Below are 72,089 nucleotides of genomic sequence, written 5' to 3'. Positions count from 1 at the left end.
ACCTGATTAAAACGCATTTCATGCCCATGGCTGATTATATCCAAATGCTAATCAATTTGATTTAAATTGTCTCTATATATTTGAATTTGTTACAGTTTTGTGTTATACTTACTGTGATGAAAACTACATTGATATTCTATTATGGGTTATTGTTTATACTTTTGGACTTACTATTTCAAGAAGTATAGTATAGGATATAGTGTATCAATTCCACTAGAAAAAACATCTGCAGAAAATGTTCTTGGCTTAAGAAATGACTTCATTTTGGAAAGTAGAGCTTTTAATAAAAGGGACTAGTTTGATTAAGAAGAGAGCTCTTCAGGGATAAATTAGGTGGCTGAATTTCTGAGGGGCTTTCTTATATATTAACTCAAGCTCTGAGTCTTCACAAATAGAACATGTCAAACTTGCCATGTGGCCTTGAGAAAGTGAGTGATTTTAAAGAAAAGACATTTGAAGTATTTTTAATAATAGAACTCAAAAGTGTGAAGAGAGATTTTTTAGAGGACAGGCACCAGCTGTTTTTCTTCTACACTGAGCACAGAACAAGAGAAAATATAATTAAACTAAGAAATGAGGTATTTTGGGTCTTAGGATTGCTTTGAAAGTATAAACTAAATCTGTTACATGTTGAAATGCATTGCTGAGGTTAGACTATGATACTCTGTTGTAGAATTTTAAAAGATACATAATTTCTCATGTGATTTAGTTATATTACATGACCTCCTGCCTGAAGTAGTCAATAGCTTTTCAAAGTTGCTTCTTTCAGCAAACAATCTTTTAATGCCATGGGACAAAATTTTCATATTTTCAGTACAAATCAGGTTTCAAAGAACATGCCATTGTTTACACTGTAAATTCAGCTGTGTTAACTATGATCTTTGACATTTACACTAAATAAATGCACACCTACTTACATACATACACACACATACATGCATCAATGAGTGTTCTTCCACTATACTTAAAAAGATGTTTTGTCCTGCAAATTTTCAAATCTGAAGATGATAGGTTTTTCAATAGTTATTAATAAATTATTGTTATTGGCTGATGGACAAAAAACATAAATATATTTTCCAGAGAAACATGCTTTAGATTTGTTGCATAATGCATGTGATGATTTTGAAAATGTATAAGCAGGTCAGGGGTTCTAGGCCTTGGCACTACTGACATTTTGGGCTGGACAATTCTCTGTTGTGAGGAGCTTTTCTGTGCATGCTATGATGTTTAGCAATATCCCTGACCTCTATCCAATTTATACCAGTAGCATCCCAACCCCCAAGTAATGACAATGAAAAATGACCCCAGACCCTGTCAAATGTTCTCTGGAGGGTAGGAAATGTGACAGTGATGGTGACAAAAGTGCCCTCAGTTGAAAACCACTGAGGTAGATAATCACTAGTCTATATCAGCCCTGGTTTTGTTAATATTTATAAACATATGATCTGCGGTTATTGTATGATAATTAGCATAAAGGAGTGAAACTAATATAGTCTCTAGCATATAAGTTCACTCAAGAAATACTTTTATAAAAGTGAACAAATGGATAAATGAAAGAACATTAAAATGAATATGTGAAATGGAAGAAAAGTAAAAATTACAATACGTACTACAATCTGAAAGATGTTTCTTAAAAGATACTGATAAGTTTTGTATGTATCACTGTCCAACTCAAAAATAGATTGTCTTATGTGCAATTTAAACATAAAATCATGTCAACATAACCAGACTAAATTTATTTTTCAAATTTTTCTAAGCTTTATAAACTTTCTAGATATTTAAAAATAGCTAAACGTAATTTGAATTTTTTTTTACCATGCTTTACATTTTCAACTATTAAACACTTTTTAATACATTTTTACAACAATAACATTGGTTTTCTTTTCCACTTTTCCTTGGTTATTCTCTGCCTGGCAGTGGCTACCAGTAACGTTAGGTACACAAATGTGACTGATAACAGGAAGGAACATGGATTAACGATCATATGTCTGCCAACTCATTTTTTTAAAACTACACTTTTTTCCTACTAGGAGTCTAGGCTTCTACATTTCTAAGACTATCTTTCCTAATACCTTAGAGAAGATTATATTAGTGATTCTTAAAATGACCAAAGCTGATATTCTCACGGGTTGAACTTCATTATGTTAATAGGATTTCTAGGGGGCTCTGGGTGGCTCAATCTATTAAGCAGCCAACCCCTGATTTCTGCTCAGGTCATGAGCTCCCAGTCCTGGGACTGAGCCCTGTGTCGGGCTCCATGGGTGTGGAGCCTGCTTGAGGATTCTCTGTCTCTCAAATAAATAAATAAATCTTTTTTTTTTTAAGAGGATTTCTTTTCCATGAAAATGTGCACTACCTAGAAAGTGGTCTAAATTTTTTAAAATGAAAGACAGTTAAAAGTCTTCAAAGTCATCTTTAAAGTCATCAATCATCTTGGCTGTCACCACCTTCACGCTCGAGACCACCATATACCAACCATCCTCAGTGGACTCTTATGCTGAGATTAGTCAAGCCATGTAAACCTTACACAATCACGAGTACAAAATCAGGAGCTGAATAAATATTGTTTTAAGATACTACATTTTGGGATGACTTATTAACACTGTGAAAGCTGGCTATATAATGTCTTAAATAGCAAAGCATGGCAAAATTAAATTATACATTATTCTTTTGATCAAGAATTATTATTATAGAGGCCACCTGGGTGACTCCGTTGGTTAAGCGTCTGACTCTTGATTTTGGCTCTGATCATGATCTCAGGGTTCTGAGATTGAGCCTTGCGTTGGACTCCATGCTGGGTGTGGAGCCTGCTTAAGATTGTCTTTCTTCCTCTCCGTCTTCTGCCTCACTTCCTTCTCTCTCACTTTCTCAAATATATTATATATGTATATAATATATTTGCATACACTATACATATATATACATGTATACACATACAATATACATGTATATATACACACCATATACACACAATATATATACTATATATACAATATATAAATACTACATATATTTAATATATTTATATATACTATATATTTATATATTTTATTATATATATTTATATATAATATATATATAAAATTTAGGCTCCACACCTAGCAAAGCCCAACATGGGGCTTGAACTCATGACCTTGAGATCAAAACCTGAGCTGAAATCAAGAGTTGGACACTTAACTGACTGAGCCACCCAGGGCACCCAAAGAATTATTATATTTTTAATCAACAGAGACTGAGAAAAATAATTGAACCTCCCAAGAATGTGTCACTTATTTATAGCTAAGCAATCTTAATAGAGTACTACACCAATTATTGCTTTCATAGAATTACAATTCTCAGAAAACCACATAATTCTATGAGACCTAAAAAATAATTGTTTATCCAAACAGAGCACATTAATTTCTATAGAATTAATAACTACAATATAAGTAGATATATATACACATTACTATGAAATATAATCAATTTTATTGAATATTAACATACTCATCGATAGCAGGGATCTGTGAATATTAAAATCTTTCATTTTTATCAGTGTTGTTTTGCAAAACCTAATAATTTTATTTTCTAGGTCGAATGACTACTGTATGTACTGTTCTGTAGCTCAAGTATTTTCATCTCCATTTAAAATAATTAAACCAGTTTTTTGTTTATTTGTTCACAAGTATTTAAAAAGCTAGAAACATTTAACCAAATAGAACAGGCTGAGGATAGTTTGGGAATTCTGTCACTACACGTAAGTGAAAGAAATATTATTCTCTATACATGAAAGTCTATTCTTGAGACTGTAGGAATATATAATCAAAACATTTTAAAAGTCAATAATATTTCCCTATAAAATTTGAAGTAGACTTATTATTAATAACTAGACATTACTAATACATTGGCAGAGTGAACATTCTTTATCACTGATTCCATTATAACGTTTTTAGTGTCAGACTTTGGTATAAGTATAACAGAAACTAACTTTGTAAGATATTTAAAATGCATGGTATAAAAAACGCAAGATTTCAATTCATTCAGCTTTAAAAAATACGTAAATTCAGGTGGTGCAAAACAATATAGTTTTAAAGTATATGCTTGCTAAATGTAATGAAGGAAAAATCTTACTAATGGTGTCCACAAGGTAGTGATAGAAAGAATAATGTCCCAAGAATTAAGTTGAAAAAAATATATCCTCTTTGGAGTAGAAGATATTCTTTTTTAAGTTAATAAACCTTATATTTTAGATCAGTTGTAGATCCACAGCAAAACTGAGCAGAAAATATAGAGTTTCCATAACCCTATGTTTTCAGTATAGACATCCCCCATCAGAGTGGTACATTTGTTACAACTGATGAACTTACTTTGACACATCATTATCCCATAAAATTCACAGTTTACATTAAGGTCATTCTTGGTGTTTTATAGGCATATCTTATTATTTTATTATGCTTAACTTTGTCACATTTCACAGACATTGTAGTTTTTACAAATGGAGGTTTGTGACAATCCTGTGTCAAATAAGCCTATCCGTACCATTTCTCCAGTTGCACTTGCTCACCTCATGTCTCTGTGTCACATTTTGGTAATTTTCACAATATTTTAAACTTTTTCACTATTATCATATTTGTTATGGTGACCTGTGATCAATGATGTTACTAGTGTTATTGTTTTGGGATGCCATGACCTGTGCCCACAAGACAACAAAGATAATCAATAAATGTTGGCTGTGTTCTGACTGCTTCACCGCTGGATGTTCCCCTGCCTTCCCCTCTCCTTGGGCCTCTCTATTCCCTGGGACACAACAAAGTTGATATCAGTCCAATTAATAACCCAACAATGGCTTCTAAGGTTCAAGTGAAAGGAAGATTCCCGTGTCTCTTATTTTAAACCAAAAGCTAGAAATGATTTAGTGAGGCAAGCATGTTGAAAGCCAAGATAGGCTGGAAGCTAGACCTCTTGCACCAAACAGTTGGTGAAGTTGTGAATGCAAAGGAAAAGTTCTTAAAGGAAATTAAAAGTGTTGCTCCAGTGAACACATGAATAAGAAAGCAAAGCAGCCTTATGGTGGTCTGGACAAAAAAATCAAACCAACCACAATATTACCTTAAACAAAAGCCTAATCCCGAGTAAGGTCCTAACTCTCTTCAATTCTGTGAAGGCTGAGAGAGGTGAGGAAAGTTGGAAGCCAGCAGAGGTTGGTTCTTGAGGTTTAAGGAAAGAAGCCATCTCCAGAACATCAAAGTACAGGTGAAGCAGCAAGTGCTGATGTAGAAACTGCAGCAAGTTACCTGGAAGATCGAGCTAGGATAGTTCATGAAAGTGGCTACACTAAACAACAGATTCCCACTGTAGATAACACAGACTCCTATTGGAAGAAGATGCCAGCTAGTACTTTCATAGCTAGAATGGAGAACTCAGTGCCTGGCTTCAAAGTTTCAAAGACCAGGTTGACTCTCTCGTGAGGGGTTAATTCTTCTGATGGATCTGGGCAAAGTGAATTGAAAAACTTCTGGAAACAATTTATTATCTTTAGATGCCATTCGTGATTCATTGGTAAGTGTCAAAATACCAACATAGAGTGTGCAAAAAGTGGATTCCAAGACTCATGGATGATTTGGAGGGTCTCAAGACCAGCAAAGGAAGTACTTCCAGATGTGGCGGGAACAACAAGAGAACTAGAATTAGAAGTGAAGCCTGAAGATGGGACTGAATTGCTGCAATCTCATCATAAAACTTGAACAGATAAGGAGTTGCTTCTTAGGAGCAAGCAAAAAGAAAGTGGTTTCTTGAGATGAAATCTACTCCTGGTAAAGATTATTGAAATGGTAACAAAAAATTTACAAGACTACATAAACATAGCTAATAAAGCAGTGGCAAGATTTTGAGAAGATTGACTCCCATTCTGAAAGTCTTACTGTGGGTAAAATGCTACGAAAGAGCATCACAGGCTACAGAGAAATTGTTCATGAAAAGACGAGTCAGTCAATGTGGCAAACTTCATTGATGTCTTAAGAAATTGCCATAGCCACCCCAACTGCCAGCAACCACCAATTTGATGGTCAGCAGCCACCAACTTTGAGACAAGATTTTGTACCAGCAGAAGATTATGACTCACTGAGAGCTCAGATGATGGTTAGCACTTTTTAGCAATAAAATATTTTTATTAAGGTATGTATATTTTTTAGTCATAATTCTATTGCACACTTAATAGACTACAGTATGGTGTAAACATAACTTTTATATCCACTGGGAAACCAAAAAAATCATTTCACTCATTTTATTGCAATATTCACTTTATTGTGATGGTCTGGAGCCAAACCTACAATATCTTTGAGGTATGCCTATAATATAGAGTTCTAAACATGGCAAATAGTCATCACAGTCCATTAAGATGAAATTACAAGAGCAATATGTGAAATGTGTATCTCAAGAACGTTAGTGAATTTATCTAAAGTTGCAGGAGTATATTTGGCATATTTTCTAAAATGTATTCAATTATATTTGTGTATGGATACAATTTAAACATTTACTTCACTCAATCTGTCTTAATCCCTAGTGAATTACAAAATAACGGGAAAATCTAAAAGATGTTTTACCTTTCTCCAAGAATTGGATTATTGAAAGATACTTCATTGAGCTGATTTGGTTATGGTACATAATGCTCTGGAATGTGTGCATATGTTTTAAATTTAGATACATGTTCAGGTGACAGACACCAATACATACAACTTTAAAAGGTATTATAAAAATAGAAATATTTAATTTACAAACTTTTGATCTAACAATCATGATATCACAGACTCAGATTTGGAAGGGACTTTGAAATCTATATCAGTACCTAAGTCATTTATTCATCGGAAAGCTCAAAACTCGGATTTTAACTCATGCTTTGACAAGTATTTGATGACAATAGTATAGTAGCTAATTCACTTGTTTTGTTTTTCAGGCTAATCATTTTTAGTTAGCTCAACTATTATACAGTATTTTATGATGAATTAGTAGTATAAATATAATTGGTATAGGATAACATATTCACAGGTTTAGGGGATTCAGATACAGATATCTTTGCAAGGGTGGGGGACACCATTTGGCCTACCACGAGTGCCTAGTATGGACCTGCAATAGTCAGGAATCTGGAGATATGGTAGTAAACACACATTTGAATATATGTTCATAGGTCTTACATTTTGGAGGATAAAAATCATCAGTCACAGCATAATGACTGAGTTTAGAACTCTGAAATATTATGTGTGGTATAAGAAGCCTTTAAGATATTCCCCAAAAGATCCCCATCTCCTAATATTCATGCTGTTTTGTAATCCCCTTTAACTGAATATGCACTAGACCCACAGACTCATTTCCTAAGAACAGGATATATCAACAGTAAGAGAACATCATTTTCTAGATTATACTGCAAAATGCCCATGGCTTCTATTTAGCTTCCCATTTTTATTCACTCACTAGCTTGTTCTAAAGGAAGCTAGCTGACATGTTGTTAGCTTCCCCACGGAGAGGACTAACTGCTCTTCCCAATGTGTATGGGTCTTATATAATTCACTAAAGGCTGGAAGAGAATAAAAAAAAGGCTGAGGTAGGGACAATTTGCTTTCTTTCTCTGCCTGCCTTTGAGCTGGGACATTGGTCTTCTTCTGCCTTCAAAGTTGGACTTAGACTGGCACTTATACCACCAGCTCTCCTGGATCCCAGGCCTTCAGACTTGGGCTGGACCTGATCTTGGGATTTCTCACTCTCCACAATCACTGGAGTCAATTCCTTATAATCTCTTTATATACATCCTATTGATTCTGTTTCTTTGGAGAACACTAACACAGTGCATGTTGTCCCATCAGTTAAAAATTATGAGGGAAGAAATGAATTCAAGAGCAGGGGGAAATGAAAAGTCCAGCTTTGGGGCACCTGGATGGCTCAGTCAGTTAAGCGAATGAGCCTTTGTCTCAGGTCATAATCCCAAGGTCCTGGGAGCCCCACGTTGGTTTCCTACTCAGTGGGGAGCCTGCTTCTCCCACAATCTCTGCCCCTCCCCCCAGCTCATGCTCTCTCTCTCTCACTCTGCTATCTCTCCCACTGTAATAAATAAATAAAATCTTTTTTTTTTTAAAAAGAAAAGTCCAGCTTTGACCATAATATATTTGATTTGGAACATCCAATTGCAGATGTCAAGAAGGAATTTTGTTAACAGAGATTGAGTTCTTTTATTCATTAATTATTTAGCACATTGTGTCTTGTGCCAAAGATGTGACAGCTCATAGAGGTCTGGGAAGTGTAGATTAAAAAGACAACAGCACACGGATAGTGTATCAGTTAGTTATGCCTTTCCTGTAAGCAACAAAATGTCTGACAAATAGTGACTTAAATAGTAGGAGTTATTTTTCTCATGTAGCAAGAACTCTGAAGGTAAAGGCTTGCTATTGTCAAGGTAAAAGTAAAAACATTGGTTTAGGAACTCAACAATGTTAGAAATCTATGTGTTTATGTGTAGGTATGTGTGCGTGTTCAATCTTCCTCTCACTATTGCAAGTTCACTGTAGCAGCTCCAAACACCATGTCATGTTCAAACATGGAAAAACGGAGCAGCATGGAGTAGAGTCCTTTTTAGCACATGCATCCCTCTTTTGAGAGTTTCAAAATCATTCCCAAAAGCCCTTCAGAAAATTTTCTCTTTCCTCCAATTGCTAAAAAAAAAAATCAAGCATAATTTCACTCTGAGAATGAGGGCTGGGTTTATTTTTCTATAGAAAAATATCTCTCGATTTGATACATGGAAAGAAAAATAAAATTCTACTTGTTAAAGAAAGAGAGAGAGAGAGAGAGAGAATGATTTTAGAGTGGGCATCTAATAGAACTCCAAATTTATATAGGAACTGATTCAAGGCCAGGTGATGAATTAGTTTGATTTTAATTAAAATATGGCAAACTTTTCCACATTACAGCAAACTTTTCCACAATGACTTTTCCTCATTGGTCTATGAGTGAGCATGTGACCCAATTCTGGCCAACTAAACATGAAAAGTATTTCTGGAAGCTTCTGTTAATGTTATCCTTCCTGTTACCTGAAGACATCAGGAAATCATTTTTTTTTCCAGACTTTCCTCTTGCTTTTGGGTCAGAATGCTATTGTATAAAAGTAGAATGATTCAAGGTGTGGCAGCCATTTTGTAACTATGAGATAAAGACCAAAAACCAATGCCACTTACAACAAACAACCAAAAGAGTAGTGTGTTCTGTGTTCCAGAAACTTGAGAGGATGCTTCATGAAAAGAAGTCATTGGGAACTATATAGAATGCTCCTGAAAGTCTGAGCATTTTGAAAATGGCAATTTAAAAATAACTTTGGCAATATGGAGGTCTTTGGAAACTTTGAAAGGACTTCTCTTTGAGTTACTGGGAGAAAGAAGCTATATTAGAACACATAAGTTCAAGGAAGTGTGACTATAATGTTTAGAAAAATATCTGTCAGTGTTTGGCCATGAAGTAAAATTGACAAAAGGCAGTAAATGAAGCATGCTTTGTTGTTGCTGTTGCTATCTAGTGGAATGTACTAAAGGAAATTTGCATGGTGATGAGGTTATAAGCAATGGAGAAAGAGATATTTATGATGCTGAAGAAAACACAAGAGTACTCTTGAGAGGAGATTATCTCTGGAGCACAAGAGAAGAGATTAGCTTCTGACTGAGGAAGGGTTGTTTTCTTTTTGTAACAAGAACATGTGATGATAAGGTAAAGACATTTCTTCCCTGGTTTGTGAGAGGCTGAGACACCTTTGCTGGCCCATTTTTCTCAGAGAAGGATCCCTTTACTCAGTCTACCAATTCAAATGTTAATCTCATTCAGAAACACCCTCACAAACATACCCAGAAATAAGGTTTAGCCAAATATCTCATTACCTCATGGCCCAGTCAAGATGACACATGAAATTAATGATCACAATCATTGTTGAAGAGGGAAGGAAGCCTGTGGAGAATGTATGAGGTAACAGACTTTGCTTTAGTTCAGCTTAAATGTCAGAATATTTTCTTGTTAATAAACTTTATGTCAGGGATCCCTAATCTTTTACTATACAATCAATGCTTTGACATTAAAGGCAACATCTTTAATATATTCTCATTAAATTATATTATCTCAATTTTACACAAGAATACCTTTCTTCAAATTATTTTAATCATGGTTTTTAATTGCTGATGCTATTTCTCCTTTCTAGCTTTTGGATCTGCAATTCTGGTAAATATGTGTTTTCTGTGGGCTTGTCATTCAAAATTAGTCAGCACTGGGCCCAGGGCAGAGGTCAGTGGCACTTTATGAAACATTAGGATCATTAGTGGTAGTAATACTGGCAGATATTCCTAAAATATTTTAAAAAATAATTCTCACTGTAGACCTCAAAATTGAATCAGATTCATAATTCCAGAAAAATCTAAATCTTAATAAATTTTTACCAAATCTGATTTTAAAGATGGAATTCCCTAAAATTTTATTTAAATATCATTCAGATGTAGAAAATATTTATAGGGAACATGAACCTGGTTTCTGTTTTGCAAATGGTTAATTTGCCTGCATTCAATGCTTTTTATTTATTTTATTCCATTTTCCTATACTATGTACATTTCACAGCAATGAATTATTCCTTAGTTTATTTTCAGGGAAAAATACACATATTTCAAAATCAATTCATATTTCCTGCTGCCTCTCTAGAGGTGTCATGGAAACCAAGAATGTGGACTCTGGAGTGAATCCACTTAGGTTATAATTCTGGCTCTGACATTTATTAACTGTGTGATCTTTAAAAAAATTACTGTGTCCTCTCTATAGGAAAGAATAATGTTTTAGTTGGTTTAGGGTACAAAGTAAAATAGATGGGGGAGTTTACAAACAACAGAATTTATTTCTCACAGTCTGGAGGCTGGAAGTCCAAGATCAGGGTACCATGTGTTTGGGTTCTGGTGAGGGTCCTCCTCCTCAAGGGTGTAGACTGTGGACCTCTTGTTGTATCCTCAGATGGTGAAAAGAGAGTAGCTCTCTGGCCCCTTCCAGTAAGGCCACTGATCTTATTTCCACGAGTTCTGATCTCATGATCTAATTGCCTCCCCAAGGCCCTACAACATATGAATTTTGAAGGAATATAAACATTCATTCCACAGCAAGCAGAGAAACATTTCTCCATATTTACATAATCTAAACACCTGCCACATAGTGTTGTTAATAATGTAAAAAATTATATAAGAATTACTCTTTGCAAAACATTATTCCAAGCACTTTAAATGCATTATTTCATGTTTTCATCATAGCAACCTATGAAATAAGTATGTTAATATTCCCATTTAATGGATGAGAAAAATCTAAGTAACTTGCACCTGGTCACACAATTTATAAGTGGTATAACTGGTATTAGACTTGAAGCAAAATTATGCATAAAATTTTAACAATTTAATTATTCTTGGAAATCTAGTAGGCAACCAATCAATTTATCTGTAATCTTTGTGAACTGAAGCAGGTTTTGAAAAGTCATTAATAAAAACAACAATCAAACCAAAAGCATGTACACTGCAAGGGTCACTGTATACTCACATCAGATTATAGTCACTATATGATTTTATAATATTAATAAACAAATATAAATATATTAAATTGCCAGCTTGTGGGATTGAAGCTCATTTTGATCCTCGTATATTTTATTAATATATAAAAAGGTTATTGAACAGTCTGAACCCAGTATATCCGTGACATAGCTCTGTGTGCCTTCAATGACCTCTTTCTAACTTTGCTTCCACATCATTCAATCACATTTTAAGCAAACCCCATAGCTTTCTGGTCATTTTTAGTTATTCACAACAATCCAATCCAGTTTAAAATAGCAGTAATCACAGATATGGTGAGCAAGCTATCCCAATGCTATAGCCTCTCTCCATACTACGATGTCTCTGTAATATGTGCTCAAATTGACCAGAAAAGAAAATCAGGGAACAAATTTCCAAACAGAGAATGAAATTCTTTCATTCATTTATTCATCCATTCAGCAAATATTGAGTAACTACCATTTGCACGTACTAGGGAATTGAGCAGTCAACAAAACCAATAGAACTCCTGCCTTAATGGACCTTACATTCTAATGCGGGGAAGAGTGTCCATTGGAGATAGGTGCTTTGAAGAGAAACTGCAGGTAGGTAAGAGGAAAGAAGTTAATGGAAAGTTATTTTTTAAAGCTTGCCAGGAAAAGTCTCCATGAATAGATGACAACTGAGTGGAAGTCAGTGTAGTTAAGTTAACTCCTACCTTCCTTCTCCTCCATGACTCACCACTGCAGATTCTAGGGCACCAAACATGCTTTTATGACTGTTTCAGGCAGAGAGATGGTGGTGGGAACGGCACTATCATAAAAGCATGTTTGGTACCCTAGAAGGTACAGTGGTGAGTAATGGAGGAGAAGGAAGGTAGGAGTTGATGTCCAAGAGATAACCAAGATCAGTTCCTACTGGACCTTTCCAGGTTATGCTGAGAGCTTTTTATTGTTGGTTTTTTTTTTCATGTTATGAGAATATATTAGAGGGTTTTAAGAAAGAAGGAATGTGATATAACATAGGTTTTAAAAAGAATTAACAGCTGAAAGGTGAATCGTCAACTAGGTTCAAGATTGAAAGAATGAGGTAAGTAAGGAAGCTAGTGCAGTCTAGGCAAAAGTCAATGGTGGCTTGGCCTTTACTCATAGTATTAAAGCTGGTGTAAAGCTGTTGGATACAAGATTTCCTGATGGATTTATATAAATGTGGGGAAAACAGGGGGGTTAAGAATTATTACAAGATCTGTTTGTTTGTTTTGGGGCTTAAGCAACAAGGTCAATGGTAGTGCTATTTTCTGAGATAAATAGAAAATAGGGAGAATACCAATAGTTTTGTTTATGGCATATGAATTTGAGATGCCTTTAGTTAACCTGGTGCAGTTATAAAGATTCCTACTGTCCCAATGAATATAAATTGCATTTTTAAAAAAAGACGCTATATTTAAAATACAGCAGGAGAGCTGTCTTACGGGTAAAACTTGTTTGATTTTTTTTTTTAACAAGCATAAAGTAATTTAGTAGAAAGGATGTTGGCAATAATTTATTAAGAGCAGATTTGCAATTATGCTAGTGTATTAAATGCAGTCACCCTTATAGTCATGTGCAATTGACCCATATAATGTGCTGCTTGCTAGGTCATTCAATTTAAGAGGGTTATAACAGCTAATCTTTTTAGCAATCAAAAGGATCCTACAACAAATAAACATTTAGGAAGGGGGTGAATTTTAACTACTGAAAGCAAGTGAGGATATTATTTTCTCAACCTGGAAACAAGTCTACCTTCTTCCTATATATATATAATATAAAATGTGCAATTTTGATTTGGGGTGTTAAAAATAACTTTCTCCCTCTTTCTTTCTCTCTCTCTCTCCTATCCATCATCTATCATCTATCATCTATCCATCATCTATCATCTATCATCTATCCATCATCTATCATCTATCTATCATCTATCTATCTATCATCTATCTATCATCTATCTATCATCTATCTATTTATCATCTGTCTGTCATCAACATCTGTCACCATCTATCTATACCTATCATCATCAATTGTCACTCCATTTCCTCCTGTTCAAAAAAGTGGTCCTTTTCTCATGTTCAAAGCAAATCCCTCAATTTGTGCTTTTGAAAAAAGCTTTCCTGCTTTGATTCCTTTACTCATAAAATAGGTCCCCATTCATCAGTCCTTATGTTCTTGTACCTTTAACTCTTCTCTCTCTGTCCATTGTCACTGCTTTTACACATGCAACAGTGTTTGTCTTTGCAAATTTAAAAATAAAACTCCTTTATCTCTGCAATACTTCTTTCATTCTTCCACTGCTAAAATTCTTGCTAAAAAGAGAATGCTCACTGCCTTTATTTCAAAATGGGAGCCCCCACATTTCAGTCACTTCTTTTCCTCCTGCTATCAAGCCTCTGCCTCTATTGTTTTGCTAAAATTCCTCTTTAAAAGGTTACTTGTAGGCCTGCTAAATTAAACAGATTATTTTTATCTTTCATATTACTTGGATTTGTTTAGCATTTAACATTTTTTTGGTCATCATTTTTGGCTTTTCTCCTTTCTTGGCTTCTGGGATCCCAATTTCTAGTTTAGAATCCTAGTTTGAGGGTGTCTGGGTGGCTCAGTTTTTAAGTGTCTGCCTTCAGCTCAGGTCATGATCCCAGGGTTCTGGGATGAGTCCTGCATCAGGCTCCCTGCTGTGCTGGGAGCCTGCTTCTTCCTCTCCCACTCCCCTTGCTTGTATTCCCTCTCTTGGTGGCTGTCTCTCTTTGTCAAATAAGTAAATAAAAACCTTAAAAAAAATCCTACTTTTTTTTAATCTAACTATTCTCGTTTATTTTTGCATTTTTCTTCTTGTAATGTCAATTAAGGTTAATATTCACCAAGATTCCATTTGCACTTTTTCTCTGTTCATCACTTCTCTTTCCCTATCTCTTTCTCTCTCTGTTCCTCTACCTTTCCTCTTTTTACTTTTCATAAAAATGATTGTCCATCCCTATTCTGCTGTTGACCACAATATCTAGTCTAATGCAATACGGCAAATGTTCCTTGAGGGAGGCTTGAATCCCCAGAACACTACTTGCTACATAATAGGTGCTCAATAAATGTTTATTAAGCCCATCTATATTTACTGGGCAAATTGTCATTTAGACTCTGGACTTGTATACGTAAGAGTTTAGGGGATATCTGTAAATAGCCTTAAAACACCGCATACACAACAAGAACAAAAAGATAACATTAAGTTTCCCTAAATATTTACCATTATACACTCAGTCATCTAAATTCTATTTAAGGGATATAATTTAAAAAGCTACCTCTCCCTTAAACCCACAGGAAACCAATGACCAAGTCCTGTAAATTATATTTCCTTAAACTCTAACTTCCCCTCTCTACATTTCATGACTTCTGCTATAGATTATACACTCATCAGGTCTCACCAGGACTATGGGTGCAACTCCTCTGCCAGCTAATAGCACCCCCTTTTCCAATTCATATTCTACATTGCAGACAAAAGCTCTATCTGAAACACAAACTTAACAATTTCTTCTCCTGAATAAAAATATTTGCTGACATTCATTGCTCAGGACAAAGTCTAGACTCTTCGCTGCTGTATACAGGACTTTCTAGGAGCTGTCGCCTGCTTAAAGCTAATTTCTTCAGATTTTACAATATTTTGCTTTCCTCCCATTCCTTTACAACCTATGCTTCAGGCAAACCAAATTCATTTACATTTCATAAATAAAAAACAGACTCTTATAAACCAAGATTTTTTTAAAAAAACTCAAGAGATACACACTCAATGTCATGTTCTTCCCCTGCTGCCAATCTTGGCAATCTAGATAACTCCTTCTTATTTTTAAGGCACAGCTCAAGTGCCCTCCTCTCTGGGAAGAATTTCTGAGGCTCTGCTCCACAAATAGAACTAGATGCTTCTTCTTTCTCTATATCAATCTTATTTTATTCTATTATTAATGCAGTTGCTCATGTCCCACTCAACAACTGTAAACTCCCTAGGAATGTTCTTACTTCGTTAGCAGCTTTCGTAGTGTCCAGCATAAAAATAGAGCCTTAATATAGATCATGAGTTATACATTTCCAAATGGAGCTTGGTTTTTAATATCCATCTTAGCTTTCTTAGTCTAGACACACAATGCACAGGGAAAAATCTCTGTAGACCACACGATACATTATAGATACAATTTTTTCTTATAAGCATAGACTCACGTTGCGGTTTATGAAGATGGTACTTTTTCTCATTTGTCTTCAATCTTTTAGGGTATTTCAGAGAGATTACTCCTGCTTTTGTCAGAATCTATGTCTCACAAATGGCTTTGTGACTTGGGATGGAAAAGAAAGGTTTATTTTGCGAAGGAGGAAGAAATTTGAATATCTTGAGAGTAAAGGTTTGTTTCACAGATAGGATAAAGGCGAGGTAGCCTGATTTTGAGAACAAATGTTACTGTAAGGACAGCATCCAGGGTGATTTCTGAAGACAGAATAAAAGTTTGCTCATGCACACACCACCACGTTCATGAGTCCTTTGAACATATGAACAAACAGAAACTAAGAATCTAGATTAAAATTATATTTCTGGAGAAACTCCAGGAAATGCTCATGAGAAAACAGGTTAATTATCCTTCTAGTGAGCCAAAGGGAAATATGATTATTTTTTAAGACTACTCTTGCAAGATAATGAAAGCTTACCAATAAATGTTATTTTAAGTTAGTTTCTGATAATTACACATCAGACGATATTAAAGAATTGTTTATTAGAACAACTTATGCATTATTATCAAAGAGTTGCCTAGAGAGTCCGAAGGCTAGAGGGTCATGGCTACTGTTGCAGATTACTTCACAACTGATAATCGGCCTGTCATAAATACGGTTGTATTTATAACTTACAAGGTCAGGAGAGGGGGCAAAAGTAGTTATTTCCTTTTTCATTCTGCAATACAGCTCAATGCCTGCAGTACAATATATTTTCAGGGTTTTTTAGATGGATAAATAATTATTATCAAAATATATTTTTGATATTTTGTATTAATATTGAAAAGCATATTCTCCTAGTTAAATAAGAGAATGTGTAAAACCATTTTGGTTACTAAAATGGAAACATTATTGAAATTACTAGAAAACATAAAATAAATATTAATTAACCATTGGTAGTTGGGAAAATACCTTATCTTGTGGAAAAATTAATTAAATTAATTTCCATTCCGAGTCAGAAAATAATGCACTTCACTTTATGTCTAATGTATGCTCTTCTATCCTTCAAAGTATATTCAGGCAATTCAAAGTCCTAGGTAATTTTTTAAAGAATCAGAATAGTATGGGCTCACTAGAGACATAAAAGTGTTTTTTTTTTTAATTTTTCAAATCAGATGATCTTTCAAATAAAAATCTTTGTTGCAGAGGGATTTTCTTATTAGCGCACTTGTGTCAGGTTTCTAACTCTTCACATTTTTGAATCATTTTGTTTTTCATTTCAGAAGGCACTACTGATATCTCAAGCCTGTTCTAGCCTCATTACAGCAAAGAAAAGAACTTGGAAGCACACATTTTCTTTGTCATACTCCGTTCAGTCCTTTCTCTCCCTTCCTCGCTCCCTCCATCTCCCCTCGCTCTCTCACTCCTTCACTCTCTCAGATCTTGTTCATTTTTCTTCCCAGAATTCAAGTGTGCATTTTCCTCACCACTGATTCAGTCTCAGGACAGCCCCAAGAGAGATGTTTCCTCAGAGCTGCGAATTTGTGAAGGCACTTCTTCGCTGTCATTTTCTGAATCTCAGTTAGAGATCGATTCTTTTTTTTCCTGTTAGTTTTACCCATATGGCCCATAGAGTCTCGTTTCTTACTAAATAAATCCGATTTAGCATCAGCGCGGTCTCACATCTAATGGAGTTGCTTCCCCGAGAAGGGTGAGCAGGCAGTGTCATCACGGAGCACAACAGCATCACGGTGCGGCGTCTACCCTGGCAACGAGGCTTCTCTCTCGGCCCTCCGTGTGACCCTTTTACACTCCTTGACAAGTTCTTGCTACTCACCTAAGTTTTTAGACTATTATCATTCCCTTCCAGACTCTTCATCTGGCCAGGCATGCAGCACCCACATTCATGATGTTATTATTTTTTATGACGTTTCTTTTAGTTTCCTGGTAGATTAAAATAATAAAACAAAAGTATTGTGAATATAGGCCTCTAAAAGCATATATTTAGGTCTCAATTATCCAAGATAATATCTTATGTAAAAAAAATATGAATAGATACAATCCACAAACAAGCCCTTGGCTCCTTGATTTAAAACTGCAATTGATTATCATTAGTAGATTTTCATTTCATCGAGAGAAGCACAACAAGAATTATCTGAATAATTAAGTTCATCTGAATAATATTTATTCGATTCTGGGCTCTGTATATGGTGTATTTCTTTATCAGTTTGCATAAGCCTCAAAACAGCATTATGTTAGTATCTATAATTTGAAATGGAAATGGTCTCATAAATACAAGCTCTGAGCCACTGATAAAGAAATGTGAAAAATATAAACTAAGGGGCAGGAGACTAATATTTGCATACTGGGGGAGGGAGGCATGTGCTGCCTGGTTGTGGCTGCAGCGTCCAGAATGGGAGAAGAGAACAATGATGATTCTACCGTACACTTTGCACGAGCATGGGAAGCAGGAGTTTCTGGACTTTACACCACAGACACCCTAGCCTTTCTTCTCTCCTTTAAGTCAAGTTGCAAAGTACATGTATTTGTTAAAGGTATTTTTCACTTTGAAATAATTTGCCTTTGCATGGAAAGGGAGAGAAATTAAGCTGAGTACTAAACAGTTGTTTGAGGTTCCATAAAACAAGATACAGCATAATGATCTCAGAGATAAAAAAAGAGGCATTTATGTGGGGAGCTCCTGAACCATTTTAACAATGGCTGTAGTGGATTATGGACTTTAAGTTTTGGTGTACGTTCAAACAATTCATGGATTCCTTTGGCTTTTTTTTTTTTTAAAGATTTTATTTATTTATTTGACAGAGATAGAGACAGCCAGCGAGAGAGGGAACACAAGCAGGGAGAGTGGGGGAAGAAGCAGGCTCATAGCAGAGGAGCCTGATGTGGGGCTCAATCCCGGGATCACGCCCTGAGCCGAAGGCAGACGAAGGCAGATGCTTAATCGCTGTGCCACCCAGGCGCCCCTCCTTTGGCTTTGATTTCCAACTCTGCAGTGTAAGTGAGTAAAGTTTGAGGCATTCTTTTTTCAACTATTTTTCTTACACTACTAGAAAAAATATATTCAAGATGCCAGAATATAGACAAAGATTTTTCTAAATATTTTGATGCCATCAGATATATCATCACCCAAGATATTCTATTGGAAACAAAATTACCTCAGTCAAATTCCTTTAATCTAGTTTTGAAAGCTGTTTTCTCCTTTTTATATTGGAAAATCAATGTTTTACTACGGAAAAATTTTAAAATATAGAGAAGGGAAAATAATAAATGATCATTACCGTTGCCCTCTGTTAAAAATGTTTTGATTGTTTCCAAATACATGTGCAAAAATATGTAACATGGAAGAAAAAAATGAAATTTTAAAAACTGGTGACAGAACTGCCCTGAGGGGGGAAAATTTTTTTTTTTTAAATAACTTGATGATGGGCTTTTGAATCATACCTTGTGAGTACAAATCCCAGGCCATTGATCTTACTGCCTTTGTACCTTTGGACACATTAACAAATATTTGGCCTCATCTGTAAAATGCACAAACGATTATTTTCTGTTCTGTAGAGCTGATTTTAAATTAAGTGAAACAGTCTCTTTTAGCCAGTACTTGGCCCATAGTAAAATTTCAATACAAATTATTTATCAGCAGCAGCAGCAGCATTCACTGAAGATCCTTTCTGTTGTGAAAGAAGTTCCCAAGTCATGAATAAGATGGGCTAGGATAAGAAAGGTTATAAGGTAAGACAGGCTTTGAGATCTGCCTCAGAGAGAGGGGATTGGCAACTAAGTGACAAGAGAATAAGGAGAAAGAGAAAAAGAGTAACAATGTGGTGGGAACTGCCTGGGCTGTGGAGAAAATATGGCAGGTTAGAGATTTCTTTTCATTGCAATGGCCAAGATATTTCATAGACAGGCATGATTTATATTAATTTCTGTGCGGTGCAACAATGTAGCTACCTTCTACTACTCCTGAAACAGGAACAAAATTTGCTACATAGATATTGAATATGTGAGAATATTTTGAGGAAGTTAAGGAAAACATTCTTTGTTTCGTGATGGCTTAAAGAAGGGAGCCGCCCTACAAGGAATTAGTGTGATGGAGAATTCAGCAGGAGTAAAAAATCACAACAAGATGTAAGCCTTTAGAGATAAACAGAAGTTTGAATGCACTAAGGCTTGCAAATCCATTATTTGTTATTTACATATATATGCAAATGCTCACAAACCAACAAGGTGAGGAAACGCACATATGTTTGTTTTGCAGGTAAAACTTAAAATTGGTATCCTAATATAAATACTATTTTGTAACCCACTTTTTAACTTCTTATGTCATACATATCCTTCGACATCCTTAAATACTTTTTACAGTATTATTTTTAAGGACCATTAAAGGATAATTTTTAAAAGGTAAAATTGAAAAATTATGACTCTTGAACAAATAGATGAAACTCAGAAGGTAAAGAAGAGCCTTTCATATTGTAGGTGAAGGCATTAACTGGTAAAGTAAGAAATTAAGAACCTAGAAATTGATCAAGCTTTGTGAAAAATTTAACACAACTCATGGCTTTCTTTAGTCTCTGGTATTATGGATGGGAACAAATCAAATTCCATGTGTAAGTTTTGTCCTTAATTATGCTTCTTTATATTCTAGAACAAATTGACACTGTGGGACAGTGTGATACTGGCTCAGTTGGTTAATAAGGTTAAAACTATTTTGATAATAATAAATGTTTTATGTTTGTATATATATGATAAATGTTACCATTATCTGATAAATCAATAAATAAATGTATTTAAGTTTTCTCAGTTTTAATTTCTAATATAATAAATATCACTGATTATAACCCTCATTTAAAAAAAAACAACTTTGGGAGATCTTTACTAAATTTAAAAAGTGTAAGGAGCTCTGAAGACCATAAAGGGTCTCCGCCTTAAGACAAAATGAACACAGTTGTGTTTCTTTGTTACTTATTGCTCCTAGAATAGTCTCAACCACTCATATCATTACAAATTCAAAATGAACTCTTCATTACCTAAAATAAATAGAATATAGAGATAATCTTTAAAAGTTTTTTCCTCATTAGAGAAGAAAAAATCTTCACAAGATGATGTAAAAAAATTATTACTTAGAAAGTGACTTGAGGGGCGCCTGGGTGGCATAGCGGTTAAGCGTCTGCCTTCGGCTCAGGGCGTGATCCTGGCGTTACAGGATCGAGCCCCACATCAGGCTCCTCCTGTGAGCCTGCTTCTTCCTCTCCCACTTCCCCTGCTTGTGTTCCCTCTCTCGCTGGCTGTCTCTTATCTCTGTCGAATGAATAAATAAAATCTTTAAAAAAAAAAAAAAAGAAAGTGACTTGAAGCATGACTGAATTAGAAATACAGTAAGTTGAGAAATAGGAAAACTTCTATTTTCATCATTAGATCACTACAGATAAATTGGCCATTAACAAATGAATTTCCATTTAAGCTAAACTTACTCCCAAATACACCAAGCCCTCTACCTTGGATTCCTATGAAGCACAGAAGATCTTGTTGAAGAGCAAAGGAAAAATACAGAAACCACTGTTCATGCAGTCACACAGTCATTACAGACCGAGAGTCTTCAGCCTGAAGACTGAAAATCTAGAATTTAAAAGGAAAATGTAATTACTCTATCTGCTAATATAACAAACAAACCACCTGTGATGTGCCAAAGGCCATACTAGTGACCGAGAATAAAGAGGTGAGTAAGACAGGCAAATTCCTTTTCCTCTGAAATTTATATACCACCAGAAAGGAGCACACAAGTAATTGTCAATGTGCTAAATGTTACAGAGAAGAAATGCACAGAGCTCCAAGAACTAGAGGCCGATATAATAAAGATGTTGGTTAGGTAAGCCAAAAACTAAAGGATAGATAAGAAAAGTTAGGCAATGGAAAGGGGGAGAAATTTCACAGAGCAAAAGCATAAAAAGGCTAGGTGTATGATTTACACCCAGTCTAGAACTCGACTTTCACTAGGATAGCAATGGCCAAATAAATAGTCACTGCCTGAGGTATATGAGTGACTGTACTGATTTTTTTTTTTTCTATCAGAATGTAAACTCCAAGAGGATACAGTGTTTGTCTGTATTGCTCAAAGCTGAATCGCCAGCTCTAGAAGAGTGTTTGGCATATGATGGGTGCTTAAGATGCATTAACTGGGTGAGTAAACCAGTGGATGGTTGTTAGGGCAAATGAATTTTTTATTTTTCTAACTCTGAATTATAAGTGAAATCATTGGTATACCAAATGAATATATCAATGGTATATCCTCGGTATACTCACCATTTGTTAGTGGCAAAAATGCTAACACATGGTAATAAAATAACAGCACACCTGATGCTGCTCCTTTTCTTAGTTCAGTTAACTTTTATAGGAAACTTTTGTTCACACCAGCCCTTTGTAGTTCTCCTTCCCCGTCTACTCATCACCTAGCTGGTCTCCTCCAGACAGCCGTAGCCCTAGGACCCCCGTGTCATCTGGTGCTTTCCGGTGTTGTAACATTTTAAGTGGGTCTCTAAATTCACTGACAGGCTTTCTGTCTTCTCCCTTAACTGGAACTATTTGAGGGTAGAAAGACAGTTATTTGTCTTAAAGCCACAGAGCTTTGAATTATGCCAGGGAAATACTGAGTGTTGAATAAATGTTTGATGAGTGAATTAGTGATCAACAACTGATTCTGAAACTTTTTGTCTTTGTCTTTGTTCAAATTGAACTAAAGGGTTATTTAAAGGTAAAAAAAAAATCCCTTTTATTTCTTATTGATTTTGAAATCTTTCTGCCATCTCAGATTCCCATCCACTCTGCCTGCTCTTGCTAACCTCTTTGATTTTTGAAAATAGATTTCTAGGGGCGCCTGGGTGGCACAGCGGTTAAGCGTCTGCCTTCAGCTCAGGGCATGATCCTAGCGTTGTGGGATCGAGCCCCACGTCAGGCTCTTCTGCTATGAGCCTGCTTCTTCCTCTCCCACTCCCCCTGCTTGTGTTCCCTCTCTCACTGGCTGTCTCTATCTCTGTCGAATAAATAAATAAAATCTTTAAAAAAATAGATTTCTATTTTGAATTTTTTTTGTTTTTGTTTTTGTCTTAAATAACCAGTTTTATCCCAACTAAATCAAAGGTAGAAAGTCCTGACCTTATGAAATATTTATACTTCTGGGTGAAGTAAGACCTTTGCAGTATCAATAACAAATACTCCAGCTGACTTAACAGGGCACTATTTCATTGCTTTTTTTATTTGCTCAATCACTCAATAATTTTCACAACGAAAGGGTTTGCTCGGCCTACATTACATCTTCTTTCTTTCTTCACTGACCTTTGCTACATCACTGTATTTCTTCTTTATAGGTTTGGGTTCTTCTTGCTTATGAAAGTTATTCTGCGTATTGAAGTGGCACAATGCTCTTTCTTTGAGTAATTCCTATCACAGCTGACAATAAAATTGAAAGAAAATTCTCCTATGCCTGTAATTGTTTTCTATTCCAGAATGAAAAGTGATTATAAAGAGGACAGTAATAAGTTATTGAAAATGCTCCTTTGTTGTTACTTGGTTCATCTCCTGGCCTTCCTTTTTTGTGTTGAAACGTTGAAATAGCTTGTGCTTTTTATCTTAATATTTTTAAAATGTATGTTATGGCTCAATGTGTCAATAGATATTCTTAGTTGAAAACTACAGAATGAGGCCCTGATTTATCAGGAAAATAGGATGGTAGTAAAGGGTATCAGGTAGATTGCAGCATCTCCGGAAGTCGCAGAGGTAGGCTCCTAAATTATGCAGCAAGAATCCCCAAATTTGAGGGTGTTCTAGCAAGAGGGCCGTGGCTGCTACTGACGCACTCGCATGGTAGCTTGCGCGGAGTGTCCGTCTTGCGCACCTGACCCTGGGGCTGCAGCTCCAGGTCAAGCCTGACACCTCATCTACATGCGTCTGTGTGAAGTTGCCACCTTCGCTAAAACAAGGATTCTTCACATCACATCACAGTTTGTGCAGGTGCAGCCAGGAAGGATGAGAAAGAAAGTTTTCTGGTTTCCACTGCAGAAAGCTGAGCACATAGCTCAAGAGATGGTCAAAAAATAGGAAGGCTGTTCATAGATGTTAGTGGTCACACGTGTCCATGGCAGCCACTCCTTACTTTCCTACCATCATCAGTATCTTCCTCTGCGCTTAGACTTCCAAATGTCAGTAAAAATTGCATCATGTTCCCACCCGGATGCCCACATGGATAGGCAGCTATCCTTTTATTCAAAATTGAACATACCTACTCTTTCCCCGAATAGCACATATCATTTCTAAAGGCCGACTGTAATCAGTTCTAGTTCTGGTTTTGCTAGTGATGACAATTCTATCTTGGTATCTATAATCTGGGGGCTATTAGCCACCATCACTAAACAACATATAAAATGGCAGAATGCACTAGGAGCCAAAAGAAAGGGAAAATTAGGTCAAATATATAAATGGCACAACCAGAAAAGGCGTTGAGAAGATACTATACCTCCTGTTTCTACTGCCTAACATGAGGCCATACAAAGATCCCATAACTTCATTAACCATGCAACGTCTCTTTCCTTCTCATCTGGTGTCTCCACTGCCATTACGCTTGACCTGAGGGAAGATGAAGTTTTCATTCTAGAGTTTTCATTCCTAAATGAAGTCACTGAAGTCATCTAGGTGCTTTACCCATTGGCTGTGGCAGTATTATCCAAGTACCTAAGAGGAGCCCCTACCTTCCTCACACGTTCTTCCCTATGCTTAGCGTGTGATATTAAAGTCCATAGTAACAAATAAGTGAAATCATGATAAAAGCTTTGCCGGTAGGTTAAGAGAAATAATAGTGAGAGGGACCACTTTCCCTTCCCTTCCTTGGATTTTAGAATAGGGAACTGAGCCTGAGACAAGTGAAGTCACTTGCTCCAAGAACATCCACCTGAGTGCATACCCTTAGCTGGAGACTAGCTGGAGACTAGAGACTTCAAAGTAGTTTATCATATAAAAGCATGGTCACTCAGCTTCAGTAGCACATTTTCAAAAGAATTTCTTATTCTCCATGGAAATTTTTATGAAATTTATTCTTTAGTTATAACAAGTTTAGAGCTCTGGAAGGCAACAGAATACCATGACTTAGCATTGAATTATATCCTGGGAGATTTACAAAGATCAGCCTTCCTGGGGCATTTGAGCTTCTTATTCTTGTCAAATCTATATTGTGCATGTCATATGTGGTTGGGTTGTAATATGGGCCTATTAAGCTATATATTTTTAAAAAAAGGAACACAGGTTAAAATACCAAAACATTTCATTAAGATCCCTTCATAGCCTCCAAGGGTCTGAGTAAAACTAATATTAAGTTCTAGAAGAGAACTTATTAAACTACGAGTTTGGAAGGAAAGATTCTGGGAGAGACTGAATTCCGATCCTGGCTTAAGTGGTGGTGAAGCTGTTTGAGTATAAGCCAACTACTTAAATTCTTGATGGCTAACTGTCCTCGCCTGTTCAATGTAGATGACAGTATTGCTCTCTCCTAAAGGGTCGTTGGAGGATTAAATTGAATTGATATATTTAAAGCATTTTCTTTTACATGCACCACATATTTTCTCTTAATATGAACACAAACATTGTAGTCATTAAGAAGATTCCAAGATTATAAGCACACTGCCAATCAAAGCCACTTAAATATTATTAAGTGGTATGAAGACAGGGCTCGGGGAAGTTTGGGAAAGGAGAACTGAACCAANGAGGGGGAGGAGGAGGAGGAGGGGGAGGGGGAGGAGAAGAACTTGGAGAAGAACGCTGTGAGATACTTAGACCTGAACCTGAGTGAAAATCCTCTTTATGACTTCATGTCATGCTGATATTCATGCTATAATCTTCAGGCACTTTGCCAGTGGGACCCAAACTCTAAATCATTCTATTACCATGGCTAGAGTCACACAGCTTCTCCTGCTGAATCTACAAGTTTATGATAGCTTACCTCTGCCCTTTACAGCACACTGCTAATGGGGTCAATTCTTCATGCCAGGCAATACTTATAGGTCCTTTTAAAAGGATGTCAATCTATCCAAGTTTTATACTCATGAAAGTCTACAAAAATTTAGAACTCTCTTTTCATTTCTCACTCTACAATTTCATAGCAACCCTACGAAGAAATTAAATGAAGGAAAGAGACAATTTGAATTATGGAAAAATAGGAGGTTAAAGTCCCATCTTTGTAAGAAACACTGCCAATATTTAGTTATATTATATTACATTCTGCTACAACAAAATGTTTAGAACACTGTTTTATCTAAGAAATAATATTAGTTTTAAAAATCTATTAACTATTGAATTTAATTCCATTGACTTAAGTGGCAAATAATATTGCTGCAATGAACATTCAGGAAAGATTAGATGACATAGCCAAGATACTCATCTTTTTTTGTCTTTTACTTTTTTAGAATTGCCCCCATTATACTTTTGTTAAATGGAGACAGAGTTAACTGAATAAACTGTCTACTATCTGCCTGTCTTTTATGGATTCTGATCTTAACATATTATTTCCCTAGGAGGTTTTCTAGGAAAAATAAGAGATTAAAAAGAGAAAAAAATAATCTGAAAAATCTTCCAGTTATAGTCTCTTGGAGGCAGGGTATAAAAATAAACAACAATACCACTAATACTACTATTATTACTATTACTAGCTAACTTCGACAGAGTACTTGCGATGTATCAATACAGTCCTAAATGCTGTACCTGTAGTAAATTCTTTGATCATCACAACAGTCTAATGGGGTTGGTATTGATTGATATTAACCCCGTTTTTCAGATAAGGGAACAGAAGCACCAAGAGGTTAAATAGCTAACCTTAGGAGATTTAGCTAATTGGGAGCAGAGTCAGAATTCGAACTCTGTCTCTTGAGCCCTAAAACCCTTGCTTGTAGCCACCACATTTTACTGCCTCCAGAAAATCTGCCTTAATCCAGTTAGCCTGTCCTGTGCACCCTGCAGACCCTTTATCATGACATTACTCAAGTGGCATTATTAAGTGGCTTCCTCGTGAGCTTATTAAGAACTGGACTCAGATCTTCCACTTTTTGCCTCCAATATTTTCCATACTATCTGGTAGAAAATAGGACATCAACTCAAGCTTATAGGATGTATACCTTGGTGTTCCTTTTGTATAAGAGAAACTTCCCTTAAATGTGTGGGGCTTATTTTATTCAGGTATCTGCTCACATGCTACTTCCGCAAAGTGGCCTTCAAAAACTCTGGATCAAACTGAAAATTAGCCCACAACGCTTTCCTCTTGTTATATTGTTACAGTTTTTTCTTCATGGCATTTTTCACTGCAATTCATTTTTACTGGTTTAATTTATTAACTATCTGCCTCATTGTCTGTATTGTAAAAGTCAGGACATACTTTGTTTTGTTCACTCCTGTGTCTCCCATGACTAGGAAAGCATTTATTATATAGTAAGTGTTCAATACATATCCATTTAATAGTTAATAAATGAATGAATGAATGCATGAATGGACAAAATGAATATCTGGAAGAATCACAGGGAACTCATAACTGGTTAATTCCAGGGAGACAGCCTGGATAGATTAAAAGTAAAGAGAAAATAAAGCTTCTTGCAAAATTTAATATTATTAGAATTTTGTAGGAGTATCTATAGATATTTTTATTTTTAAGCAGTATTAATATTTATAACTACCTTCTGTTTCAAATGAAGATTTTGTGGGGTCTATGCAAATAAAAAATATATATTTCTACAGATATGTATTAAATATGTCTGTATTAAACTAAGGTGTTTACCCACAAGCTCATTTACAAATTACGTATTTTTAAAATAGTCTCTCCTGTCATAGATTGGAGTTATAATACATAAACTTCAAGATTTTGAGATTATTAAGTACATACATGGGTATCAAACCATCAGCAATGCTGCTTCTATGTTGTCACTTTTCAAATATGCTCAGAAAATATATATTAAAAATCTGGACCAATTTTCTTTAAAAATCTTTTAACTGAAATATATTTGGCACATAATATTGTGAAAATTAAAGGTGTGAAACATGTTTATTTGTTCATTTGTAAAATACAATACAATTGCCCTTGTAGTGTTAGCACCTTTATCAAGTCACATAATTATCACTTTTGTGGTGGGAATAATTAACTTTGATTTTTCAAGATATGTTTAAAAAAATCCCTATATAAGTGTATGTCATGAAAACAATCTCCAGTTGTAAAAGAGTGGTACTTAAATATTCCTTGTACATGGTATAAATTGTGTTGACCTAATTCTAATTCGGTAATCTTAAGGAATAGTTTAAAAATGAATACAATATGTAGAAATTAACATCATCGAAGATACAAAGCTTTGTTGTATTTATATTTTAAAAGTTTTAATGATGTAGTTTATTGTATAATGTACATTAGGATAATAACTTAAAATATAATTTTATACAAAATTTTATATGCACATACGTACATAATTATGTGTAGTATAACACTGCACTTAGAACTAATGTGAGCTGCGAGCTATTATTTTAATCACAACTTGCAATTAAAGTCCCCCATACTCACTACAAAATCAAAGTTCTATTCCTATGCTTTAATTTTCTTCACTAATTGTTTTCTCACTTCAATGATAAATCTATTTTTCAGTTGCCTCGGGATGTAATATTCATTCAATTTTCCTTTCACATGAAAAAAGCAAGAATTATACTCATACACATATTTAATAATGTCAATGTATTCGTTCTAAAGAGCTTTATTTACATAAACCAACTCTCATTACCAGGCCTGAAATGCATTCATTTATTTGTTCATTCATTCACCCAATTATTCTTTTTCTTCTTCATTTACACACTCATCCATTAATCCATTCATTCAACACACACTTAATGAGCTTTTTCTGAGAAGACAACATATTAATAGAAAATAAAATTACATTTAAAAAAGGATCATAAAGATGTGTTTGAGGCAGAGTATGAAATTCAGGTTTTTAGAGTGAAGCCTGAGCCTGGGAAAATGATATGTGATGAGGACTGGCAGGAAACGGGAGCTGTATTACCAGGGATCCTGCCGGCCTTAGTGAAAGATACAAGTACAGTACTGACTTAGATGAGATACTATTAAACAATTTTTCTCAGAAGAGAATGGTCTGGCCTTCATTTTCAAAGAATAACTCTAAATATTATGTGGAGAATATACTGTAGGACGCAAAGAAACTGGTGGGGTATAGACCGGAATGTCACATCAAAAACACCTAAATTAGGAGCCCAAGGCATCACAGAAAACTGGGGAGAAGAGCAGTGGTTTTAACACACAACCAAATTCAAGTGTAATTTTCTTTTTTTTTTTTTTTTGGCCAGGAAAAATAGGACATGATTCTGAAATAAAATAATAGAAGCAACATCAAAAATAATGGTAATAGCTAATGGTTAAGCAGTACCTACTACATAGTAAGAAAATCTGTGTCATATGAACTTGCTTATCTCCACAAAGAGTTAGCCAAATTCAAGTTTATGAGCATAGCCTTCCGCACAGCCAGGTCTGCCCAAACTTCGGATATCAGCCACAAATCAAAAGGTCCCCAGAGCCACCCTCACTTCTGATCAGGTGACTACAAAGTTGGGGGATCCTATAACCACCCTCAGTTTCTATATAATTCTTTAGAACAACTCACAGAACTCAGGAAAGCACTGTCATACTACTTATCATTTCATTATTATAGCCAAAGGATACAAATCAAAATCAGACAAAGGAAGAGAGGCAGAGGGTGGCATCTGAGACTGAAAGATTCCAAGCACGAAACCTTTATGTCCTCAGGGAAGTGGTACCCTCCCGGTATTCATGTATGGTAACACACAAATGGAGTATCACCAACTTAAGAACCTCATCCCAAATGCAGTGTCCAGAGATTTTATCGAGGCTTTATTACATAAGCATGATTGATTGAATCATGGTCCATGTGCTTGAACCCCCTCCCCTCCCCAGAGGTCATGCTGGTATCATGTGCTTCAACATTTCAATGCTATAATCACATCATCGATCGCTCTGCTGGACAGCCCTCACACTGAGATTATCAAGTGTAGTTGTCCCTATCTTGAGTTATGCCAATAGCATAAATGATCAGATGTGGTTTTATGGGCCCACTATAAATAACAAAGTCCCTCCTGTAACTTGGGAAATTCCAAGGGTTACCTACTAGGAGCTGGGACAAAGGCCAGATCCCTCTTTGGGTAGGATTAATTCTTGATCATGCTGATGATACTAGTAACAACAAAAGCAATACTAATAGCAAATGATTAAAAAGCATACTTACTGCATACTAAGGAAATTTGCATGTAGTATCTTGTTAATTCTCATAATAATCCTATGAAGCTATTGCATTCACATTACAGATAAAGAAAGTGGAGGGAGGGGCAGAGGGAGAGGAACAAGCAGACTTCCTGCTGAGCAAGGAGTCCAATGTGAGGCTCCATCCCGGGACCCTGAGATCATAACCTGAGCCAAAGTCAGACACTTAACTGACTAAACCATCCAGGAGCCCTGGGAAAAAAAGAATCTTAAGCTGACTCTACGCTGAGCACAGAGCCCAAGGCAGAGCTTGATCTCACGAACCTGAGCTCATGGATTGAACCGAAACCAAGAGTTGGACCCCTTATTGACTGACCGTGCCACCCAGGGACTCCTAAATAAAAGCTTCAGTTTTGAGGGGGGAAAAAAAAGGCACAACTCCTGACACCCATCAACTGATATTTGTCCTGACCAAAAAACCTAGACCACAGTGTTCCCTACTTAACATAAACAATTTCATACAATACCAACATCAAACAAGATCACCGGGTGACTGGTGAAATGAGACAAAAATAAGAACATTTTGCAATCATGTTTGAGTGTAGACAAAAGCTAGAACACTGTGCAATCACCAAACACAGCCCTTTCTGGTCTAATGGGAGTGAATGTTCCTTCACCAGTTAGCTCTAGCCCTACTCCATTCCTCTTACCTCATAGATAAAAATTACTAGGGTACACAATCATAGAATGCCTTGCTCTCTAAAAGTGCCCATCCAACCCAGAACATATTCTTTCTGCCCTGTCCAAAATTATTCCACACCCAATCTTTTAAAATATAAAACAGAAAAAACCTTTAATGACATTAGTGTCCAACGGTAATCTGTAAATGACATTAAATCTTTAATGACATTAACATCCAACTCCTGAATCAAGGCCTTTCTAACACCCTCTCACTGACGTACCCCACATTTCCCCATGGTGCATGGTTTTCTTCACTGCAAAAGTCAATGACTCAACTATATTTGATGACAAATGTGTTTCATGTGGCCTTTGTCACATTGGCATTGAAAGTCTGCTAACTTCCCAGCATTTATCTCTAGTTTAGTATTCTTTTGTGGAATCCAGAACCATCTATCAATTGTCTACTGTTCAGTCCCAAGACTTATTTCCCAGTGAGTGGATAATTCGTGAATTCCAAACTGAAACATTACATGTCTCCCTCACTTGCATTTTTACATTTATTATTTATTTTCATTAAAGCCATTACTTTCCATCAAGCATTTTTTGACTGACTTTATTAGAGCAATTTTAGGATCACAGCAAAACTGAGGGGGAAGGTATAGTGACTTACTATATATCCTCTGCCCCTACACAGGCATAGTCTCTCCCATTATCAATGGTTCCCGACAAAGTGGTACATTTGTTATCATTTATTGAACCTACATTGACACATTAAAATCACCCGAAATTCATAGCTTACATTAGGGTTCACTCTTGGTGTTACACAGCATATGGGTTTGGACAAATGTATCTCGACATATATCTATTATGATGACCCACCAAGTTTTTTTAAAACAGAGTTATTGGAGTCATCTGTTACTTTCCATATTGGCACTGAAAGCCTTGTGTCCTGAGAAAATCCTCAGTCCCAGGAAAACCAGGACATTGGATCGCCTGATACCAATTTACACTTGACTAAATATCTCTTGACTGTAGATAGTTCTTTCATTGCAAATGTTATCACCTGAGTGCATACCTCTCATTAATATCTCCTCTGTCTCCTAGAAACTTTGTTTTTTTTCATTTCATTATTCAGACTGAACGAAGTAAAGGTGAAATCAAGTTTTATTATTTGCATTTTAGTATCCTTCATTCTCCTCATATTGCCTTTAGGATGGCATCCAAAAGCCTCTTCATTCTCTGTAACAATATCAAGGATTGGCAAACTACAGCCAAATCCAGTCAGGCTGATTTTGTAAATAAAGTTTTATTGGAATACGACCTCATCTATTAATTTAGTTATCTAAGACTATTTTCAAACTACAATGCTAGCATTAGATAATTGTAAAACACTTTATAGCACCCTAGCTTTTTATAGAAAATGTTTGCTGATCCCTGCCTCTTAAACTCATGCCAGTCTGTAAAGTCTGATAAGATAAATACAAAAATTGAGAGGAAAGATCTAGAAACTTTCATAGCAATTTGACAGAATAATTTCATGTCTGTTGAATCTATTAATTTAGAAAATAGTAATCATCTAAGCTTTTATTTTGGATGTCTTTTTTTGTATTTATTCATTGTTATTACAGTGAAAAATAATTGGTTCCTGAAAGACTGGGGCCTGTGTGTGTATGTGTGTGTATGTTTGCACGGGTGTGCAGAGGCTCCTTCATACCGGGTGCTTTGAGAAGCATTACTCTACTTGGCTTCTGTTATGTCAGCCTTATCTTGCATCATTTCTCCCTTAGCTTTCGTGTTTCAGCACTTCTAGACTTTCTTTTCTTCAATGGATCATTCTTTCCTTTACTTCAGGACTTCTATATCTCATTCGCTCTACTTGAATCTCCTCTTCCCCCTCCCACCAAACTTTTCATCTAGCCAAGTACTTCCCAATAGCAACTAAAATATACCTTCTTCATCAATGCTTTTCTTTACCTCTCCAACCAACTAATACAAATTAAGGGAAGATTTCCTTCAATTCATTAGTATTTTATACCTAGTTTTTAATGACTTATTAGTACTTTAGTAATTCATTAGTACTTTATACATACTTTTTATTCTGACCATATTTTCATTTTGCTTGTTGAATTCTTTTATCTGGAATATGGAAAAGATATAGAAAAGTTATGTTATTCAAGAAAAATAAGTGTACTACTACACTGAAGATACTCATATGATGACAACTGATTCCTTAATAGATAGTGGATTGTAAATTTGCGAGGGTGGGGCCAAAATTATCTTGTTCACCACTGTCTATCCTGAGTCTGATCTATTCAACACATACTCAATAAATATTTAATGAGTGAGTGAGGAGTTGAAAAAGTGGAAGACACTTGGTGGAGGTTCAGTGTTTGGCCAATTGGAAAAAAGGAAAGGGACATAGACTCTGAGGCTGGTAGGGAAAAAATCTTGGGCAGGGGCCATGGAGGTGGGGGTGGGGAAGGGAAATACAAAAACAAAGCCCATGAATGATTGCATGGGTTTAATGGCGTAGAATGAAGTGCAAATAGTAATGTGAGAGTAAAGAAGGGAGCAATTACAATAATTTCATAGCAGAAATAACTTTTTTGGATCTCAAAAGCACAAAAGCTAAGTCATTTTATTAATACTAACACAGTTATAAACATTTACTATGTGGTGGCCACTGTTTTAAGCACTTTTCACATATTAATTTACTTAATTATCAAACAATGTTATGACTAAATATTATTACTATCCCTGCTTTATAAATGAGGAAATGGAGGCAGACAGAGGACAAGTCAAAACAGTTACAGCCAGGCAGCTCTTTCTGCCCACATGTCCTGTCCCCATGCTTTAATAAAACCAAAAAAAAAAAAAGCAAACAATCAAACAAACAAACAAAAACAAAGACAAAAACAGTAAGAGCCATAATTGTTTGAATCAACTATCTGATCAGTTATCTAGTGGATTCAGACAATGGAAATAATCAATTGTATTTTTATCTAGTGGATTCAGACAATGGAAATAATCAATTGTATTTTTATTTATTTATTTTTTTAATTATAATAATATTTTTATTATATTATATTAGTCACCATACAGTACATCCCTAGTTTTTGATGTAAAGTTCGATGATTCATTAGTTGCATATAACACCCAGTGCACCATGCAATAAATACATGCCCTCCTTACTACCCATCACCAGTCTATCCCATTCCCCCAACCCCCTCCCCTCTGAAGCCCTCAGTTTGTTTCTCAGAGTCCATAGTCCCTCATGCTTCAATTGTATTTTTAAATCTTCCCTAAATAGACTTCTATTTGGACTTACTTTTTCTAAAAAGCATCAAACTTGTTATTTACTCTTCTTCAGTCCATTAAGTGCTTTCACTTCTTTGTTAGCCATAATGTGTACACATTTGCTCTCTGACACCTTCAACCTGTTCATCCAGCTCACAGTGGTCCGTATTACTGCTCTCTTTGAAGTCCTCTGCAAGTCATTTGTGCCTGCCCGCCAGACGTTCTGGTGGCCAAAGGAGGAGCAAGCTGTGTTTTGTATGATTCCTTCAAAGTTCACAATTCTAAATAATTTGAATGGCTTTTAGACCTGCACTTACTCCTTTTTAAAGGCTTAATTTATTCATCTAACTTTATGTGCTCACAAATTAATGACACTTCATAATCTTAACATATGCAAACTATGATATTAATGACAAAATCTTAACTAGTTTGTTGTATATGTCACACCTAAATGAGTAAATTTTTATAGCATTAAAGAGAATCATTTGATATTCTTCTGCAAATCTATTAATAGTGATTATTTTTATTAAATTAATTTAATTGCTATATTGTGCAAATATATATGTATATATTATAAACCAGTCAACAATTTTTCTGCTAATATTTCTTTGTCAAATTATTGTGATTTTACTTTCATTTTTCTTGTTGAATTATTTAATTTGGAATATGGAAAAGATATTAAAAAATTGTGTTATTCAAGAAAAAGAAGTGGGGGTGCCTGGGTGGCTCAGTCAGTTAAGTGTCTGCTTTTGGCACAGGTCATGATTCCCAGGGTCCTGGGATCAAGCCCCGCAGGGACCCTGCTTCTCCCTCTCCCTTTGCCCTTCTCCCCTGGTCATGCTCTCTCCCTCTCACTCTCTCTCTCAAATAAATAAATAAAATCTTAAAAAAAAAAGAAAGAAAAGAAGGAAAGAAAGAAAGAAGAAAAGAAAAAAACTGAAAGTGTACTCAAGCTTAGAAATTTAGATATTTAAAATACTTCCATATCTCCCAAGTGGCAAGTAATTCTGATACCTTAAAGGAAAGATCTATCTTCACCATTTTAGGAAATATCCTTGACAACAAGTTCAAATTCAAATATCATTTCCTCCAGAAATCCATCCCATGGGCCATAACCATGGGTCAGCAGTCCATCCTTTGTGCTTTGTCTTAATTTCCCTTTAAGGACATTTATCATACTCATACAAAATATTGATGAGATGTGAGTGTTGAAAGGGAATATTAAATCAATACTCCTGTGAACAGATGCATTTTGATTCAGATAACAGCTATCTCTCCTCAACAAGGCCTATGGGGAAATGGCAAACAGCAAACACAATAACGGCTTTTACTTAGCTGGCCTTGAGCCACAGTACTGATGCAGATACCATACTGAGGGGAACTGGAACCCAGGAACTAATTCAGAGGCCTGATAAGCTTCTGAATTCCCATCATCTGCTGGAAAGATGAAAGTAAAGAGAAGATTTCTGGCATGGCCCAAGTGAGCTTCAGAGGAAGAAGAATATTGAAAATAAGAGAGGAGAGGTTTCTTGAAAATGTCCTACATTGATTCATCATCTCATGTAGAGCGAACAAAATGTGTTACGAGATTTCACTTAGCTAGATTTCAAAGATTTATCAGTGGGAGGGAGACATGGTCCCTAGCTCATGGAGCTTAGTCTCCTGGTATTGCTATAGCATGTTTGTCTTTACTTAACCTCAAGTTCTTGGAGGACATAGCTCGCGTTTCTCCCGTTCATCAGGCTGCCTCAGCATATGGTGTAGTGCTTTCAACACAGCAGGACTCAGGGCACATTTGCCAATTTATTGTGCAGAACGTACTGGGTGCTAAGACCCGTGTGCTCACTGTTAATAAAATATTCATGAATATTGGGTTAGACTGAATCTAAGAAAGTCTGCTGCAGATGTAGATAGATACAGACACAAATGTCTATGTAGGAATTTGCAAATGTAGAAAGAAACTCGCTTGTCCAGTTTCTCCTCTGTAGTGCTCCCTGTTGAAAAGTCTATTCTCAAGTTTGTGAGCTATGGCTGGGTAGACAAGCCTAGAGCACACACAATACAATTTTCATGAGGGTGCTTTGTTGCAAATTCATATAACTTCAAACTATTAACAAGTAAGGTCTTTAGATTCCTGAGAAATATAAGAATTAATTAAATAATGCCAACCAAATAGGATTTGAACTCTCATAAATAGAATCTTGGTCTGCAACAACAACAAAATCTGAAAAAGTGGGGAAAAAATTAAAAAAATATCTAAGTCACTTCTGTGACTTTAAAGAGCAGATTACCACAACAAAAACAATAGTATCTGATAGGGCATTATTAAAAGAGTTGAAATATCGTAACCCAGAACATTTACTTAAAGGCATTTTGCTGAACCTTCCACAAAGGTGAAATGGAATGCCAAACGTCTATTGTAACCTTCCCAACTTTGTTTTTACTTATGTTGTAAAAATATTGTACTACTCTTGTGTAGTGAATTGAAGAAGAAGGAAAAGAAGGAGAGGAGAAGAAGGTTGAGGATAAGGAGGACAAGGACTAGGACAAGGAGGATGAGGAGAAGGAGAGGGAGAGGCAAGAAGAGGAGGAGGAGGAAGTGGTGCAGAAGAAGGAGAAGAGAAAGTGGAAGGGGAAGAAGAAGAGGGAAAAGAAAGAGAAGGAAAAGGAAAAGAAAGCATCAGGACACTAGTATGATGAACAGAAGTTGTACAAGTGTCACTTGAAAACATTAGTCTCACTTTCTTTTTTCTAAAGATCTGGTAAAACCTTTTAAATAACTGAAATAAAAGCAGGGAAAAGAGAAACTCTGGGGAAAGAAACTAATAAAGAAAATCTTTTTTCTTGATAGAACCCAAGTACCTATTATCTAGGACACATGAGTAACATGGAACTATTTCCAATCTGTTTCTTGTATAACATACAAATGCGGAAAAACTAAATGGCCCTATATCTGCTAATGTCATTTACTGAAAACTAACTGAAACCAAAGAGGTAAATATTTTAAAAGCAACTTGCTGAAATTCAATAAAAAGTAAAATATGAATGCTTGTCCAAAGGACAATAAAATTGAATTTGGATTTTAGGAAACTCTTTGACAAATATTTTACTTTTCTTATAGCAAATATTTTAAATAATAATAAGCATGATCATGCAGATATCAATCACACAAACATTAAAAATACTTAGGGGACTAAATTGACTGAGAATACTTCATTTTAAGAACCATCTATCTCTATGTTTTTAATTTGTCACTCTTGAGTATGCATGGTTTACTTTAGGAAATATTTTTAAAGGAAAAAAAGATTAACATATAATGAGTAAAATAAAATAGATTACTTTCATAGTCTTGCTACCACAAAAAGGGAATGATACTGTTTCATATTATTAGCACTGTTTACTTCGTGAAACACTTCACATTCACAGACTCACAGCAATTTTGTGCAGAAGGTCATGACAAGTAATGGCCCAATCTTGAAGATAAGGCTGTAGAGGCCGGGAAAAGACAGGGGCCTTTAAGTAGAGCACTAAGAGCCAAGAGAAAAGGGAAGTAGTTTCTCATTGTTAGCTCACTGCCTCTTCTGTGAAAGATTCCACTAACTAATTAGCAGTGCATTGAATACTCCTTAGTTCCCATAATGTAAAAATACAGCAAACTAATGAAGAAGGTCAGTGTCAGTATTCCAATCCACCATCTTCTGCTCTAAGGAAATGAATAGACTTGAAGTGTTTAACCTTTCCTCTTCTCACCAGGAACTACAAAACAAAACAAACAAACAAACAAACAAACAAACAAAAAAACCCCAAAAANACTAATGAAGAAGGTCAGTGTCAGTATTCCAATCCACCATCTTCTGCTCTAAGGAAATGAATAGACTTGAAGGTTTAACCTTTCCTCTTCTCACCAGGAACTACAAAACAAAAACAAAAACAAACAAACAAACAAACAAAAAACCTCAGANAAAAACTCAGAGACACTGAGTCCAGAGAAGATGGAACAAGTCTTACCAACCGGGTCAGTGATTCCCAAACTTTGCTGTATACAAGAGTAATATGCAGAGCTCTAAAAAGTCCCAATGCCTCGGTGGTACACTATACCAATTAAATCAGAATGTCTGGGGGTAAGAGGAATCAGTATTTTTAAAAGATCCCAATGAAGCCAAGTTGGGGAACTACTGAAATGTCTCTAGGAAATGGTTAGTCGTATGTGGACCCTGTGTCACCCTCTCTGTCCTTCAGCGTCTTTCAAGTTTTCCTGACAATAAAAGTCATCTTGGACTCTACTGAGCAACTGATCACCCCCAGCTCTTCTCTTGGAGATTCTGATTAAGAAGGTCTGGAGAGGACACCTAGCAATATGTATTTTTAACAAGTACCTCCCAGTGATTCGTAGCTTGGTGAAGTTTAGGAAACATTAAGAGGTGGTTGATAATAGAGAACTTATTGGAAAACAATGCCCCTCCTGAGCAAAAATCCCAGGTGATTTTTTAAAATTCCTTTATCAGGGAAAGGAATCTGCTGTGGAGAGAAATTCTTTAGGTATCCCTGTTTTCAAAATAGGAGTGTATTAGTTCTACAACAGTATGAAAATGAACAGTATTTAATTCCCTTACTCGTTAGCAGATAGAGATCCCCGTTCATCATGAAAGTACAGGAAAGTTCCTTAGAATTATGAAAACACAACAGAGAAGTCAAAACACCAGACTCATTATTTTGCACATTCTGTATTTCTTATGTTAAAAATAAGCAATTGTTCTTATTATATAGCAAAGATATGAAGCTCTTGGGAAGATTTGATTCTAATTTACTATGTGGTAAAATGACTGGAAAATTGAGTAACTCACAAGTTTATATAACATTCCCTCTATAAAGTCAAAACTTCCAAATCTTATGTGAAGAGTATTGTAAAAGGTAATGTTTAGCAGTTTAAAGAGAATATTAGAGAGCTGGACAGTAAATGATAAATTCAGAACAATAATTCTCAGCATCTGCTCCCATCATCATCACTTGGGAACTTATTAAAAATGCAAATTCTTGGACCTCACCCTAATTTATTGAGTCAGAAATTCTGGTGACCAGCAGTCTGTTTTAATAAGCCCCCGAAGTGATTCTCATAGAATGATAAAATCGAGAAGCAGTTATTTAGAATAATCTTTGAATCTGGCTCATAATTTATGCTAAAGTGTAATTTTTCAAGACATAAAAGCATGGGTTCCATGTACGTATAAAATGAACATGTGTCAAAGATTTTATTCAACACATCAATTCATGAAGGAAACAATAAGAAGCAAAAATTCAAATTCATCCAATAACACTTAAAAGTGATAGAATTGAGACCAAGTGTTCATCAAACAGCAAAGAGGGCTCTATACTCAGTAGTGTGCCCATAAAAGTTAACAACTCCTCAAATTTGAGGTGCCTGGCTGGCTCAGTCGGATGAACATGCGACTCAATGTCAGGGTCATGACTTTGAGCTCCAGGTTGGGTATAGAGATTACTTTAAAATAGAATCTCTAAAAAAAAAAATAAGTCTCCAGATTAAAAAATATATGTGTATATGTGTGTATAAATACACACACACGTATACACATAGTTTGCTATGAATTTTACTGTCATGAAGGATGTCTGGCACAAAATTCAAAAATAATAATATAATATATAATCATAAATATGCATTTATTTCATTGTAAATTCCAGGTAGCTAATTGTTTTCCACAAAATACTATGTCGATCTCAGCCAAATTTGTGTATCTGTAGGCAACATATGGCTGCAGTTCAACCAGGATTTGACAAAATGGAATTGCATTTCAATCCACTCTTTTCTCAGTAATTTTATTGTCTTTAAATATATGTGATCTAATACTAAACTAAAAACATGAGATGTGATCTAATACTAAACTATTCCTGATCTTCATACAAATTAAATTCATACATAAATTTCATACAAATGAAGCTACTTTTATTCTTAACACTATGGAAGTATAACACTATTNAACTAAAAATATGAGATGTGATCTAATACTAAACTATTCCTGATCTTCATACAAATTAAATTCATACATAAATTTCATACAAATGAAGCTACTTTTATTCTTAACACTATTCTTATCACTTACTTAATGATATGAACAAATGCCAAATCAGATAATCGTTTTCATATATTGGAAAAACATTTTCTGAAATTTTTTGCTGTTCATAATGAAATAGAGACACAACACACTCAAATAAAATTCGCATTACTAACATTTTCCCCATCATTTGAGTAAGGAAACAATCAACAAAACAACCAGTCAAGCCCAAATTAATAGCTCTGACTGATTTCTACTGTGTAAATACTCTCCCACGATGGTCAATTTCAAATTCCTAAGGTGCTATCACTGCACACGGTTGGGAAGAGATGGCAATAGTACACCATTATAGAATAATCTACCATATAGATATAATAGGTGTAAATAATCTTGAAAGTACAAATGATATGAAATGTAGTAAAGTAATTAGGAAATGATAAGCTGTGGGTTTTATTGCTTTTTAAAATATAATTAATTTAATTAAATTCCATCTATTCTCCACCCCTAGTCTATTGTCTGGATTGTTACAATGGATTCTAAATGATGCCTCTATAAACAAATTTCTATATGGTTGACAAAATAAAATCTTGAAGACCCAAATCATATTCTATTGTTCCCCTAATTAAAACTCATCAATGGCTTTCTGCTAGCCAGGGTATAAGGTGTAAATCCTTAACATGGCTACAAAGTCTTGTATGACCTGACTGTTATTTACTCTCAAGAGCCCAGACTCATCTCACATTACTAGTCTCCAAATTATTATATTGCACTTACACCCCTTCTTTATCTACTACTCACCCTTTAAGCCTTATCTTTAACATAATCTCTCAGGAAGCTCTCCACAACCCCACACCATCTGAAAGTAGATTATTTAGGAACTTTCCATATGCTTTATAGAATAGAATATTTCTTTTTTGTGAGATTTCTAGTATATATAACGGCTGGGTTAGCATCTGCCTTCCCTACGAGTTGTAAGTTCTCTGATGGTGTGTAGAGTGTCGAAGTTCATTGTATCTCTAGTACCCATTCCCCATCACATTTGTCAGAGAAAACTCTTTTCAGGCTTTCCCAACTGACTGGAAAAGTTGTATTCTTTCAGACAAGCAATACCTTCTTGCTTGTTATTAGCTACCTGATTACAGTAGCATAAATAAATAAATAAATAAATAAATAAATAAATAAATAAAATTTATTTGCCTTTTTTTCCTTTTTTCTGATTATGGAGTCTTTTTTTTTTAAGATTTTATTTTATTTATGTGACAGAGAGACAGCCAGTGAGAGAGGGTACACAGTAGGGGAGTGGGAGAGGAAGAAGCAGGCTCTCAGCGGAGGAGCCCGATGTGGGACTCGATCCCAGAACGCCGGGATAACGCNGGACTCGATCCCGGAACGCCGGGATAACGACCTGAGCCGAAGGCAGACGCTCAACGACTGCGCTACCCAGGCGCCCCTGATTATGGAATCTTTTAATCATACACAAAGATAATAATGGATTCCCATGTGCCCTAGTATATATCTTCTGGAGATAAACCATAGTATAACCGATACTGTGATTGATTGGAAAGATGTCTGCTCCAATCTTCACATAGACTGCCTTTCTGAACTTCAAAAGGATGGAAATAGAAGAACACATATCCCAGATCCCTAATACTCTCAGTTATAATTGGAGATTTGATTTAAGATCAGCGAATCAGACATACCCCTATGAATTCCATAGAAAAGTAGGCTGCAAGGGATCCATTTTCAGATATGGACAACAGCAGAGGAGGCATGGCAGAGCTCATGACTATAGCCCAAACTCCCTGACTTCTATAGCAGCTGCTTGATGTGACAGTAAGAGCAGATTCGTTGGAGTCGCAGGCTGTGTTGTCACATGGACAGTCATTCCCATCAGCCAAATCCAGAATCCACTTCAACACCCCTAAAAATTCTATTTGTCCTGTATCACCTTGTTATAAGACTTTTCTTTCTCAAATTAGCTACATAGATTCTCTGTTTGCAACGAACACTTATCAAAAGAAGAATCGTCACCACCTCTCATGGTTCCTATGAAATCCTCTATTCCACTCATTTTGGGGTACTCAGGGTTGCATAAGACTCTGTAGAAAAATGGAGACTTTTGACCGTGGCTGTACTCTGCTGTATGACTCAGCAAAGTATAATTCGAAGGAAGGAGCCCCAGTACCAAGAAAAAGAAGTTTGTTTTCAGGATGACAATCAAAGATAAACAATATATAGGGAAAAGAGCAGCATGGTCAAGAGAAAGGAAAACATTCAGGAAGTCAGGAAGGCTCAGTAAGTGGTCAAACTGAAAGAGGAGATTAGATATAATGTATATGGGTCAAGGGCTGACTCAGGATACATCTTTTCAGAAATTTTACTAATTGTATTTGTTATGCTCTATTGTTAGAGTAGACAGTTAATTAGGCTCTAACAGATTGCCTGGAGTCCAGCAAAGAGGAAGCCATAGCCAACTATGAGGAAGTCAAAGGCCTGTCCTGGCAGCATTCCAAAACAAAACCATAAGAAACTGGATCAAACCAGACAGGCCCAAGATGGCTGACAAAGTAGACCAAAGTTCACATTATTCCTTCATTATGCTACGTTAGCATATTAAAATATCCTCCCTAAAGGTGCCATAACAGAAAACTCCTGACTAAATAAGGAAAAAGTGCAGAACCCATATTCCTAAAGAGACCATCCTGCTTCCAAGAAATGCCAGCTTCAAGAAGTGAATATTCCACCCCTTGTTAACAACTGTCAATAAAAGATAGAAACCCAAACTCAGTGGGCACAGCTCGCCTTTGAGCTTGCCTGCTCTTACATCCTAAGATTGTACTTCTGATTTAACAAAATTTCCTGCTTGTACTGCTCATCTACTGTTTGTATCTGTTCTTGAATTTTTTCTTGTAATGACACCAAGAGCCTCAGTGACATCTTTTGGATGGGTTGGGTCAAGGCCTCACAGCATGGCCCAAGGTCAACTCAGTCTGCCTGGCAACACTATGATCTAGAAGCAGATCTTTAAACCCAGGGAGTACAATAAGTTTCCTCATGAAAATAACCCTCTAAAGATATTCCCACAATGCATTTTTCTCCTTTCATCCCTCTTCCCACTACAGTTGTTTCCCTAATCAGTTGTTACAGGTGCACATTGATCTCAACAGTTTTATCTTTTTCCAATCTATCACACTGTATCCATATTGCCTCTCACATGGTAGGACTTAAGAAAGTATTTCATTCATGAATGAATAACACTTTTGCCAATGGCAACATTATTTTTCTTCCTATTCTGTGTTGTCCAAAAATTACAGCCTATTGTTCAGATCTACTCTATACTCTCAGACAAAAATATTAATAGCACCCTTTACAGTCTTATTTTCAAGAGGACAAAAGATGAGAAAACAACTAAAATCTGATGAATGGGAAGTTCTTTTTTCCAGGGAAGAAAACTAAAGCACTTTTTAAGTATCAGAATACTTTATTACTTGCTTTTTTAATCAATGAAAAATTTTGCTACAACTCTCAGGTGTTGTCTTTCAACAGGGTGGCTTCATATTTGTAAAGTTGAAGTTGTGCTTTTATCAGAGCTGTAACTCAAAGCAACCTACTGTGCCCAGTGATTCTGCAATAAATAAATTTGCATATAATGATTTCTCTGAGTACAAAAACCTTAATTCTCTGTTATTTTCCAGTTCAATTTCATTAAATTCAAAATTGATTTTTAATACACTCTATGAATGTGCCAAAGTTTTCAAGCACTTTAAAAACTCAAAATAAAAGGTATTAAATAAGTTACAGAATTGAAAAGGACCTGAGCAGACATTTTTTCCAAAGAAGACACACAAAACCAACAAACACATCAGAGGATGCTCAACATCATTAGTCTTCAGGGAGATGCAAATCAAAACCACAGTGAGGGGGCCCCTGGGTGGCTCAGTCGTTAAGTGTCTGCCTTTGGCTCAGGGCATGATCCCAGCATTCTGGGATCGAGCCCCACATCAGGCTCTTCTGCTAGGAGTCTGCTTCTTCCTCTCCCACTCCCCCTGCTTGTGTTCCCTCTCTCGCTGGCTGTCTCTGTCAAATAAATAAATAAAATCTAAAAAAAAAAAAAAACACAGTGAGATACCACCTCACACCTGTCTGAATGGCTAGAATCAAAAAGACAAGAAATAACAGGTGTTGGCAAGAATGTAGGGAAAACAAACCCTGTGCACTGACAGTGGGAATGCAAATTGGTGCAACCACTGTGGAAAACAATACAGAGTTTCCTCGAAAAATTAAAAATAGAATTATCGTACGATCCAGTAATTCCACTATTGGGTATTTACTCAAAGAAAATAAAAACACTAATTTGAAAAGATACATACACCCCTATGTTTATTGTAGCATTATTTACAATAGTCAAGATATGGAAGCAACCCAAGTGTCCATCAATAGATGAATGGATAAAGAAATGGTGGTATGTATATATAAACAATGGTAAAAAGAATGATAAAAAAGCCATAAAAAAGAATGAGATCTTGCTATTTGCAACAACATGGATGGACCTAGAGCAATTAATGTTAAGTGAAATAGACAGGAAAGATAAATACCATTTCATTTCATTCATATGAGTAATTTAAGATACAAAACAAATAAACAAAGAAAAAAGAGACAAAATAAACCAGACTCTTAAATACAGAGAATGAATTGATGGTCACCTGAGAGGAGGGAGTTGGGGAAATGGGTGAAATACTTAAACGGGTTAAGAGTATAGATATTATGATGAAAACTGAGTAACATATAGAATTGTCAAATCATAATACCTTACACCTGAAACTAATATAACACTATATGTTAATTATACTTCAATAAAAACAAAAACCAAAAAGATATTCATTACAAATTGTCTTTGTTTTCTAGTTATATCAAGTAATGTGTTTCCTTCCTATAACTAAAAGCCAAAATTGTTAGTAAAATATTTCTAGAAACTTTTGCTCAGATGGCTTTTGATGAAGAAGGCAGATAATTTTACACCCTGTATTTCCAAAATGATTCATGAAAACAGGAAAATTATCACCAAACTCTGGCTGACGCTCCTGCCAGAGTGCTTTAATTATCTTGGAAGGTGTAAGACCCTAAAGAAGTGTAAACAATTTCAAGAAGGGTGATTGAGAGTCGGTTTGTGTGATTTTTTTTTCCCCAAAGAATTGCAGCTGTTTTAGGAGTTTCAGACCCCTCAGCAAGGAATACTGGAGGTGGGTAATTCTCACCTTAAATCTACTGAGAACATCTTCAATGAGGCTACCTGGAATTTGGGAAAAAAGGATGAATATGTTTTTTCCTGTGCCCTAGTCATGAATCATGAGGGGTGATTTCCACCTGGTGCAGTTTGATTCCTTCCTGTAAAAATGCCTGGTTGGGCAATGGGCTAAAAATAAATCCGGATGAAGCTGGCTACTGGCAAACAGAGAGGAGTGGTAGTCAAGGGAAGGGAAGCACGGCCTTCCTCCTAGGAATCCGAATCAAGAGGCCAGCAAGGAGCCCGTGGAGAAGCCATGCAAGCTTCTCTTGAGAGAAAGAGTCAGATTTCATCCTCAGTCAGGTTTGGAGAACATGAACCAGTCAAGTGAGAGTCGTTCTGCAGCTCCATCCTTTTGTCATTTTCCACAATGCGTCCTGGGAGTGGTCAGAGACTATAAGGGGTGAGTGGGAAAGGAGGAAAGCCAGGAAGAGAGCTATTTCTAAAAATTAAAGAGGACTGTCTCTAAAGTCATTTATTATCACAATTTAATAATTTTAAGCAGCGATGTCTACGATAACTCTAGGGGGCTTTTCACTTACATCTTTAAATAAGAGGCCCCATTAGTGATTATGTCTTAATTTTCCTATCAGAATTCTTGCAATGTTGGCTGAATAACCATTCATCAGAACTCTGTAAAACTAAAACCTATCCTAAGAATCATGGTCCCTGAATCAAATTGGCTACACAAATAATCTAAACAAGGAGATTTCTGGGGGGAAAATAGTTAAGATAGTATAAAGTGCTATTTAATATTGAGTAAACTTCTGAGAGATAACAAAATTGTATTTTTCCTTTCATACCGATCTGTGGGAGATGTTTTCCCTCTAAATATATAACATGCATGATACATTATGTCCAGTTTTACCTTTTTTTTTTTTTTTTACTTGGGTAGGGACTACTTGCAAAACAACATCAGGGTGTTCCATAAAGACAAAAGGCGTCACATTCTCCTCTTCTTTCTGTGGTTATCTGGTGATGATCCTAGGAACCAACTAATCCTGTTCTTACACCAGCCTGCCTAGGACTTCCTCAAGAAATAGCTAGTGAAATCTGTTACTGCTATCTTGAGAAAAAGGCTATCCACTAAGGCAGTGCAGGAGCACGTTAATTTTAGAAAACCACAAGGCATCGCACCAACTTTGCAAATCCTGGGAGCTATTTCCTCGGGACTTTCTTTTCCTGATCTTTGATCTAAACCCTGAACTTCACTGACCACATCTCTTACTAACACTTTCCCTTTGGTATCTTTACACTAAACATGCTGGTATATCCTTCTGTGATAAATTATTTAAGTGTCTCCTTTGGCCTAGGAGCACTGTGAAAAAACTTACTAGACACTAAGGGCCCGTGACCAAATAAAGTTGAGAAATTCTATGATTTCCAAATTTGGACGCTGAAAAGAAGGAGCAGAGTTTTCTTGAGGGCTGTGAGTTAAGACAAGCAGAGAATGGTCAGTGAAGGTATACATATAGGCAAGAAAATTATTCATAGTGTTCACTAAGACCTAGGATGAGTCCACTCTTCTCCAGGGGGGCTATATTTTTTCTTTACCTAGCCACCTGTTTCCTCCCGACTCCCTACTCTTTTCTTGAACCTTTTGATGGAATCTTCTGTTTTATTTTTTGCCTCTGTGAGAGTTTTCAAATTTATTTGTTATATATACTTGACATTTTAGTGTGTAGTTTTAAATTAAACTCTAAGATTGATGAATATCTTTACCCTCTTGGAAAACAATAAAGATTCTTAAAACACTTTTCCTTAATAACATCTTCATTAATGTTAGATATCATGATTTAATTCTATCTTTGTTTTTATGAACTCCACAAATCAGACATTGTGGTTATTTTTATACAGTCAGTGTTTGTTTAGACTTACTTCTATGCTTAACATTTGAAGAAAATTTTATGATTATTTTTCTTTTGCGATTATGCTTTTTCTTCACATATATACTGTAGATGTTTCTCACTGTAATCAATTGGTAATAAAATTTTTAAATTTTTGTTCATCTGTACCTGTCTGATTTGACTCTTATTATAGAATAAAATTTACCATATTATAGAATTTTAGGTTGTTGGCAGATATTTTTGTGTCGTACTTTTAAAATAAATCTTACCACATTCTGGCTTCTAAACCTGTTGTTAAGTCAGCTGTTAGTCCAATTTCAATTCCTTTACAGGTCATCTGCCTTATCTCTGGCTCCTAAAACTCAGTATCTTGTGTGGCCTCCAGTTCATTAACATGTGTCTAGGTGTGGATATCTTTACACCTGTCTTGCTTGGGATTCATGAAATTCCCGATTCAGACAATCAGTGTCCTTAGTTAATTACAGGAAAATTGTCAGCCATTTTATACATATATATTTTAATGTTGTCACATCTCTTCAGGATTCCCGTGCAGCTTTGGGTCAGAACTTCTAAAGATGTCCTCTGTGTTTTTTAACTACTTTCTCAAATTTTTCTTCTCTTTGCGTCTCTGGGCCACCTTCTGTATAATTTTTTTAAAAAATCTATTATCCAGTTTGTTGGGATTGCTTATTCTATTTTATCAGTCGTGTCTTACCTATTTTTTATTTTTAGAAATAATATTTGATTTACTTTCATTCTTTTTTATTCCTTCTTTTTATTTCTCTAAAGCATATGAAATAAGCTTATTTTTGTTGTGTTCATTATATTATCTTCAGTCTTTGCTGACCTAATTCTGCAGTCAGTTGATTCTGTTTATACCTGCTTATAAGGACTGTAAAATTTTTTTATTATTTTAAAAAATTATGAACTCTTTACTTGTAATTTTTTAAATGGGAATTCTTAAAGGACTGAGTTTAAAATAGTTTCTTCCAGAAAGGATATTTTGGTTGCTGTTTCCCAGATTACTGAGAGTAACAACTTCTAATTCTCGAATGTCCCTTTGGCCACATATATTGGATGCATTCTAACCCCAAGTCTCTGCTAAGTATAGACTTGTCATTGAGAAATCTTCTGAGAAATTATTTTTGTCTTTCCACTTTACCAGAGCCAAGGGTCCTATAAGCATGTATGCTAAATCTCCTTCTCCAGCGAGGAATTGCTTTTTACTCCACAAGGTCCATTTATGACAATCCAGGCTTTATACAAAGCTTTCCAATGCAATCTCTCACTGAGCTGAGGCCACATGGATTTTGTATTTTTTTTTCCAACAAAGGGTCAAACCTATGGACTCTAGATGTTCCAGTTGATGCTAACTCGTTTCTCTGTATTAACATGTTATTTTTGCTGTTCAAGGAATATTAAATTCTCTACAAGAACTAGAATGTGCTTTGGAATTTACTATTTGGAAGAACACAGAGACTACAAAGGAACGTATTAATTTATAGATTTCTGACTGATATGGAAGATAATATCAAAGATGATGGTTTTTCCTGCCCTGTAAAACAACATTAACCAGTTTTGCTTCCAACCTGATAATCTTATTCTGACTTAAAAAAAAAAAAAAACGAAAAACAAAAAACCAAAAAAACATGTTCCAGGCACTTAGGTGGCATAGTCAGTTAGGTATCTGACTCTTGGTTTCACCTGAGGTCGTGATCTCAGGGTCATGGGAATGAGGTGCTAGTGGGGCTCTGCACTCACCACTGAGCCTGCTTAGGATTCTCTCTCTCCCTCTCCTCCCACTTGTGTGCTCTCTGAAAAAGAAAAAAAAATTCATAAATACTACATTTCACTGGTTCCCTCATTAATAATGTAACTGCACTTTTTATATGTGGTCATTTGAGTTTGTATGGGAATCATGTTTTCATCCATTTGAAAATAATATTTTGACCAAAGCATCCTTTCTCTTTCATAATTCAGGAGTTTTTGTTTTTATTTTTTGTGGCACGTGCAATAACATTCTGTTCTATGTCTTCAAGAAGAGAAGAATTATACAACATAACACAAAACAAAAATAATAGTATAACATGTCTCTCAGGTTTTTTTTTTTTTTAGAGCAGCATTCTCAGGTAATGTTTGTTAATCCTACGATAGTTTATTGACAAACATTTAAAATTTTCCTATCAGAAAAAAAATTGGCAATGGGAAGGACCACACTAAAGAATAACCCAGCTCAGTGCTTTTACTAGCTTTAAAGCACAGTGTTTAAGATCACCCAGGTAAACAGATTAAAGTTATGAACAGAGCCCTGGTTTTCTGATTTCCATTCAACCATAAATTCATTATAAGACTTTTTAAATAGTGATCTGGATTTATCTGAAAGCATAAGACTGTTAAATTTTGAGTTACCTTTCAATATGATTATTCTCTAAAGTGGTGTTTTATAACACTACTAAATACGGTATTGGCTCCCTATCTGAAGAGCGAAGCATCTAATTTTATTTGTGCAATGCTTATGTCTTTAGTAGGAAATATTTTATGTCCACAGTAACTACTGTATATTGAAAGATGTTTATTGGTTGCTGCTTTTGCTACATTAAAAAAATATATTCCTATGAGTCAGCTTTCTGGTCTACTAAATGCCAGTGCTTTGAATATTGAAATGTTTATGACACTAAATGGGGTATTTTGCTGCAACTGATTAGATCAATGCATCTGTTGCAGGTTTTAGATCATCTTCTTTATGACAGATTTATTGAACAGCTCAAGAAACTTGGCATGAGGACACTTGAATGCATTGATTCAACTGGGGAGTAAAATATGGAGTTGCGAGCCTTAATTTTGATGGTATTTAAATAGAAGGAAATGAAACTCTTAAAAATACATAGGAAGAACAAAATTTTAAAACTTCTGTAAGCTACCAAATAGTTTGTTATATTTGTTTAGGCAAATGTAGGAGCAATTTAGTGGCTCGCAGAGATTTTATTTTATTACTTTGATGGTTACACTTGAGCTTCATTCAAATTTCTTTCTCTGTACTTTGTAAATTTTTATCACATAAACTTCGTATTACTATCTATGGTTTTCTATGTCTATGCTAATTCTGTTTTCCACATAAATACTTGGTCATATTTTATCATCCTAATTTGTTTTACCCTACAGGTTCAGTTTCCATATTCTATAAATATTTTTGTTTAGCATAATAAGTATCCTTTACTGATGTAAGTCACTCTGGTTCTTTAAATATCTTACTCAAAGACGAAATAGAAAGGAAACCAAATAAAGATTAGTGCCTGTGAAGCACTTTTATTTGAACTAAAGACATCAACTTCCGTAATAAAAGCTCTTCTTCATGATTAGACTTAAGAGTACAAATGTGATTACTTGCACGGGTGTGATTCCCAAGCAAGCAGCACCTGACACTTGCTTTTGGCTCATTATTAAAGGTCAGAAAGAGTGAGACATAAACTAAACATTTTGGAAAGGCTTATTAGGGTTAAGGTCAAAAAGTTTTCTACAGATTACTTCTTGGAATAGTTATGAAAAGAGATTAGAGAAGTCATGAATAAAAAGCAGCATATCTGCAATAGTAGCGTGATTGCTACTTGGTTTTTAATCTCATAGATTTTTAGGCACCTTCTCTCCCTCTTGTCAGGTACCATCGTGTAATGCTTAAGGAAGCTGTGATGAGACTGGCTGGCTTTGCATCACTGCGCCATTACTTACTGCCTGTGAGACACTGAGCACGTCACTTAATCTTTCTCTGGTTAGTTTCTTCATTTTTAAAATAGTGAAACTAACACCCACCTTGTGGAGTTGTGTGAGAATTAAATGAGGTAATATATGTTTGCTAGTTATCGGTCACTGTTTGCCCAATATTTCTGGTTCTCTCTCCTTCTGGGAACAAAATAGGATTGACTTTCATGGTCTCCTCAGGTCACAGGCTAGATAACTTTTGCAGAGGCACTGTTACCTCTAGGCCAGAACATGTAATTCATTGTAAAAGCTCCAACATCTTCTCCTTTGTCATGGCAACTGACAATATTTAAAATGGTTACTATTCTATTATTCTGTATCCCTGAGTGACCATAACAATTGAGGCCCTTTAAAAACTCACAATGAACAGGCAGAATAGATGAATAATAAATTTTTGGTGAGTTATGAATCCGAATTTTCTTTCTTTTTATCACCATGTAAACTTCTCCTACTGTGACTAATAGAAATACTGAGAGCTAGAAGTCAGTTGATTCCATTGAAAAACCCTAAATGTGTCATTGGCATAGAGACTTGTTAGTGGATAGTGAAGAAACTATTACCAGATGCTAAAAGGTTGGGAACCTTCTTCTGCAGTGTAAAATTTCTTAAAATTGGTTCCCTCAATAACATGGAAAGGATACAATGTCCCTAATGAGAACATAGTTTTAGGTAAAGAAACTGAAAAATAGGAAGCATATTTTAGAGGCTGTTGGCTATATTTGCAAGGTATTACCAGCACAGAAAGAAAGAAAAAGCACAATTTGAAACAGAGATTAAAGAGAATAGAGAGAGCACAGAAATATGGAGACTTGCAATAGTAACGGGCAAGACAGAAAACTCATCATCCATTTGTAATAGTAAACAATTCTTTTGAAAAACTGAGACCAAATAGATATTGTTCTTTTTGCAGGAATCAAATCAAAGTGTGATAGCTCTCTCATTGTGTTAAAACCTCTAGTTAGATTAAAGCCTTCCCCCAAAATTCTTTCAGTTAAACAAAATGGCTGGGGGAAAGGATGAGCAGAGACGCAAAGTGTCTGCAATTAAGTTGAAAATAACTACAATTGTGGCTTTGCACACAAGGAGGAATGAAATATGTGATCTCTGTTAAGTCTTGTAAAATTTGTACTGTAAAAGAAAGCATAAACCTGGGCTAACAAGAATTATTTGATCAAGACATAAAACAACCCTTGGATTCCCAACTTTCTAGGCATAGAAATTGGGCTCAGAAAGTTGCACAGCCCCCTGGAATAGCTTCGTCTCCAACACTTCGGGGGTGGTAATGGAGTGGGAAGACTCCATTGGAGTCTTGGAAACAGAATTTTTCCAAGGTCACCATAAACAAAAGATTGAGGTGTACATTCCAGAAATAATACTCAGCGTTTAGTTCATCAACAGTCTACATCTCAAGGGTAGTAAGTCTTTGCAATATCTGCCCAAATTTTTTAATTCCTATGAACCAAAAACTGCTGTGTCTCCATTTTTATCCTCCCAAATAGTATTATTTGGAGTTTTCCTGTCCTTCTACAGCAGTGGTAGGTGGCTTTGAAGTAACTCTCAAACTCTCTCTCTCTCTCTCCCTCTCAAATAAATAAATCTTCAAAAAAAATTTTTTTTAGTGTTTAAAAGGGGCACCTGGGTGGCTCAGATGGTTAAGCATCTGCCTTTGGCTCAGGTCATGATCTCCAGGTCCTGGGATGGAGCCCCACATTGGGGTCCCTGCTCAGCAGACAATCTGCTTCTCCCTCTCCCTCTGCCTCTCCCCCAGCTTATGCTCTCTGTGTGTGTGTCTCTCTCTCTCAAATAAGTAAATAAATAAATCTTAAAGAAAAAAATGAAGCAACTCTCAAGGATGTGTGCCCTATTGATATTGAGGCCCTTGTAAATTCCTCTCTCCTGACCTTGGGCTGGGACTGATGACTTGCTTCTAATAAATAGGAGATGGCAAAAGTGTTTGGATATCAATTCTAACATTAGATTATAAGAGAGTGAGATTTCCATCTTGTTTGAGCTTTCTCTTGTCCTTTCACTTGTTAGCTTATATTATATCCTATATATGGCTGTAATTTTACTAATCTTAAGGTTGATAGAATAAAAAAAGCAACACTTGCTTAAGCATGTTATCATCACTCGACTGCTAATCACTTGTTAGCTTTATTGAAGTCAGATGCTGTTATTATATGCCCATAGAGAGGTCTACATGGTAAGGAGATAATGGAGGTTACTATCCAACAGCTTGAGAGAAAACAAGACCCTCAGTCCAATGACCTAAAAGGAATAGATGTTTCCAACAATCACTGAGTGAATGTGGAAGTATATCCTGCCACTAATGAAACCTTGAAGGCTGTGGTCTTGGTTGAGACATTGGAGCTTAACTCATCCCCAAATTCCTGACTCACAGAAACTCACAGTAAGACAATAATGTTGAATTTTCAGTAGTTTGTCACTCAGCAATAGATAACTAATAGATTTTGTATATCAGATGTATAAAAAGCAGATTAATAGCCTTCTAAATCACTGTTTTCAAATCATAACAGGTTGCATCCAGACTTCTTATGGAAGCAAGTGTTTATTCCTCAGAGGTGCTAAACTTTCGATACAGTTTCATTTTTGAATGAAACTTACACGATTAGTAAGAAAGCGATTGCAATAAATATACAATAACAAGAAGAGAGGACTCTACTAATCAATAGATCCATTAACCAAATATTTTTGGTTCTGTCCCTTCTAGGTACAAGGCTGGACTACTTCTTGGTCCTCTTATGATTGCATGGGTCATTTGATGCTTCTAACAGCTAAGCTCTGAACATTTAAACCTCTTTTCAGCATAGAAACTTGACAACGTTTGAAATGGTGGCTGCTCCTTTACCTTCAGTCCCTGATGAAGTGAAAAGAGTGTGTTGATCTGCAGAGGATATGTAACATTAATGATAAATAAATCATTCTTGCGGTAAGCCACCAAGATTTTGGAACCGTTTCTTAATATGGTGTAATGTGGCTGGTACTGACATATATAATACATGAAATACTAAAACTTTACATGAAGAATGGAAACCCTAAATGAATATTATTGTCTTCATGATTACTCTGGTATAAATCTAGAACCCTTAATATCATTTCAAAGGACAGCTCTACATTAAAGTAGAATCTAGATGTCTATAAGAAGATAGTGAAGTTATAAGACATTTAAGACAGAGAATTTCTTTTCCTTTATGGTTCCAACCATACCTGAAATTACCAACCCATACCTGAAATTTAATAATTTTTGAAGAAATTTCATACAAAATTATTCTAAATGGAAGTATAAAATTGTACAATTACTTTGGAGAAAAGTGAGCAATTTAGTAAAGTAAAAAATGATCCCAAAAGACCCAAACAATCCAGCTTCTAGATATCTATAGTTTGTTCCTGTTTTGAAGATAATTGGCCCCTGACAAGTCTTCCATAGAAAAAATCTAAATCAAAAACCCAATGACCATTTTATTAAATACTTAAGAAAGTATTCATATGGTACACAATTTTGCACATTTAACAACAAAAAATAAACACAAACACAAAAATCCACTGAGCAATACAAAGTTTGCAGATAATCACTAGTAGAAACTAACAAAGAATAATTTGATAAGATGATATAATGCAACAAGTGCTAACTAAACAATTGCATAGACAATATGTGATTATTCTCAGTTTCTTTGTTCAGCTGCATTACAAGTGAGGGGAATCAAAATTGTTTCTTAAAATTTTAAAGAAATGACCCATACTTCCAAGTTACATAATTTTTTAAAACTTTTTATGAAGTCAAAATCTTATGAGACAAAAACAAAAGCAAACAAACCAAACCTGCTTTGTGGATCCCTTATAAATTTTTTTTTCTTTTCTATTTCATTATTTTCCACCCATTTTTATATAATCCTTAAATTTTCCTTAGGTGTAATTTACTTCTCTTTTTCTATATTTTTCATTTTAATTAAAAATGCTTTTTAAATGCATTTTAGGTCATGAATTCAACTATTTACTGATTAAGCGGCATTCAGCAAGTTTTGATAGGTAGCGCTTTCATTAAAATTCATCTAAAAATTCTTGCATTTCTTGTAGTTAGCTGCCCAAATCCCATAGTTAAAGTGTGTTTTTTTCCATTAAAACAAAAATGTTTAAGAATATTTCATGTTTACATTAAATATAATTTTAAAAATATTTTCATTGTACAACTCTGAAAGTGTTACATGTCAGGATCTACCTTGGGATTCACTTCATTACGCTTCCTCTGGACTGGTCCCCACTAATGACTGCACATGGTACTATTGTGGGGCGTCCCTGTCCAACAGACGACCACCCCAATGGACAACTCTTGCTTGAGGGCTTACCAAGGGCCTGGCCAAGACTTTTTCAGAACACTACAGTCTATCTCTTTTCCAATCCAATCCTCCTTTCGCGTGGGTTGGTCTTCAAACTAAAAACTTCCTTCTTATTCTTCACAGGCATTTCATAAGTAAATCTCTTTATGTCTAATCTTATTTAGGCATCAGCTCTTTAGATGATGTAAACTGACATGTGATACAGATGCATGGAGACTTATTTTTACCTCCTAGCTTGTGCTTTTTAAACCTCTTATTTACTTGCCTACTTATTTCCCCCTTTCCCACTTCTGGATGGATTGATAAACTTTGCGGTATTATATATATTTTTTCTACCTGTATTTCGATGTTATGACAAAGACTGCTAGTTTTCTCCTAATATCTGTTTTTCTATTCTTCAATAATATTGTAAACTCTGATTTTTACCTGGCTGCATATGTACCCATCTAAAAAAGAAAAAAACAAAAAACACACTTCTCAGCTCCCTTTAAATTAGAAGTGACCTTGTGACTGTATGCTGACTAAAAGGATACTACTGGAAGTAGTGGTGAAAATTATCCTCCCCATGACCCAAAAGACAAGAGAATGAAGAAACTGAAAGGAAAAGGCAATAATCTTCTATTACAAAGATGCTGTCCAAGGTAAATATGAATTAAAAGGACAATAAAATCACAATATCTAAAATAAAATTCTCAAAAGAAATGAATAGCAGAAAAAGCAACACACACTTTGTCAAATGTGAGGTAGGCAACAAACCTGAGAATTGAGACCCTTAAAATTCCGAGGACTGTTAGATAGAAATTACAAGGATAAGATAATATCTGTAAAAAAGGAGAATAAAAAGTGCAACTTCACCGACGAAGTATAGGTAAGCACCTGCAGATAAAGCCATGACTCAGAAAAGAAAAAAAAAAAATGATGCTAAGTTTTCTAGAAAAATATTTTGAACTAAAATTTGAATATTTGGATAGGAAGGGTTTTCTCACTCCAACATCATTTACTAATACAATATATCTATGGATTACCTAAGACATTTTTGAATTTAAAAAGGAGAAATAAACTACCTTCAAGATAAACATCAGTGTGGAATACAATTTCTCTGTATGACTAGACATTGGAAGATGATGAAGCACCTACTGGGCAATTGTAAAAGGGGAAAGAAAGATTTGAATCAAGGGTTTTATATGAAGCCAAATTGTATTTCATGTGCAAAAATCATTTCAAGAACAATCAGGTGTGATACAGCTCACACCTATGTAAACTTCTTAGAAAAAAAATATAACGATGCAATCCAGAATGCCAAGGAAAGAAAACTAAACTAAGATCATAATTAATGAACACATGGCCAGAAAATGCAGACACTTCATTTTGAGTATTTTTTTACATCTAAGAAATTTTTATAGCTATGAAGTTGATAATATCAAATCCCAGAAATCAGATATGGGAGAAAATGCAAGTTGCCTGATATATTACAGAGATATTAAAGGACCCTTGATAATTTTCAGGAAAACATAGTCTGAAGTATACCTTTAAAATCTCATAGTCCATTAATCTATTCAATCAAACAATACTAATGTACATTTATTATGTTTTATTAAATGCTTACTAATGTTCAGTTGCTAGAAAGACCAACATAAATAATATCAGTTTTATGCACTCAAGAATTTCACAGTTCAGTGAAGAAAATCGACGTAAGCAGTTAATTATAAAGCAGAGTATAAATAAGCACAGAGAAATGGGAAACACCATTGAAGAGCTCTTTTTGAAGATGGTCTGGGAAATGCAGATTGTAGTAAATGAAATTGAAAAAACATTTACAAAATAAACATTAGTCAAGCCGATGTCTGTAGTGAGAAAGTAAAATTCTAGGTAAAATGCGTAATAAAAAAAATATAGAAGCAGGAAAGAGCATGGCAGAGAAAACAAAATCAGACTGTTGATTCTAAGTGGTCAAGGACAGAGTAGCTAGAAATTAAAATGGAGAGGATAATCAGTGGAAGGTCTTGCAGTTTTGATCTTTGTAATGTCCGTTATCGCCATAGTGTGTAGATCTAATGGAATAAGACAATTCACAAATTAAAACATGTTGGCAAGAAAACAGTAAGCATAATAAATAATGACAGAAATAAGCCTGAATACATCAACTCAGAAAACACCACTCAAATACACTGAAATACCAAAATGGGTGAGCAAATAAAATCTAACTTCATACTGTTTATAAAGCATACCTAAAACAAAGTATTGTGGAAGCATAAATAATGAATGAGTTAGCAGGAAAATATCAAGGAAATGGTTGCACAAGCAAGAGCAGTTGCATTATTTTTAGATGTAATAGATAATATATGTAAATCGACTAAAGAGTTAAAAATAAGCCATTACAACAAGTGAAACATATGGAGGAAACTTGAGAAAGAAAATTATGAATGAAAATTAAAAGTAGAAACTAACAAATTATCAACAGGAAGCAATAGATAACCCTAAAAACGATTCAGTATTATCACATACGCATACACTGTGATTGAGTATTTTCCTTGAATTTTAATCGTGAAAAAATATGAAAAGCACAAATTACTTAGAGGTGAGGAATAAATACATACATATACCCATTTATGAGTGTTGCTTATAATTCCATAGTAAAGAATTTGGAAATCAAAAAGAATTTGTGAAATGAATGAAAAATTGTGTCATGAATCCTTAACTTCCAGATTTATATCTCAAGCACAGACCTCACTTCATGAGTAAGAGACCCAATTGCCCACGAAGTAATTCCTTTTACATTCCCAGAGGCAATTGTTCAAGATGAATTTGTCGCCTTGTCGCCTTCTTCTCCATATATATCACCCTCACCCAAGCTGGCTTCCCTTCCCCCGCTAAACACACTCTCAGCACAAAACTGTCCTCCATGTTTTACTTAGTGTAGAGATTATCACTGACAGTTGTTCAGTGCACCTGGTTTTAAGGGCAGGAGTTGTGTCTCGTCTGCTCTTTTACCGACAGTGGCTCGCGTAACTGACCAGTGTGTTAGAAAAGAAATCATTATGTTTTTGCTCGAAGACTGGGTTAACTATTAAAAGGAACTTAAATTGGTAAAAACATTTTTCTGAAAGGCCAACTGGAAGTGAGCAATATAAATTACAAAATTCTGTGTATCCTTTCATCTGTATATTTAAAGATGGAGATAATAAAAACATATATATGGAAAGATATAATTTTGACATTTGACTAACAAAAATATGTATGCATCCTAAATATATCATAATATGGTAATAGATGGGTGAATCAAATAGGGTATATTTATATGTGAAACCTTATGTTGCTATCAATAATCATGTATTGAAGCTCTCACCACGTATTGACAAGCTTAAAGAGAAAGGATATATCCAGTAGCAGCCTAATTTTTAAATACATTTAAATACATTTGTTTGTATGTATATAAAAAGTATTTTTTATGAATACACAGGTTTCTCCTGCTATCTGAACATAAAGTGTCCCAATGAAACCTTTCGTGAGCCAAAATAGCATAGAGCAAAGAAGCAATTACCATTAATTTGTATGGAAAATTTTTTGAGCATTCCCAGACCCCCAAAAATAATCTCTCATAGGCTTTTCTGATATCTTAGGATACATCTTGTTAATGGATGTACAAAATAAATTAAGATAAAGCACAGATGCTCACAGACAGTTCAAAGCTCTGGCGGCTTGCTGCTGAGATGCTGAGTGTAGGTCCCGGGCAAGGGACCATTCTCGCCTCCCGGGGTGTTTGCTGCCTCTCTAACAGTCCTCTGAAACACAGACATGGAACACTATTTTTGCTTTTCACCTTTTTTTCATAAAAGCAAAAATCCTCTTGGAATTTTTGGTTAGCGAAAATAGGTACTAATGTAGGTCTTTCGTAAGTGCGAAGCAGCTTAATGTAAACTTTCCAAAAGTGGGGACTACCTGTATTCAACAGAATCTGAGTTCTGATGATGTGCCAGACCTTCCGCTAGGTGCTAGTCACGCTTGGATGTGTGAGACCCAGGCCCCACCCTTGCATATTAGGTATCACTGCTTAGCTTTGCAATGATTTGTTAAGGAAATGAATGACATTTATTTTTAAGCACATTTTTATGACTGCATGATTGAAACCTGAGTCCTCTGCAAATAGTTCATACTACTTTAGTATCTGGGGAGACAGAATGAGTCAGTGTCCTGATTGAATATTGATATACTAATATCATCTTAGATCATTATTCATTTGAATCAGATTGGCTGAGGTTGAATCCTTTTGCCACAACCTTCTACATCTGTGGCTTGTACAAGTTCTTTCCTCTCAGCTTCTTTCCTCTTCAGAAAACAAAGGACTAAATAAATCAATATTAGTGAATCATAGATTTTTAATAAAATAATGTAAGTAGTCACTAGATCGCCTATTATATCATAAATTCTCAGATTTTATTATTCCCAAGTGTTACTAATTCTTAGAAGAAGTGAGGAGAAAAGAATGCAATACGAGAAGAGACAGGCAAGAGGTATGGTGGAACATTGGAACTAACTTTGACAGAACATGGAGTGTTAGATTCTGCTATTTGGGGACAGAGGATGACATTACCGAAAATTCCTTAGAGCAAATGTATTTAACTTTGGCCCTGAAGACAGGATTTTGCTATGTGAAAAAGTGGTGAAAGGGCGTTTTCATGCACAGGTATCATTTTTGTAACTATGGCTATGGCTAGGTCATATGCTCATTTGGGGGACTGTTTTATTTAAAAAGATGATTTTATGAATCCTTTTGGTTTAAAAAAGACAATGTTTGTGCTATTGTTAGTGGAGGTATTGGCTTTTCTTTTCCTTTCTTTTTAAAGTTTCTCTTCTTGTCTCCCCTTTTCCTTTTCTTTCTCTTTTTCCCTCCTTTGCCCTGAAGAGGATAAGACTGTCATCTAAATTTGTTGAGACCTGGATGCCTCAGGTTAAAAACAGGTTTATAGTGCAGCAATTTAAATTTATGCTCAAAACTCTTTTGGAAATGGAATGTGTGACCAGTTTTTAAAAATGTAATTTAAAAGATTTGGTAAATAACTCTTGCTTGGGTCTCATAACCCTTGAATACCTGGTCACTCTAGATTAAGAATCATGATAAAAGCTTTGGCAGTTTCTTAAAGAAAGGACCCCAGGGCTCTCCCTCCCTCTGGTACAGTCTGAGAGAGGTAGTCTGGTTTAGAAACAGAAGCATTTGCAGAATTGTCATTTCTCCCATTGTCAGATGAGGCAGACCCTTTATATTAGGAAATGTTATCCTTCCACACAATGCCTCTTCCCCAACCTCGACTTCTTCTCAATCTGGAGCTGTGCCTTCCTGAAATGGATGCAAGGACCCTGGAATCATTTTCATGTTTGGAATGGGAGGCAGCCTCCGTCCGCCATGGTACCCAATGACCCTTGCCTCCAGGTATTCACACCCTTGTAAAAATACCCTCCCGTTGGGTGTGGTCTGGATTTATTGACTGCCTTATACCAAATAGAATATGGAAGTTATGGGATGTCATTTCTGTGATTAGGATATAAAAAGATCATGGTTTCCATCCTTTGGACATCTAGCAGAACCCAAAGGGAATAGGGCACAGAAGAGGTCAAGTCCCATCATGGTAGGTAGGAGAAGTAGAATCTCTGAAGGCTGGAGAGCAGGTACAGGTGAGGGCAGCACTCTTACTTCAGGGGTAGGTTTAATTCTGAGCATCTAAATGTGGAAGATGATTTAAAAATGTATCTTAATTTACATTTTGTAAACTTGCATGTCTTATAAGTGAGACAGCTCCTTGCCATTACAGAAGTCAGTATATTAGCTTTTGTAAAGCTTAGTTCTCTCATCTGTAGAATGGGAATCATGTTAGCTGAACCCATCTTAAGATTTTTGTAAGGATCAAGTTATGTGTGAAGAAGCATATGGCACACTCAAGATTGATATGGAAATTCATCTGAAAGTCAATAATGGACGATGTGTTGTGCTAGGTAATATTTATCGGATTATTTCCAATCTGCTTACCTCAATTTCCATACAAAGCAATTTCAAATACCCTGTTCTAACTTTGCCTTCAACATGTCTCAGTTAGTAAAGTTGAATTTAATTCCATTTGCCTCTATGTTAGAAGTGCATCCTTATCTTTATCCCGTGTGTGGAAGTTCATATTAATATGTAATGCCTGGTACCTCAAAACTCACAGCTACATGAAAGCCTGGAAATCTTTAATTTTGTTCTAGACTTTGATGCTATATTGATGCCAGGGCTGTACACCAGCCAACTGTGACAATTATTTCTGTTTAATTTTCTAATTTCAGTCAGGACTACTTAGCTTGCCAATGAAGTCCATCAATGTCAGAAGCCAAGGCAGTTACTTATGAGCAGTAATAGCTTGTAATAGTTGCTTTAATACCCTGAGGAAAGCAAAAACCTCTATGGGCTCTTCAATAATTAATATGGATTTATATATAAATTTATTAAAGCAAAAAAACACATGCGGCCTAGAAGAGTGCTTGGCACATGGTAGGTATTAAAATGTTTGTTGACAGCATGTAGGAATAAATAAGTAACTGAAAGCTAGTGCATCTACATACATTATTTTCTAAACTGGGATACTCTTTCTTTTTTTTTAAGGTTTATTTATTTATTTGAGAGAGAGATAGTGAGGAGGAGAAAGGGCAGAGGGAGAGGGAGTCTCAAGCAGACTCCCCATTGAGCTTGGAACCTGACAGGGGGCTCGACCTCATGACCTTGAGATCAGGGCCTGACCCAAAACCAAGAGTCGGACGCTCAACCGACTGAGCCACCCAAAACCCCCTAAATTGGGATTCTCAGAGTTCTGAAACTCTGAGAACTCAAAAATTGACATGTAAGAGAAACATGCGGGAAATGGCAAGGAGGTTCCTAAAAATTAAAAATAGAACTACCATACGATCCAGTAATTTCACCACTGGGTATTTTCCCAAAGAAAACAAAAACATTAATTCAGAAAGATGCATGTACTCCTATGTTTATTGCAGCATTATTCACAATAGCCAAGATATGGAGAGAGCTCAAGTGTCCATTGATATATGAATGGATAAAGAAGATGTGATATATACATACAATGGAATATTACTTAGCCATAAAAAATAGTTAAATACGTAGAGGGTATGATGCTAAATGAAGTAAGTCAGACAAGGAAAGACAAATACCATATGATTTTACTTATATGTAGAATCTAAAAAACATAACAAAACAAAAACAAACAAAAGGCCACAGACTCTTAAACACAGAGAAAAACTGGTGGTTATCAGAGGGGAGATGGATGGGAGGATTGTGAAATAAAGGGGATTAAGAGGTACAAGCTTCCAGTTATAAAACAAATAAGTTACAAAGATGAAAGGTACAGCATAGGAAATTGACATTTAAGATTTTCAGGCTTTCAGTTTTCCAAAGGCAGCTCTAAATTTATTATCTAGAACAACATGATGATCATTGTGTTAAATAACAAAAATTAACCTGAGTAAATTTAACAATCAGATTGGCTTTATTCAATGGTTTGGGAATCAGGTAGCATCTTACCTAACAAAACAAATAGAAAGGAGCTTCATCATGCTGCAGAAAAGGAAAGGCTTTTAAAGGCGGAAAGGGAGCACAATAAAGGAAACAATTAGCAAAGAAAGCATTGGTTTAGGCAAGGTTGGGGACCTAAAGGGAATGAAAGAGCTGTATCAATAGATTACCTTCTAGTGCTGACTAGGAAATTCGGGGTTGGCTGATTCAAGGTCACATTTCTGGGAGAAGTTGAAGCTGCAATTAAGTCTTGGTGGGGTGTAGCATAAGGGATTCCATTTTTTTTTTAAGATTTTATTTTTTTATTTGGACAGAGAGAGAGTACACGTGGGGGGGGGAGGATCAGAAGGAGAGGCCGACTTCTCGCTGAGCAGAGAGCCCGATTCCGGGCTAATCCCAGGACCCTGAGATCATGGCCAGAGCTGAAGGCAGATGCCCAAGCAGCTGAGCCACCCCAGCACCCCATAAGGGACTCCATTTTGGATCTGCTGTCTCCTTTTTAACAACTGTAACTGAACGTCATTGAAAATTTATAAAATTTGACTTAAAAAAATAATTTATGGAGAGCTCAACTTCAAATCCTTGGACAGTGCATGTTCATTGGATGAGTTAAGCATAAATCCTCAAACCCATCTAAAGTTTTTGTATATTTTCATGATTAGTTAAATCAATTTGAATATAGGTTTCCAGGGGCTTAGTAATCAAATTATTCAAAGAAACAACTGTTCCAGATGAAAAGAAAATTTAATCTTCCACTACAGATGTTTCTTTTGGGGTCTTTATTGGTCAATAAATTTTATTTCAGGAGAAATAATACACGCTATTTAGTGCTAAACCTTATTTTATTTTTAAAATATTGCTCTTGTTACACAATTTACACATATGATGGATAAATTTGCAAGTGAAACTTAGAGGACTGTGTTGATTTGGGATTGAATGATTCGAGAAACGCAGTTATTTCATGACCATTTTGGTAAACTGCAGTCAGAATATTACCTAATTAAGGAGCAGTCCAAAAGTCTACTTCCTGGAGGGAAAAATACGGCATCATGGTCCTTTAAATCTTGAGGCTTTCCAACTAAATCACTAGTGCTATTGAACTAGGCATTTGAAATTTCACCACCTGCCACTTCATGGTTACAACTTCAAGTGGTTTCCATATTTTAATTACGAAAGGCAAGCACGAGTAGAATTATCAGTGACATTAAAATCTTATTTTGTATAATCAACTGTGATCACAGTTTAATGATACTTTTCTCTCACAGCAAATACTACTTTTTTCAAAGTCTTTCATTCCATCTCAGTTCAACTGATGTTTCTATTGTTGCCCACCTTACTCTCGCTGTTTAAAAATTATACCTTTAATACAAAAGCACCTTAAAAATCTTTACACAGCAGCTTATTCTACTCATCACATTTTAATTATTCATTTCTTCTGTTTTATAACAGGCAGATTGTACCCCTCACTTCTGCAGTAGACGTATCGGCACAGTAATATTTCCTTGGACTGTTATCTTCTATTGTACGGAGGAGCTCCAAACTCAGAGACATTTGCAGTCTTCGAAAATTTCTTCCTGAATTAAATATGACTCAGTTGAATTACTAAGACTGAAGATATATGGATAATTCCAAAGTACTTGTTCATTTTTAACTAAAATCAACAGCAAAAATGCACAGTGCAACTCCTCTAGGGAACACTTATTTGGCACTTAATTCTGAATTAGGCACTGTTTTAAACGTTTTAGGTACTAAATCATTGGTTGACAAACTACATCTCATGAGCCAAGTCCAGCCCCACTGCTTGTCCTTGTACATAAAGTTTTATTGGAACCCCGCCACACCCATTAATTTTTGTACTGTGTATGGGGGCTTTCACATGACAGTACCAGACTAGTTGCCACAGAGACCGTACGGCCAATGAAGCCTAAAATATTTACTCTTTAGTACTTTGCAGAAGAAGTTTGCCAATCTTTTCATTAAAACTTTGGAGTTCCTGGAAAACACTGTGGAGTATCACTCTCGTCTTAATCTCTATTTTGAAGATGAAGCAAATGGGCCCATGAGAGGTTAAGTAACTTGCCCAAGGTCATACACTGCTCATAAATGGGAAAGCGGGATTAAACCCAGGCGACCGGCTCTGCAGTACCCATTCTCAACTCTGCTAACCTGCATCTCAAATGGAGAATTCTGTTTGCTGCCTGCGAAGGAGCAATTATTCAAACATAGTTCTATCAACAGAAATTGGGCACTCATAGTTTTTCCCCAAAGCATAACATACCTTGCAATTGTGAGCTAATGCAGATTTTAAGACTAAACCTCTGGCCACTATCTGTTGGTACAGATATCAGATAGTAAAATCCACTACCTTTGTAATATAATGCAGAACTTCTCTATTGTCCTCTGTAAATACTACTAGAGAGTCTAAAGAATTTGATATGAATGATATATATGGAGTTTAGCTGGCCTGAGACAAATAACAACAAATAAAGAGATTATAAAGTGATTCTGTGTCCTCGAACATTTTCTTCCCTGTCCTCTTCAGCAGTTGCAGGAGGCATTTAGAAAATGACACTAATTAGAGGAGATAAGAGATAATTCTGTCTTCAGGACCAGAGTTTTAGATAATGACTATAGCTTTTGCGGGAGGCCTTATCACTATTAAAGCCATTCATCCATACCCAATCCCTTTGGAAAATTAAAATTTTGCACTAATCAGAGCAGGTTTACTGGAGCTGCCAGTGCATGATGGACTTCCCAATAACAGGCGGACGAATGTTCTTTTTCACACTTGGAGCAGGGTTCCCATGGCAACACTCCCTGTATGCACTCAAATGAAACTTCTCTTTTTTCCTTCAAGATTTTTTCCCTTTTCTTCTCCTTACCTCCCCTTTTTTATTAAAAATAAGTACCTTGATCTTTAAGAGGCTAAAACCTACCAGCGGGCCCCGGTTCTCCATTTGCCCTAATACGACGTTTAGAAGGAAAACATACATGTACACACACACATGCACACACAGTGTCACTGGACATTGATATTCTCCTTTATTATATCACATGAAGAATCATCAGAACTAGCTTTGGACAGGGAAGATGATTGTGAGGGCTCAAACTTAATTCTGAATTAGAAACCTGAGACAGAAGCTAGGGCATGTGATTGTTGCAAGCATGCAACAGTACACTAGGAATTCTTGTTGGGCCGCCTGAAGATGGGAATTGAGCTGAGAGCAGACTGTGTTTTGCATATTGGCAGCCTTCCTGATTTATTATCAGGTGATTTGTATATTGATAGAGCAGAGATTCTGATGTTAGTAGCTGGCATTTCATAAAGGCACAAGCCATTTCTGGTAAATAACTCCCTAGGAGAAATCTGGGTTATGGTGAATTTGCCAAGAGAGTTTTACTACAAAGTAACCAAGAGCAAAAAGAATAAATAAAGACAAAGGGATGGGGTGGAAGAGTTAGCTGATGTGTAAAGAAATTGACCCTTGCAGATATCAACCAAAATGAATAAATCACAATAAAATGCTGCACTTCCATGCCGTTTGATGTGTGGGCAATGGAGTGGCGCTGGTTTGTTACTGGTTCTCATACAGGCAAGTTCGGTCTATATTAGTTCCCAGTGCTTACATTTTCCAATGTGTGTGTATGTGTGTTTTAATTCATTTCTTCTCTATTATGTTTACCACGATTATATTTATGGAAAATGCAATTGTATATATATTGACTAATACAAATGGAGCTTCTGTTCGTATGGTTTTGTTTTTTACATTTTTTCTAAGAATTCATGTCTGTTTATACTACACAAGTATTGTCGGAATAATATCGTAATAACATAGCGATTTTTTTTTAATGTGTGAGAAGTGCTGTATGGTTGATGTAAGGCCACCTTTAGACAATCAGCTTGAATAACAGAAGCCTGAGGAAGGTAGCAGGGCCCTCGGTAACCCCCTGGCTGAACACAAACAGGCCCATTAGAGGACCCACCTCAAAAGAGCCAGAAGCCCTAGCTGACCAATGGGTTACTTACACCATGACACTGGTACCCAAAAAGGAAAATTCCATATGTTCCCAACCGCCCCCCCCATCATCCATTAACTAGAGCCCCCGCCCTACCTCATGTCAGACAATCTCTGCTTTGCTGTCCTGCCCACCACTCCCTTGTGGTGTATTCAATAAACTTCTATCTCCTTTTTTCTGTTTCAAGTGAATTCTTCCACCAACTAGGGCTGCCAACCCCCATCTATGGGTAAACCCCACGGTTGACACTAGATTATACTGGGAACCTGGGTTTCTCTGTCTCTGTGCCCTTGAATGAATGAGTGGTGCATATTAAGTGGGGCATATATTCTGCATGCACTTTCTCCTTTCATCTTTATAACCTGCCTATGAAATAGATATTTTGTCTATTTTACAGGTAAAGAAACTGATGCTTAAGAAGATTAAAGTATCATGTCTGTATCAGTCAGGATGCTGCTGGAAATAGAATCCAGCTCAGATGATTTAAGATACCTTAATGAAGGGTATAGACAGACCTTAGAAAGGTGTGAGAAGAATCAAAAAAATCAAGAAGGGATATTAAAGTACCCAGAAATTGGCAAAAGCAGAAAGCCATTAGAGCACTTGGATCTATGTGGATAAGGGAATAAAGTTGTTACTGGAGAGAAAGCCATACCCTTAGGAGAAAGACTGTCTTTTAGGTACGGGGCCGCGAGGTGGAGGACCACAGCCCTGCCAACTTGCAGCCTGGCAAGAAGAGAACCAATGTAATACATGCCAACTTCTCTCTCCCTGGAGAACTGGTAATGTGTCAGAGGGCACCCAATAACTGATAGTAAGGGAGAGACACCCCCGCCACGCACCAGAGGTGACAGCCCAGAGCAGAGAGGAAGCAGGGAAGATATACGACAAACTTGCTTCTCACCCACTTGCATATTTCTTGGCCAGAAGTGTATATGCTTTGAACTATCAGGTCCTGTCTGACATGAATCCCTTCCAAGGTGTCGGGAACGAACTTATCAGTATATTCAGAAGTCACTCTTTCTGTAAAATTTGAATGAGCACTATTTTTTCAATCACTATGATGTGGAAACAAAGGCAAAAGAAAAATTAAATTTCCTTACTATCTACAGCCCACTAATGAGTCCTTGAAACAGGCAGAGTGACATTCCTCTAGGAACTCAGCTGCCTCAGATGTTAATACTTTGCTAAGAGCAAAAGGCAGTCTTAGCCCGACCCCCAGGATCTTGTGAGTCTACTGTAACATATAAAAATTCCTTTGGAAATTTCCTTTATCTCTACCCCTGAAGCTATATGTTGGCAGTCATCCCCCAAGCATATGACCCACCGATGTACATCAAAGGGTCTCATGACTCAGGTTTTATTACAGTAATAAATGACCCTTTCCCAACAACAGCTAGCCCCTTCAAGGTCCTGGAAGCCTTGCTTCCAAAATTCCTTAGAGACTTATGCTATCCCTAACCCCCTCCCAACTCCAAAGTATATAATGGGCCACTCCTCTGGACCTCAGTGCAGCTCTTTCTGCCCACAGGTCCTTTCCCCATGCTTTAATAAAACCACCTTTTGCATCATAAACATGTCAAGAGTTCTTTCTTGGCCATCAGCTTTGAACCCTAACATCTTTCCTACATCAACTAGTCATTATGAATTCTTTTCCTTTCTAATTTCCCTCTCCCTCCTCATTGACGTATTGGAGAGGTGGCTGGCAGTTTTGGGACCCAGTTAAGGGGAAATTGAGTTAGGGATAAAACCAGGGCTTTTTCATGGAATATATTTTTATGGTTCACTGTCCCTTTTTTGTATAGTAAAGTCATTGTCAGTCATGTAACCCTAAGAATGGCTTCCAGAAATCCTACAACCACTGTGTCAGTTCACCTGTCTTCATAACAAGAAGAGGCAGACAGAGCTCTGTTCTATAGGAATGTGTCTAGGATACCTGGGACAGGAAGTATGTAGGCAGAAAAAGGGCAGCCAGATTTAAAAGGAGCAAGGAGAAAGAACACTTGGCTGGCTCAGTTGGTAGAGCCTGCGATTCTTGGGGTTGTAAGTTTGAGCCCCACGTTAGGTGTGGAGATTACTTAAAAATAAAAACCTTTAAAAAAAAGGCAGCAACAAGCTTAAAATATTGAAATCTATCTTTGGAAAAATGTTCCAAATCTTATACTTAATACATAAAGCCCCAACCTTGACATTTTCCCATATTTGACAATGTTGAACAAAACTTCAACCGCATAAATTTAAAGCTCTAACTGGCTTTATTTAATGATCCCTAAATGGGGGAGCATCCCCTCTACTAGAAGGTGCACGGGGAAGGCTTTTACAGGTAGAAATAGGGTGGGAAAAGGAAGTTACTACAAAAGAAAAGAAAAGATCTGTTCAGGAAAGGTCACCTTCCATTAGGTGGAAGGGTAGGGTGTCTTATCATGCAGATGCAATTCCTAGTACAAATCAGGAAATTTCAGACTGACTGGTTTAAAATTCCACTTCTAAGAGAGGCTGAAACTACCATTCGGTTAGATATTGTATCTTGGTGGAGCTTAACATAAGTGGCTCCAATTTGGACCTATTGTTTCTTCTCACCAAAAATCTCAAATATTTACATACTACCCCAGCCCCCAAATTTGCAAGGTTGAAAGAAACTTTCTAAACTCTTTATATAGTAAGAAACAAAATTATGTTTTGTTCAACCATGCAAGAATAAATACAGAATTATCTTTCTATTCTTTCTAGAGAGAATGTTATTATTAAAATCAGCATCATAGGAAAAGTAATGTAAGGGAAAAACATTGAAGAGATAGTTAATAGAAAAATATGCTTTTTTCTTATATTTTGTGACATCTGTGGCATTTGTCTTGAACATATCTTTAAGAATTTGTCCTATGTACAATTTAGTGATGCAAAGTTTACGTGAAACACCCAGGGCTCATCACAAGTGCACTCCTTAATCCCCATCACTCCTTTAACCCATCCCCCACCCACCTTCCCTCTGGTAACCATCAGTTTGTTTATGTAAGCGTTGAATGACTAAATTGTATACTTGAAACTCATTACACTGTATGTTAACTAACTGGAACTTAAATAAATACTAAAATGAAAACATTTGATGAGGGAGCAGAAGGCTAGCTGAGGAGGGGCAGAAGCTGACACCGCCCCCCCCCAATTGGGATATATGTGACATTCCTCTGGCACTCCTGGTTGCCCTAAAGGAAAAACAAATAGTTAATTTATAGGGATTACAATCCAGCAGGACAGGAGTCTCCCCCAGTTTACAAAAGTTTCAGCAATTTATAAGAATAAAGCATTTCTATCAAAGGTCTAGCTTCTAGAAGGGAATGTAGATACAATTAAATGTCCTTATAATCTACAGCCCATTGGCAGATACCCCAAGCGGGCAGAGTCTAGTGTTCCTCCAGGAAGGTCCCAACTATCTTACTGTTAAGGCTTTACTGGAAGGATAAACAACCTTATCTGACAATGGCAAGGCCTCGGTATCCTGTGAGTCTTCTTCAACATACAAAGATCCTTTGAAACCTCCCTTTTCCATACCTCCTCCAATTCCCAAGTATATAATCAGCCACCCCTCACAAACCTGGGGTAGCTTTTTCTGCCCATGGGTCCTGTCCCCGTGCTTTAATAAAAGCACCTTTTTGCACGAGAGACGAAATCTTTCTTGGCTTGGCTGTCAGCTCTGGACCTTACCCCACCAAACTTCACCTATATTCCAAAACTCCATCAACATTGAAATCAGAAATATATAACCTATAGAATTTTTGTAGAGAAAGTGTTTTTCAGAGCAAACCAATACAACATTTTAATTTTCTTGTAAAAAAAAGAGTTTGTTCTATGTATTCTTAAAATGTATAATATATTGTGGTTTCTTCCCTCAGTGTAACTAATTATTTACTTCCCTACCTAATTTTGTATGTATAATTTGTATGTAATTTGTATATATTCTTCCATAAGGGAGTCCTCAAAATTTCAGGTCCCTGAGAGCATGATATGCCCCTGCTCCTGAAAGGGCCGACTCTTGACTGAGCCCAGACAGAAACTAGAGACCCAGGTGAGTCTATCTGAAGGAGTCAGGGAGGATGTGAATGGTGATAAAGAGTGAGGAAAAACACAGAAGGACAAGCCTATCATCCAGGTTCACAAAGCTACAGAAGAGTGAGATCATGAGTCGAACTCCAAATGTCTGATTCTAAAGCAAATACTCTCTCCTTCTGTCTCTCTAAGCCCCAGTCCAGACAGGCAAGAGCCCTGGGAGTGAGAGGTGGAGCATGAATTAGACCGTCCTCCTCTCAATTGAGCTACACTCAACATGGGAAACATACTGATGCGGTTTTGGAATGTAGGTGAGGTTTGGTGGGTGGGTTCTGGAGCTGATGGCCAAGAAAGAATTCTTGAGACATCTTTGGTGCAAAAAGGTGGTTTTGTTAAAGCATGGGGACAGGCCCGAGGGCAGAAAGAGCAGTTCAGGGTTGCGAGGAGCAATTGATTATACACTGTGGGGTTGAGGGATGTAAGGAAAAAGGGAGGTTTTCAAAAGAACTTTCATATGCCAAAGAGGACCTATGAGATACTGGAGGCCTTGCCAATGTCAAGTTAAGGTTGTTTTTCCCTCTAGTAAAGCAATGACATTAAGACAATTGGGATCTTGCTGGAGGAATATCACACACACTCCACCCAGGAGCGGGGAGGTGTTGGGGGGAGATCGCAGGGTGTCAGCTTATGCCTTGTCCTCAGCCAGCCTTCTGCTCCCTCATCAATACTATCATTATTTTTAGAGCCCATGAAAGGTAGTAAGATTTGTAGAATCAAGAATGAAAAATAAGTTATCAGAGTTTTTTAAATCTCAGAACAATTATTTTTTATTCATTATGTAATCCACGTGGCTAAGGGCTTGTTCCTGAAATAACTGGTTAATTGTAAACAAGTTCCACATTTAAAAATATTACTTATTAATAAGGGGGGATAATTATTTTCAAAGACATACTTTGACATAGCTTGGGTTAAAAAAAAAGTTTAAGAAACATTCAGAACAAAACAAAATAAAAATAAATTACCAATCAAGATCTGTTTTTCTCCCTCCCTTCTCTTAAAGCAGCATCACATTATGACACTAATTCTCAAGCAAGCTACTTGTGCTTTAAAGATC

Source organism: Ailuropoda melanoleuca, chromosome 11, assembly GCF_002007445.2.
Source record: "Ailuropoda melanoleuca isolate Jingjing chromosome 11, ASM200744v2, whole genome shotgun sequence".
In the NCBI taxonomy this organism is placed as follows: Eukaryota; Metazoa; Chordata; class Mammalia; order Carnivora; family Ursidae; genus Ailuropoda; species Ailuropoda melanoleuca.
The sequence above is the reverse complement of the archived record's forward strand: the minus strand, read 5'-3'. Positions refer to the sequence as shown.